Source organism: Nanorana parkeri, unplaced genomic scaffold (genome assembly GCF_000935625.1).
Source record: "Nanorana parkeri isolate BGI_ZX_2015 unplaced genomic scaffold, ASM93562v1 scaffold1054, whole genome shotgun sequence".
NCBI lineage: Eukaryota > Metazoa > Chordata > Amphibia > Anura > Dicroglossidae > Nanorana > Nanorana parkeri.
In genome coordinates, this window is record NW_017307322.1 from 503,422 (window position 1) to 575,510 (window position 72,089).

Sequence of the window (72,089 nt, forward strand, 5' to 3'; positions counted from 1 at the left end):
TAGTTCAGTTAATTGTTTTTAAAAACATCTGGATGTATTCTTAAATGCACAGAATAATTCTGGATATTGAGTTATTATAGGTATATTAAGCACCAGAGATTGTTGATCCAGGGAATATCCGATTGCCTTATGGGATCAGGAAGGGATGTTTTTCCCCTGTTGGAGCAAATTGAACCATGCTTTATAGGGTTTTTTGCCTTCCTCTGGATCAACAGGGGGTAGCTGTGGGTATAGCGTTAGTAGACACATCTCCCCCTCCATACCACAGTGCAGGACTTTTTGTTAGTGACCTTTCTTGAGGCCTCTGCAGTGTCATGTGGATGGTGTGCCTAAGGCCCCATTCACACTGAGCGATTTATCGCGCGGTAATCTGCGCGATATCGCGGATATTTACCGCGCGATATCGCTCTCCAATGCATCTCAATGGGGCTCTGACCGTCGCTGTCGCGGGTCGTGCGTCGCTACAGCAGGACTTTTTGGAGCGGATTTTGCCACGATTCTAGTTTGCTCAATGCAACCATTTGCGCGATATCGCGCAAAATGCAAATCGTGCGACAAACGCGCGATTTGCGAATCGCTCAGTGTGAATGGGGCCTAAGTCTATGCTAGGGGTAAGCAACCCTGGCACTCTAGCTGTGGTGAAATTACAAATCACATTATGCCTGTGGAAGTCATGGTTGTAGCTTTTAGAGGCTTGCAGTGTCTAATGGGGCTTTTAGTGCCACAACAGTTGTAGTGCCGAGGTTGCTTACCCCTTGCATAGGCTTAGACCCATGGTCTATGAGGTTACCAGCATTCTGAAAGATTTTTTTTTTCTACCTTGTTATGCACCATCGAGAGTTGGAAGAATAAATGTGAGGTCAGGCAACTTTAAGAGTTATAGGATAACTATTATTTTGTAATTGTAGCAGCCCTTCCTCTGGTAGCACACTAGAGAACCTGACCGCTGCACTCTGTGTGAGAGCGGAGGTCCAGATCTCAGTGGATCCACACGCCTCCTGCACAGTTTGCTCAGTGTTGTTGATTGGAGCACTGTACAGGAGCGCATTGGACTAACATAGGGCTGAGGAACTATTACAGAAAACAAAAAAAACGTACAGTTTGTTTTTTATACAGCCCCACGTCATAGGATATTTCAAAATAGGACTACAATTGGGCTTTAGGGTACCCCCACCACAAGTATTATACTACCAGATCCACACTGTGCAGCCCACAGCGAACAGCACAGACACTGCTGCAAACTATATATCCTATTCAGTCCCACAGAGAGGCCATTATTGGGATGTATAATAGGCACCTTCTCCAAGGAAATAAATGGGATTTCTTACACATATGTACAGAGAAACTGTGGGGCTGGCTAGAAGATTTGGCAGCAGCTATGGTGATGCATGCTGTGAGCTGCACAGTGTTATTCTCACGTGAGTTGATCACGTGAGAATAAGACATTAAGCAGGTGTTGGGGGGAAAGTAACCTTAAAGGGTGAGTCCACTTTCTCACAGAATCTGAGAACATGAAGTTCCCCACGCCACCTCTCCCTGCCCCCACTGTTCGCACTTTGCCCCCTGCAGTACATACACTACACTGCACCCTGCAGTGCTGCATACCACCCGATTAGGCCTGCAAATGGCAAGTGCTGATTAGTCAGCATGGTCACATGACAATGCTGACCAATGAGAAGTGCTTCTGAGGTGGGGACCAGGTCGCCAGCTGTGGGGGTGAGGAGCTAGCATTTGCAGTGCACAGTGGGGGCAGGGAGAGGCGGCAGAGTGGTGTAGGTAAGCTAATTTGCTCACATTTTGTGAGAGAGTGGACTTACCCAGTAAAGGATATTTATACAAAGGTATAGTTATAATTTAAAGCAGTCTTTTCTCAACTATAAAGAAAACCCTTGAAAAAAACCTTCAGGTCTCAGGGAACCAATTACTATATCTACAGCTCACGGTACATGAGCATGGAGGTCAGTGGGAAGAATGTTACCCTTACATTGGTGTCAGTGGGAAGAATGCCCCTTACATTGGTGTCAGTGGGAAGAATGCCCCTTACATTGGTGTCAGTGGGAAATATGGCCATTACAATGGTGGTCAGTGGGAAGAATGGTCATTACAATGGTGGTCAGTGGGAAGAATGGTCATTACAATGGTGGTCAGTGGGAAGAATGCTCCTTACATTGGTGTCAATGGGAAGAATGTTCCTTACGTTGATTTCAGAGGTAAGAATGGACCTTATATTGGTGTCAGTGGAAAGAATACTCCATATATTAGTGTTCAGTGGGAAGAATGCTCCTTAGTTCGGTGGTCAGTGGGAATAATGCCCCTACATTAGTGGTTAGAGGTAGGAATACTCCTTACTAGGGATTCACCAATATCGTTTTTTCTGTATCGAGTACGAGTACTAATATTTTTTTTCGGTACTCATCGATACCGGAAGTCCCATTAAGGAAGCCAAGCGGCGTGTAATGACTCACCTCCCGGCTTCCTGATTAGCCGGGAAGCTGGGTGGCGTGTAATGACTCGCCGCCCGGCTTCCTGATTGGCCAGCTTCACGACCAATCAGGAAGCTGGGGGGGCGAGTCATTACCCGCCCCCTGGCTTGCTGATTGGCTGGGAAGCTGGCTCCATGCTCCTTGGTGACAAGGGAGCATGGAGCTGCCTTCCTGGCCAATCAGGAAGCCAGGCAGTGTGTAATGACTCACCACCCGGCTTCCTTATACCGGAAGTTCCGGTATCGGGATAGGCATTGGGATCATTTGGGCGAGTACGTGTGCTCACCCAAATACTCAGTATCGGCACAGATACTAGTATCGGTGCATCCCTACACCTTACATTGGCGGGCAGTGGGAAGAATGCCTCCTACATTGGTGGTCAGTGGGAAGAATACTCCATACATTGGTGGTCAGTGGAAAGGATGTTCCTTAGTTCAGTGGTGAGTGGGAATAATGCTCCATTCATTGGTGGTCAGTGGGAAGAATGCTCCATTCATTGGTGGTCAGTGGGAAGAATGCTACATACATTGGTGGTCAGTGGGAAGAATGCTCCTTGCATTGGTGGTCATTGGGATGATAAATGCATTACAGATAGCTTAAATAAACCATTGGTTTCAGTGATTACCTATTTTAGAGCTAGAAATTGCTCATTGGATCCCCTAGCAACCTCTGGAGACACTCTATGGATCCATAGAACCCTGGTTAAGAAAGGCTGCTCTAAAGTGATTGTGTCACTTCAGGTAAAAATAAATCCGCTAGCACACATACCTGCAGTAGGTTTAATTGTTTCTTGCATGCTCAAATGCACTTACTTGGCAAACGGACAACGTTTCTAAGTAATGTAATATACAGTAAATCAAAGTACTTATTCATTTAAAAATAAACATGCAATTCCTGGCACATGTCAGATCCTGACTGGTTAACTTTAAGAACAGAATACATATTAGATCCACTTTATGTTTACAAAGGAACAAAAGGAACATAATGCCAGTTCAGAAGAAAATAATCTTTACTGTATCAATCTGCATATTTGCTCTATTCTTATTGTACTAAAGCTCAGATAGTATACAAAAGTAGTTATCATGCACAACACTCAGAATTCATGTCAGATGTTTGTTGTCGTGCTGGTGGAATAATCAATGCTGATGAAGATGATGGAGGAATTCATGACTATTTAACAAAATTATTCAGCAAATCCAGCTGTAAAGCAACATTAAGTGCAATATATGTCAACTAAGCAGCTTCAAACTGGTACAAGTCATGTAAAATCAGTTAAATTGCCGTTGGAAATTTCCACTTGCATTGAACATTAAGGCCTCATTTACACGAGAATCGGCCGCCACGTACAGCTCTGTGCTGCGTGCAGGGACATATCGGGCAGCTCCCGGGAAAGACAGGTGCTGCGTGTGATTAGTACGCAGCCTCTGTTTTTCTCTATGGGACTACACGGCCGTACGCAGCCCTACGCTCACCCGCCCTGCACGTCCGTGCGAGTGTCCGTGATCATACGCTGACAGAATGTATGTGAGGGAGGCAAAACGCCTCCTAGGAGACACAAACACCTATACCAAACTTGACATATCACCCTTTGATAGAGTAAAACACAACCTTAATTTCAAGCTAGGATTATCAAAAGAGGTGGGATTGTCTCCTTAAAAGTGCACAAGTTCATGAAGGTTGAATGGTTTAATGTGCCAACTTTCTACATTATTCCTAAGATCCACAAGGATAGGATGAATCCCCCAGGTAGACCAATAGTCTCCGGTGTAGGCAGACCTTTGGAAAATATGGGAAAGTACATTGATACTCTGCTTAAAAAATTAGTCATACAGCTCCCTTCCTATGTTTCACAGGGGATGTCCTTAAAAAGATTTAGGACATAAACATAGATAAGGGGTCCTTATTGGCAAGTATTGATGTAGAATCTCTATACACCTCAATCCCGCATAACTGTGGCTTAGAAGCAGTTGAATTCTTTTTAGAAACAGGGTTTCCAGAGGCAGGCCCACAAAATTAATTCCTTCTAGAACTATTAGAGTTTGCCCTCCAGAATAATATATTTCAGTTTGCAGGTGTATCCTATAAACAAATTAGGGTGACCGCCTATGCCTGCCTCCACCTGGGATATTGGGAGGCAGAGGTAGTCTTTGTACATCATCAGTACCTGAGCTGGAATGGACAATCCCCAGCTGGACAATCACTACAATGTTCAGCTGTGGCTCAGGTACATTGATGACATTTTGGGGATCCAGGGAGGACTTCTCACTATTTGTGGGTGACCTCAATAGGAACACCAGAAATATTAAATTAACATTTGAAATAGAGGAAGCCGAGATCTCCTTCCTAGACCTCCGAATTAGGTCCTGTGAGGGAAGGTTACAAACCAGGACATTTCGTAAACCCACTGCAGCCAACACACTACTCCATGCGACTAGCCACCACCCAGATTCTCTGGTGAGGGGTATCCCCACAGGACAGTTCCAAAGGATAAAGCGGAACTGTTCAGAGACAAGCAACTATAGGGAAAAGTCTGCATCCCTCTACAGGAGATTTAGGAGGAGGGACTATTCACATGCAGTGGTTAGACGCAGCCAACAAATAATAGGCAAGACAACAAGGGAATCCATTCTTGTAAATGAGGGTGGTAAGAAAGAACAGAGACATGATGATCTTGTCTGTCTGGCTACACAATATGGATCCAAATGGCATGAATTCCGAGGCATCCTAAAAAAACATTGGCACGTCCTACAACTCTGTCCGAATTTATCAAAAATTGTGGGAGAATACCCCCTAATGGTTGCACGACGAGCGAGAAATTTAAAGGACCATTTGGTCCATTCTGAGTATACCCCTAGCCCTTTGAATACCTGGTTATCAGATCTCAGTAAGGTAAAGGGAATGTTCCCCTGCGGAAAATGTCAAATCTCTCCGCATGTGGAAAAGACAAAAATCTTTAGGGACTGAGAGGGTAAAAAGGTCTTTTATATCAATCATTTCATCAATTGTGCAACGATGAGGGTGGTTTATCTATTGGAATGCCCTTGTAATACATTTTACGTGGGGAAAACAAAACGCCAGCTAAGAATTAGAATTGGCGAACATATGCAGGATATTAAATGTAATGACAAGGACAGTCCTACAGCACAGCATTTTACACAATTCCACAATAGTCAAATAAAAGGTCTTAAAGTAAAGGTAATTTTTGTTCTAGATCTGCCCCAGAGAAGGGGAGACTTTGACAAGATACTGGAACAAAAATAAAACATGTGGATATATAGATTGAATACATTAGCCCCACGGGGTTGGAACATTGAATTTAATTTGCAAATGTTTTTTGTAGTCTGCTTTCAATGTCTTCTGGAACTAAACATTAGTAATGGGCTGCATGTTCGAATCGAACATAGGTTCGACTCGAACATAGCCTGTCCTAGCGTTCGCTGAACGCTGAACATTGCGGGATGTTTGTGGTCTGTTTGACCGCGGAACATCCCACAATGCACTGCGCTCTCCGAAACTGTAATTGGCTACAGTCTTGCACCTGACCTCAGGTCAGGGGCAAGACTGTGCCAATCAGGGCTCAGTACACATTTAGAGCCATGATTGGGCAAAGTCACGATGACTCTGCCCAATCATGTCTCACAGCTAAGTTCCTGCAGCACACTATATAATGCTGCTGATACCACGGCCCTATGTAGTGTGTTGTAGGAGATAAAGAGAGAGAGAGAGTTCTAGTAGAGTTAGTGACAGCAGATTTATTGAGATTGATAGAGAGTTATAGCAGAGTTATAGATAGTTATAGAAGAGTTATAGAGAGTTATAGCAGAGTTAGATATATATATATTAGAGTTCTATATATCTATGTAGAGATATATAGATCTCTATATATAGATATAGAGATCTATATATCTGTATAGATCTATATATAGAGTTCTATATATATGTGAAGGCACTAGCTGGCACCAGAGGCCCAATTTTAAAGCACCTGTTGTTAGTTTCATCCAAAGCCTGCAAAAGAGGCACCATAATTTATCCAAAAAATCACTAAATTACCAATACACAGTTACCGGCAATTTAAATGTCATTTTTTTCTTTATAAATGTCATTTTTGCTTCAGCAGGTTCTATACATCATACAGATGTGCCACTTTACGGTCCGTGAAAGGGGACCCCCCCCCCAGGCACCATATTTAAAGGAATTTTTCATTTTTAATGTTTCATTTTAAGTGATTTAAATCACTGCTCCTTTAAAAATTGTATTTTTTTAAAGTGTTTTTTTCATTGATACATGTCCCCCATGGCAGTACCCGGATCCCCATACACTTTTTATGGCCAATAAATTGCATATAAGGCTTCAAAATGTGGACATTTAATTTTCTGAGTTCTACCCCCATAGACTTACATTGAGTTCTAAGTTCGAATTAGAACTTTTTCCATGTTCGAAAGTTCGAATTAGAACCGAACACGGGGGTGTTCGGCTCATCCCTACTAGACATCCCACCAGTAAATGCTATAGTTTTGTGATATCAAGAAAAAATACCCAGTAAAACATTTTTCGAATGTGAGGTTGTGTTATATTACTGAATTTATATATACTGATATACCAAGAGCGGGTTAATGATGTGAGTTGAGGCTAATTACAGATTTTCTTATAAGTACCTTCTGCCTCCACCCTCCTCTAAGTTCTGATGAAGCCCTGGAGGAGGCGGGGCGAAATGCGTTAACGTGTTTGTGTAACTAATCCGACATCATGACCCATTTGAACACAGACTGCCGTGTCTAAAATCAAGCTTGACAATCAATCCACAATGGACTGCTAACCATCTCCCTCCGGCTTTGAAGAGTATGTATGTGATTCCTTCTATATACCTGGAAAGAGTTTGTGCATGGGACAGGAGATCAGCCTTGTGTACACTTTCAAAACTGAGCCGTCCTGCATTGAAGAGGAGAGGCTATACTCTGACAAATACACCGCTGACAGGTGTTCAAAGTGAGATGCCAAGTTTGGAACAAGGCGTTCGTCACGTACGGACGTGCAGGAGGGTCAGCACAGGGCGGCGTACGGCCCCGTAGTCCCGTAGAGAAATACAGGGGCTGCATACTAATCACATGCAGCACCTGTCCTTCCCGTGAGCTGCATAATACGGCCGTGCATGCAGCACAGAGTTGTACGTGCCTGCCGATTCTCGTGTGAATGAGGCCTTAGCAGGACACACCTGCTTGGTTTTGTCTGCTGTATCTAATACTTTTTAAAGCCTTGTATGATTAAGGTTCAGTTCACATTAAGCCATGAAAGTGTTATTCAGATATCAAGTGAGAATGGTCTGTTGGTAATCAGGTGTATGTCATGCCATAAGTGGCATTTAGTGTTTCAGTTCACATATAGGTGCCAACTGGTTGTAAATCAATATGCAAGACAGAATGAATGAGTTCTTGGATTACAGGGATGTTGTACACAGGTACTGCATGTGTGCAAAATCAGCAATTTAATGCACATCTTCAGTCTTGGGTTGTGCCAAACAGCTGGAGGAAAAATGAGAAGATGTAAATTATATCCAGATAGATGTTGAGGGCTCCAAAGATATACTCTTCTGGGCTAAGTGTGAACCTCCGGCGACCCATCAGTATCTGGGTGTCAAATGCCAAGAACTGTGGAAAGAAAAGAAAACTATGAAAACATCCTGAATAAAAAAGCAAACCTCAAGTGTATAGCACTCCAGTGCCTACTGTGATGGCATGATTGAGGCAAATGTGAAGATATCTCAGGTCAGTGATAATGAAGATCAGAAAAAGTAATTGGCATTCCAATAGTGATGCAAGTGTTGGAAATACAACAGCTTATGATGATGTAATATTGTCTTTTGAGCACTAGATGGTGCTGTAGTGCACGTCTAGTGTATGCTAGTTTTCTATATGTATCCTGTGTAATGCTGTATTCCTATATACATGTATGCAATGTTCCTCTAAACAAGTAAAACCTAATTCAGCTTTTCTCAAGATCTTAGTGCTTTATCTAAACACATAACCAACAGCAAGAACATCTTTTATTGACACATGTTCACATAATCACAAAGCAAACGTTTTGGGGCCACATAGGGTCCCTCCATCAGGTGAACAATGTTTCCCTGGGAACATATGATAAATTGAAAATATGACAGTATCTTGTAACTTAGCAGTCTCCTTATGAACATGACAGTATCTGGTATCATAGTCTTATATCTGGTAACAGTAGTTTTCCTGGGAACATGGCTGTTTCTTGGGAAATATGGCAGCCTTTAGTCATATATCAGTCTCTCTGAAAACATGACCTTTAGTCTGAGACATGAGAAAATCTCTGGCTTGTAGTAGAAGCATTGGTTATCCATGGTATCCTTTGTGTATAAAACATATGCATTGTTGAACCTGTATATGTATGTAATGTATCCATGTGTGTGTGTTTGTACAGTAAATGTCTGTGTGCTGGCTCATATGTGTATACAGTATGTACTGTATCCATGCCTTCAATTACTGTGTGTGTAGATATGAGTTTGAAAATATTTGTGTGAAATGTTTGGTTCCCCTATCATCCCATATGTAAGCATATACTGCGTACAAGACAGAAAAAAAACACACTTGCACTTACCAGAGTAAATACAATGGCTCCTAGTGCTGCATAGACTGCATGAAGCCATGGCACCTGGAGAGACAGTAAAGAATGGTTTGTTATATATTGTTTTTCTACAGTTTTTATTGCTAATCACTGATTATGGTTGCTTGATTACAGATTTTTAAAAGAGAACTATGGGGTAACCTTTTTATCCCATAGTTCTCTTTAGGGTCACAGGAGCACATACACTAACGTCCTCCCGTGACCCAAAGCTCAGTAAATAGCGAGCTATATACGATTGATTGTGGAAAGGCAGCTTAGTTCCTGGCCTTAGTGGTAAGATGAAAATGTATGTAAGTCCTAACAATGAACGTCTCTTATTTGTTTCCTTTTAGTCTGTTACATTTTCCATTAAAAGTGTTCTGTTAAATCTGTTTGTTAAGGACACAAGAATAAACATTGATCCAGCCAGAAATCAAGAGAGCTTATAACTTCCTGTTCACTTGGCCACTGTTGCACTGAAATTCAAAGTGTTATATATATAAATCCTGTACAATAATAATAATAATAATCAGCCCTGCCCAGTTCACTCTGTGAACTGGAGAACATATTCCCCACTACGTTATGGAGATGAGGAGCGGAGGAGGTATTCCATAGTCCAAATAGGAAGCAAGCAGCCAAGGACAGAATACAGACAGACAGAATACACTGAGTAGGAGTTTTCACCCTAGGACAGAAGTGTTTCACTGGCTGAATCACCAGAAAAGAAAACAAATGCAGCCACTTAGGCTTGGTTCACACCTGCACTACACCGCACGACACCCAGGACGCGCGTCCCGGGATCGCGCAGTCCTGTACAATGCAGGCAGCAATTGCCGCAGGGTCCCATTGATCTCAATGGGATGACATCCGCGTGGCAATCGCAGAAAAAAGGTACAAGTATCTTTTTTTTGCAATACACGACGAGCGGCTGTTTTAGCCACAATCGTGTTCAAAAGCATGGGCGGAATCGCGACTGGGGTACCATTAGAAAATAATGGCACACACCGCAGGTCACACCTTGGTGACTCCTTGAAGTTGTTGCCTACGTGTGAACCTAGTCTAAATCTAGGGACTGGTAAGACAAGCAAGTTAAATAACTCTAAAAGGCATATGCAGGGCTGTACTGTATTGTTTAAAAATGATCTTGCCTTTTTAATCACCTCTGACACTACAGAGTCCCCCCCACTCCCTAGCGTTTGCCAAGGTCCTGGCAAGAGTTTAACTTAAAAGGTATGAGTTGGTGACAGGGTCTGTTATGGAGCAGCAGATGTCCCCCAGTTTTTTACTACATAGGTCTGTAGAGTGAATAATATTAGGAAATTAATATTTCAGCACATACAAAATACAACTTATATTATATATATAGGAAACCTCGGCGCTCCAGCTTTGGTGTAATCACAAATTCCATTATGCCTCGACTCTGGGAATCATGCCTGTAGCTGTCAGAGCCTTGCAATGCCTCATGAGACTTGTAGTTCCAGAACAGCCAGAAGGCTGAGGTTGCCTACCCCTGATTTGTAACAATTTTATTGTATAGACATGTGAACACAAAAGATCTGTGGTTAAAGGGAAAGAATAATTCAAGTTGTTTAGGAAGGTGAATGAGATCAGTCTGTTCCTGGGTATATATACAGTATATGACAGCTTGGTCCTAAAATGTAAAACAACATGCGTACTTACATATTGAAACGGGATTAGGATCACAAGGAATAGGCCACTGAAGAAAAGAACCATAACGAGCACAAACAGAACACCATGACAGGAAGTGAAATCCACCTATAATAGAAGACAAAATACATTGTAAAGATCGCTTTACAACCACTGGTGTGGGAGGAGGGGTAAAGCAGTTGGGACTGGACTCGGCCCCTGGTGCAGTAGAGCCTAGGCTGGTTACCATCCCTTAGTACTCTACAAAACTAGTTACTGTTACTGCAGAGTCACACAGTCTTCTTAGCAGTGGTACATTCTCCAAGTATGTGCCTCCATGCCTTTCCATGTGTGTGGTCCTTTGCCATTACAGATCATGTGCCAAGCACAAGGCAATGCTGGAGGTGCCTAAATGCAGTGTGGTTGTTCAAAGTCAAACACTGGGAAAAAAAGATCATTTATGCACTGCACGGAGTATGTAAATTATCATTAAAAAGCTGTGTGTAATGTGTGGAGGGCAGCTGCAAAGAATAGAAATCTTGCCTTGCAACGTGCCAGCTCCTACACATGGCTCTCGGGGAGTAAGGTATGCAAGTAGTGAAGTACTCTAGCTCTTTGGTTCTCAACTGCCAAAAATGGGTTGTGACCCCATTTTTAGTGGGTCGCCGCATGCCTTCCACTTTTCTATGTGAGAGGCTCCTCAGCCTCCCCCAAGCGCAACACTGTCAGTTCTCGTGCCGAGCAGCCATTCAAAATATGCTGCCCGGCGCCGAGTGTCAGCTTGAGATGGGATGGGGCTATGGCCGCAAGGGAGCTCCATCCACGTGCATTGCTTACATCGCCCTCACATGTCATGTAGAGGTGCCATGGTGACATCACATTCTGGCTCCCAGCACCTCCACAGGGCATGCAAGGGAGATGTACAAGCAATACACATATGGATGGACCTCCGTCACAGCACAGCAACCCACATTGGACTCCCGGCTGAGGATTCACTCCAGTTATCGTAAGGTAGGGAGACTGGGTATATCTTAAAACATTTTTAATTAAATTTAAAAAAAGTTGGAGTGTGTATGTGAGAATGTCTGTGAGTGTGTGAGATTGTGTCTGTGGTTGTATAAGCATGTCAGTGTTTTTGAGGGCCCGTTAACACTAGGTACAGTGCATTAATTGCATAGTACCATGCCATTAACGCAATGTACCACACAATTGCACCTACCGTACATTCTGGTGTGGGCGGTGTGTTGAGTTGCCATTCATTTGAATAGCACCCCAAACGTACCTCCCACCCACAGTTCATACGCCCGTACCGTACCCTATCCATTGCAGTGCGACTTGGGTCGCGACTTAATAACCAAGGACAAATGTGGGTCCTGAGGTTACACAGGTTGAGAACCACTGCTCTAGCGCATCCCTGCCCCTCCATACTACTTGCCCATTCACAAAATGCCTTGTATTTATCTCAAAGAATGCAATGTGTACTGTGATTGGAGAAAAGGAGGGGTGGGAATGTGACATCTTCTCTCCTTTAACCACAAAACACCCTGTATTCGTTGAGATAAATACAAGGTGTTTAGTGAATGGGAAGTAGTAAGGAGGGGCGGGGAAACAACTGTATTAATTCACTACTTGAGTTACATCCCTCACTCCCCGCAGTGCCTGTAAGCTCGGCATTATGTGTAGGAGTCGGCAAGCTGTAAGGTAAGATTTTTATACTTTGCAGCCGTCCTTCATACGTAACACACAGCTTTTTAGGGATCATTTATACACCCAGTGCAGTGTAAATTATTATTTTTTTCACAGGCTTCGGCTTTAAGCTTTTAGGAGGATCCAAAAATAGACTGCTAGTACAGTGAGTGTTTGACATCCAGTCACATTGGGTGTTGGATGAATGAATTCCTCCGAATGGTGATGAGTACTCTACACACACAAGCAGGGTAGTGTAAGAGCCTCATCAATAACAGTTACGTGTACAGGGCGTTTCATGGTCTGGGGTACAAAAAGCTGATGTATTAGTTGGGTAGAACCATTAACTGTGCATGCATAGTCATAATTTTATATCTTTTCTACGTAAATGTCATATGTCTTAATACTTCTACTCTTTGTCTGTTGTTCAATATCATAAGGAGCCATGTCTTTCATTGTAACACAGGATTGATGGCAGCACATAGACACTCTTTTTAAGATTATCTATGGTGATCATGTGTGTAGTGTATTATTCATCATAGATGGTGCAGAAAGCTATGTGAAAAAGGAAGTTACCTCCATATGACTTTGTGCATGACTTAATAGCTAATCATGTTTTACGCTGCAGTATGTAGTAACTAAATGAATTTGTTTCGGTGCAGGTTAAATAACTTAGGATAAAAGAAGCCTTTTTTCTCCATATTCAGGAGACCAGTTTGTTGACCCCTCTCTATGCTGTGGAAATGAGGCTTCTGCTGATTGACATTTTTGTCTGTCTCAGTGAAATCCTCAGGGTCCATTCACGCTCTGCTGTTCTTGTGCGTTGCATTAACGCATATTGTGTTACGAGTTAAAATTTGTTGCATTAGGGAATCCATTTATTTTCAATTGGCTGCAACAAATAATGATGGACAGAAAATGCACATGCAGGAGAGCCGTGAGTTGTTGCAACGCATACGCGTCAGAGCTTCAATACCTTAGTGCATTACGGTGCTATTAAAAATGAATGGAACTTCAATGTGCTAATGCAAGTACCGTGTGTTGCAGTAACGCACAACAAACTGCAGAGTAAAGTGTGCTTCAGCCCTTTAGCCTTCACTTCATCAAGTGAAAGGAACTTTACACAATGTTTGGACTATAGTGTAAGGGGTTTGTATTGCCAGCTGTATGTTTGTTCTTCCTTTGCATTACATAGTTGTCTTTTTTTTTTGTTAGGACTCATTCACACTGCTGTGGTGCATTAAGGCAACCATTTTGGTGCACTTTATGGCGCAGGTCAACATGTGTTGTGTTAAGGTAGCCCATTCATTTTGAATAGGCTGTGTAATGCAAAAAAAGGTGCATGTATCATTCCTGCTGCATATTGAAACACACATTAGTGCATTGTGGCACAGTGCACTGTGGTTTAACACATTTCTATCTACCAGGTGTGTTGGTGTGCCATTCAGAAATGCTGCAGTGTGAATGGGCCCTAAAAGATTCAGATTCATGCAGTCAAGTTCATGGCCAAGTCATTTCTGGAAGAAATGGGGCAATGATCACATACATTCAGGTCATGGGTGTGCAATATTACCCAACTGCCTGGGTACCTTGTCACTACATAGTTATGCCTTAGGCTCCAACTCTCCTTGATTCTTATAGTGTAAACTTAATAGAAAAATTAACTCACTGGTATATCTATAGCCACATCTCATTTTAGTCTGGAGTAATATGGAGACAGAACAAAAAAGGTAGCAAACTCTCCAAAGTTTGGCAAAACCCCCTCTCGGCCAGTTGTCACCATAACAGTCTGGCCCATTGGATGGTTTCCTCTCCTGTTATGACGACAACTGTAGAATTTTGGTTTTCCCATTACTTTCTATCCTGTCCAGTTGACATTAAAGAGAGGGAAATTTCCCAACACAGACACAAAAAGCAATAAAAACCGGACTGGGGATGCAACACTCCAATACGCCATACTGGGCTTTTTACATTTACAAACCGCAGTGCTTGATAAATAATTATTCATGCTGCATATTTATTTAAAAATGAAAAGGCACTTCTAAAAAATTTCTCCATTTTCTGCCAGTATTTTAAACCCTAGCTACAGATACATAGGGTCATATTTATGAAGCAATTAATCTGACATTCAACACATATTTACTTCAGCTGAATCTACCAGGTGCATGTGTTTTAAATGACAGTGAATGATTCACCACCAATTAAATGTTTGGTGAAAGTCACATTAACTGATTTATATGTGCATATTGTCATTTAAACAGCAAGAAGATACATAGTTACATAGTATTTGAGGTTGAATAAAGACATTAGTCCATCAAGTCCAACCTATTAGTGAGAGTATGCGTATTTCCAAATCCCAGTCTAAAGGTGCCCATACACTATACAACCCTTACAAGACTTTTGTCTTGCGAGGGTTGTAAAGTAATTTAAAAAACGTACGATCTGCCCATCTTGGACAGGCAGATCGTACTGCAATGCTTAACGGGATGCTGAACGGGCAGTGTGCGCGTGCGCACACCGGCCCGTTTGGCAGTTGTCTGACTGCAATGCTGAATGCTGACTGCAATGCTGAATGGGCAGTGTGCGCGTGCCCACACCGGCCCGTTTGGCAGTTGTCTCTCGATCATGTTAAAAACCAGTCGAAAATCGTACGATTCTCGGCTGGTTTTCCAACATGCTCTACATACAAAAGTCGTGTGACCGTACAGTAGGAATAGTAATCGCAAAGTGTATAGAAGGTGTGCGACCGTTTCTACTGTACGATTGCACGTCTTCCGTCGAACAAGCAGGCTGGAAAACCCACCGAGAATCGTACGATTCTCGGCCGGTTAGTGGCGTGCATGTTAAAAAGCTGCAGAACGGGCCGGTGTGCGCACGCGCACACTGCCCGTTTAGCATTGCAGTCATCGGAAGCCCGCCCCTCAGCGGGGAGGGTTTGTGATGATCGCAAGTACGCTCTGCCTGTCCATGATGGGCAGATCATACGTTTTTTTAAAATTACTTTACAACCCTCGCAAGACAAAAGTCTTGCGAGGGTTGTAAAGTGTATGGCCAGCTTAAGCAACATCTGAAGTCTGCAGCATGTGTCCCAATATCCACATGTACCAGATATTTCCTCCATACACATCTAATTAGTGCAGTCATCCAGTCCTGCATACCACTCTGATGTTTGGGGACATAAATTTCAGTTTAATGCACAGTTTCCACACCGTAACTCCACCAGTAGCCTTTTTATTTATGATGATTATTTGGTTTTCCCGACCTCTTACCTTGGTTTGGAAGCTGAATAAAGTGACGGAAATGCAGACAAGTGCGGTAATTCCAAGACACAGGATCACAGAGGTGGTATTATAATAACTGGGAAGATAAAAGTCACACAGTGAGAAACCTAATTTGCCGTTTTTAAGCACGATAATCTTGCAACTATAAAATGGCAGCTAAATCCCATTGGGTAAGGTCTGGACTGGATTATTTAGAGGCAGCGGGAATATGGTGATAAGAATTATGTATTGGAGGCATAGTCTTTAAAATGAACCTCATTGAGTCAGTGCACACTAAAAGAATTGAACAATAGACACTGACATCTCTGAACCAGTGTAACCTATTGTTAAGACAGTTAAGATTAGCAAGAACAGATACTGCACATAAGCTTCTTCAAGTTTGGATATACTGTAGAGGTGCTATTTACTAGTTCCCCTATATGTATAGACATTACACATACATTTCTCTATAGGCAGTGGACCCCATTGCATCTGTCTGATGCGCCCCCTACTGTGCTGGGCATACAGCTCTTCAATCAGCATTCTTCAAATGGTAAGGAGTGTGTAGTTAAAAGGTATATTGGAGTCAACTTTATTTGGCCTAGGACTTCTGTGAGTGGTCTATAGGAAATGATGACTATAGGTTAGAGAAAAGGAGTGCCAATCGATGTGTAAGAGTTTCAAAACATAGTGTATGCCATTATGCGTAGTAATCAGTTATCACTGTGCGTCTTTATTGCCAGGTCCAGATCTCACATTTTTGATCCTCTTCAGGTAATCTGCCAATTAAATAATGGCTAACTTTTGTATATTAAAATTGTCTGTTTATATTAAAACAAATTTTGATGGTTATGATAGCTTATTAACCTTTTTATCATGTATATTTTGGAAGTTAGTTATGCATAATAGGGTACACTATGGGGTCTATTTATGAACAATTCACAGAGCCATTCACCCTGCAAATCGTTGTGAGCGTTTGTTCTGTGCAAATAGACGCAAAACCAAATGTTACTAGTATATTTTCTTTTCAGTTCCAATGTAATGTAATACAGCATTATGGCCACAAGATAGATCTGAGGAGCATAGAAAACATAGAACTAATATTTACAGAGATTTGCTGGGCGAATGGCTCTATGAATTGTTGTAAATAGACCCCTATGTTTTGAGAATTGGGATCTTTAGTAGGTTTAATATGGATGAATTCACCTTCTAATTCAACTTTTGAATGTATAATTATTTTCTTTCTGCGTTTTTTAAAAATAAATATTTGTATGCAATTCTTGTGAAATTAGGCATTGATTATATCACAGTTTTATATTTTTGTAGCCCTTAAGAAGGGGGACTTCTACAACACCCAAAAAAAATTGGCATTTCCATGGTGAAACAATATTACTACAGTAATACCTTGGTTTACGAGCATAGTTCGTTCTGGAAGCATGCTTGTAATCCAAAGCGCTTGTATAGCAAAGCGAATTTCCCCATTGGAAATAATGGAAATTCAGATGATTCGTTCCACAACCCAAAAATATTCATATAAAAATGATTACAATACTGTACTGTAATATAATACTGTACAAAATATAAAGAAAAATAAACCAATTACCGGTACCTTCATGGCTGGTGTGAGGGGGACAATTGAGAGGAGGATTATTGTGTAGGACGACTTTCACTATCACTAACGGAATCACTGCTATCTCTTGACTCAATGGAATCTTTTTCATTTCGTGAAACCTTAACAAGGAATCTATCCAATGTGACATTGCATTGTCGTTAAATAGACTCATCGCTTGCACTGCTACAGCCTTATTCGGGGGGTGCTTTTCTACAAACTTTTGCTCTTATTGCAAGACATTGCTTGTATATCAAGGCAACATTTTTCAGAAATGTTTGCTTGTCTTGCAAAACACTCTCAAACCAAGTTACTTGTAAACCAAGGTATTACTGTATTGGCTTTTGCACTGAGACTGGCTACTTTACAACACACACAGGGGCCATGGGGAACAAAAGTAGCCACCCTCCAGAAGAAAGGACAGTGTCAGCACCAATTCAGAGATGATTTGAGGATCTACAGTCGAGTGATACACAAATAAGATACATTTTTGTTAATAGTTCAGCTACTTGAATGCATTTTTTAAGATTTAACTCCTGTGTTTAGTGTCACTTTAAGTTATTAAAGAACAAAACCTATACCACTACAGGAATGTATAGTTTTGACCTCACGTGGGATATTCTTTGGATTATTATACAAAAGTCTGTAGGAAGCAGTTGATATCAGCATGCAGGCATAGTATATACAGTATGCATAGCTCCCAATGTCCTCCATTGGGTAGGGCTGTCCATACTTAGTATACCTCTTTCCTCTTTAGCTTTCCTTCTTTTGTGTTTGATGTATAGACTTCTATAAAAAAATATGTACTGCTTAACTACCAAAAGTGTTATATTACACTGAACCTTTCAGCCAAACTCTAAAATCACATTTTCTATTTTAAAAAGCCAGTATAAAGGAAATGTAGTGGTGAAAATGAAGGACCAGTGGCTTGAACCAGTAATTTTTTGAATGTTAATCCTCAGTGGTCCGCATAACTGATAGAATGGCAGGTGTATGCCATTTTTAAGCATGAGTTGCATGTCCTTTGCATACATAGTTTGTGCTAAAAGGTGTCCCTCTATCTCATCTCACAATGCTGGGAGATATGTAGAAGGTTGTTAGACAGTGCCTCCTTACCTGGAGATCATTCCAGTAATGTATGACATGGAAAGTGTCTAAAGAAATACAAAATAATAAAAATGTACAAGTTACATATTATATATTTAACACTGGAGCATATTGTATTGTTTGAGACGGTGATGATTTTTTTTGTCTAAGGCAGCATCATACAAGCCCTGGCTGGATAAGCTTTTGCGCCTTTATAAAATGAAGCCTTGGATGGAAGGAAACATATTTTTATCACAAAACCTGCATGTGATGCTGGGCTTATCTATATTAAGAAATATAACATACTACCTTAATGTAAGCCTGTGATTTGCCCATGCATGGTAAAGGTAAAGGTTCACAGGTTCACTAGCACTCCCCAGCTTCAGGAATTTTTACCTTCCTTTCCTCTGCCTCTCAGTTCAGCCAATGGGATGGAAGGAAAGCCATGAGTCAACAGAGTCTTAGCTTACATAGGGCTATATACTGCTTGTGGGACAATGCTTATTGGCCCAGTGCTGTCACATGGAGTAAGTCACATGATCTTTCATACCTGGAAGTACTGGGTATTTGGTTCCCAACACTTGCTGATAATACAATTTTTCCACCTTTGCCCTGGCAATTTGACATCAATTCACAACTTCAGCCACATACCTTTAACAATTCACTTCTATCCCAAACCTTCATGGCACCAAGGAGACCAGAGTTACGTTAAGCAGAACACTGTTTTCATACTTTTTACACCACCGGTTATGCCTGGGACAATCAGCATTTGTTTTACACATGTCATGGTGTTTGGATTAGGGTGACTATGATTCTTGATGACCCATGTGAGTATAAATGTTGCGGTATGTAGTTGTCACGCCCGGGTCCCAGCGGATATGTAACAGGATCTCAGCGACGGAGTTATTAGGGTGGGTTGGACTCTGGACTGAGTAATATGACGGTAATTCAGGCTTGAACCTCTGGCTTCACTCACAACTAACGGCGAGTTAGAGGTTCGTGCATCATATATCGGTACGTAACTCAGCGGAGCAGTAGTGGCTATTACTTCATAGGCCACTGTTAAGTGAGAACATATGATTCATATAACTTTAGGAAGAGTAGTGGGCAAGTAGTGTCAAAACATCAAAGTACTCCAAAGTAATAAAGTAAATGGTATCCACAGTACTAGATCAATGTAAGAAGTTCACTAGCATTACGAATGCAACCATAGATGCAAAGTACTTGCGGTTTGCAGAGTGGAGTATTGGAGAGCGGTGGTTGCAGAGTGGAGTTGCTGGGTGGATATCAGCACAGTGGTGGCAGCTGTGGAAGATCCTCCTGGCAGGCTGTGGAGGTGGATAGCTGTCCTGAGGCAACAGGGTGGTTAGTAGGTCCCAATGGCTGGTTACAATCGATTGCTGGCAGGTCCCAATGGCTGGTTAGGTGGAGGGTTAGCAGGGCGTTCGATCCTCAATAGTGAAACGCCTTGCTAACCTCGCAGGAGCCTTTAAATAGCCCGCTAGCGCGGGAAACTGAATGACACGTCTCGCCGCTTCCGCGTTCCAGGGTGGAATGCATCGGCCGGCGTCATAGTGGAGAGGCGTGAACAGCGGTGATGCACTTCCGGGTGCGTTCCACCCTGGAACGCACACTCGTCGCCGGACGTGCCCGGAAGACCATACAGCAGTAGGGATGCACCGTTACCATTTTTTTTGGTATCAAGTACGAGTGCCGATATTTCTTTCGGTACTCGCCGATACCGAATACCGATACCAGAAGTCCCATTAAGGAATCCGGGCTGTGTGTAATGACTCAACAAATTAGGAAGTTGTTATTACACACTGCCAGGCTTCCTGATTGGTCGGGAAGCCGGCTCCATGCTTCCTTGTCACCAAGTGTCGAGGGATCATGGAGCCGGTTTCCTGGCCAATCAGGAATTCGAAGAGCGAGTCATTACCCATGCCCGGCTTCCTTATTGGCTGGGAAGCCAGCTCCATGCTCCCTGGTGAGGGAGCATGGTGCCAGCTTCCCAGCCAATCAGGAAGCTGGGCAGTGTGTAATGACTCGCTGCTCGGCTTCCTGATACCAGAAGTTCCTGTATCGAGAAAGGCATCCGGAGCATTTGGGCGAGCAGGAGTACTCGCCCAAATACTCGGTATCGGCACTGATACTAGCATCGGTATCGGTGCATCCCTAGTATGTAGCCACACTCATTTGTACTGAGGAAGACTCTTAGATGAGTGGTGAAACAATGTCAACATTGCTAAACAAGGCCAGTTAGATGTAACTTACTACTACATGATTGAAAACCTTTAAACTGGCCTTATATTGGGCTGAACAAGGAAGAACTCCGGATTCCCCCATACAAGTGTACATCATTGATGTGGGAATCACCCCTGCCAGGCTATTTTATGAGGACAAGAATAGCTAAACAGTGACTGCAGCTGATTGGCTGAGTCAATCCAGTAATGGTACTTCCCAGACCCCACCCTAGGCGACCTGAGTCCACACCTCCTACTTAGTGAGTTTAGCAATTGCTGATTGGCTGAGATTTTTCAGACCAACGCCTTTGACAAAAGCGAATTGAAAAATTAACTTTTGTTAACCAGTAGGGGGGTACTGACTGGGCTACACACTGGTTGGTCAGCAAGACTCGGTCACAATTACATGTGTAATAACTGGATATCTCTTTTACAACATATACACAGTATATCCATATTCAACCATTCCAAAGCACTCTATATAAAATATGGTTTTACTATTATTCTGCTTAGGGGAAACTGCTCTTAAATAGTCTTAGCACTTACAAAGATGCACAGCAGAATGAGGTTCCATGGGAAGTACCTCCTGCAAAAAAGAATGCACAACGAGATCAACTTTACAGCACACATTGTATCAGGATTGGACATTGTAAAATCAGAAGCCATTAGATGTCAGTAAATTACTTTTTGGTCTCTGTGGATTACTAATAAACTTTGTCGTTTGTCTGCACTGTTTGTGTGTATACTTTATTCAGTAACCCCATCAATGGTCATTGCCTGGCCCCCACGTGTGCAGAAATGTGATCAAAAACATTTAGGATGACAAAGTTATCAGCCGAGTTGTCTATGTAAAGTATGTCTATTCAAATTGAGGAAGACAAAGACAGAGCAGAGACCAGTTTGTGCGTAAATGTGTGACTTCCATCTTAAAGGGACCCCCCCCCCTCCATGCCTCTATGGTCTCTTTTACTCTTTTACTTAAAGTCTGCCTAAAATCTCAGTTCAAATAACTTTTCCTTCCTTGTGAAACTCACAATATTATCCTTCAACTCCACAAAATATCATTAGGCAGGTTCTCACCTTGGTCCGCTGCAGCAGGCCAGAACCAAGTATGTTGTGAGGAAAACAATGCTGTCAAATCAAAACCAACAGGCAGTTAGTAGTACATAGTCTATTTCATACATTTATGATCAAGGAAGCCATTTCATATATAATGAAGGTACTTATTTACACTTAGGGGTGTATCTATAAAACGTTCCCAGAGTGAACAGCTCTGCAAACATCTGAGTTTTAGATTGGCACCGCGTAATGGCCACTCCTCGTTATGCTCCTCGGCTCCTTCTAGTGGCATATGGGGAAAATCTAAAATTCAGCTGTTCACAGGGCAGCTCGCTCTGCGAGCATTTTACAAACACACCCCTAAAGTGTATCCAAGCCAAATCTTTTCTTTTTTTCCATTTTGGAGTAGGGAATAGTTAAAACTAGGGATGCACCGATGCCAAGTACCATACTCGGTACAAGTACAAGTACAGATACTTTTCAAGCTCCAAGACTAGACTAGAGAAAAAAAAAATCAAAAGTTAAGAGGCAGCTGTCATTTGAAAGGAGTTCACGGAGCTCCTGGGATTTTTACATCTCTGTTTTATGGTATGATTTTGTTTTTATAAATAAATACTGTATAAGGGGTTGCACTGATACTTGTCCAAGTACTTACAGATACAAGTACTGATACATTTGTGTTTATTGTCATGTGACAGTTTTTCTAAAACAATACAAACTAATGATTTCAGGACAGTGGTGGAGAGCCAAAGCCAGGTCCCAGCTGCAACCTCTGCAACCCTGGTAGTTCTCATGAAAATGCCAAGTATCGGCACTGGTATCTGAACTTGTATCTGGACATCCCTAGTTAAAACCCCTTCAACTTTTTTTTGCGATCTCTGTCCCATTGTGGAGATTTTCCTTTACTTCCTGTCCTTCTTGTAGTATTTCAAAATCACAGCATTTTACACCTTACATGTCTATGTTATTAATCATCATACATAGAGGGATGCATTGGTAGAATTCGATGTTTCAGTATAAAGGTCCGCTTTAAGGTTTGTTTTACCCTCCACCATGAAGGAGTTAAGAAATAGCCTTGGTTTGATGTCTTATTTTACACTGACAACTTTGATTATTCAGTCTTCATTTGTGACATATGGATTGGCAGCAGAGATTATTTTCATCTTGGTACTCTATAATAATAAAAATCGATCGGTTGCCGTGGGGTTTCATCACACCGCACACTTAATAATCTTGTGTTGGCTCATTTATAAAACTGTAAGCAAAAAAATGGGCCCATGCTTCTTCATGGAATGCTAAACATTTCTGAGTAGCAACTCCAAAAGGATCAATTGAGTCCGGCAAATAGAAGATGACGGCCAAAAGGATGAAGGTTCTGAAGAAACATTTACGGGTCTATTCACTAAGCTGCCGAGGGCAGCCGAGTGAACAACCGACCCCAAGTGAAGTGAGCCGATGATCATGGGCGGCCAGGAGCGAGAGACTCCCGGAGCGCCAGGGAGAGTTTGCTGTTTGGAGATCAGTGTCACTGGTTAGCAGGTAACCAGGGACACTGATCTCTCTGCAAGTGGCCGGAGTCAGCCGTAAGATCACGGGTGGCTCCGCCCAGCTGTCAGAAGCAGGCTGTCGGCCGGCCGCTCGGCCAGCTTCGGCTTTCATCGTGGCTCAGCCGAGCCGAGGCATATGCTTTCGGCTCGACTAAGCCACTCGGCCACGTTCGGGAGCTGTACGGGCTATTGTGAATAGCCCGTACAGCACCCCTTCGGTTCTACTGAACCAAAGGGGTCCTGGGGCCGAAGCTAGCCGAAGGATCGGCCGAAGCTACGGCTAGATCCTTCGGCAGCTTCGTGAATAGACCCCTTAGACTGGAGTGCTGCTTTCACACATGTAAAGATTTACAAATTGCAACTAAAGAATATTAGAGAGTTTAGGCTTCTGTGCTTTGCTGTTTTGCTTTTTTAAATCCTGTATACTTCAGCTTAGGCACACTTACGTTATCCCTTAAGCATGCTCCCATAATGATAGATGATAGACTATATGGTAAAAAGTGCATATAGTGCTATTACGTATGTGATTTGCACAGATGCACTGTTTTGCAGGGAGTACCCTCCTAGTTTTTTTTTCTACTTCTAAATTTGATATAAAACTTTGCAAAGGATTCCTGAAACATCAGATTGAGTCATACAATAATGATGATTTCTGCTATTAGTAATTGAGGTCTGTGTAAAAATTTAGCTTGAGCTACTAAACAGGCTCTGTTTAACAGGCTCTAAAATAAGATGAACAGCTGGATAAAAAAATCCTCACAATTTACATAAACAACATTTTACATTTATCTAAATAAAGAAAAATATTTAACATTTTAATTTTTTTCATTGTGGCCATAATAAAGAAAATATTTACAAAATTGCTATACATTCCCATCAAAATAAACAAATGTGAATGGGCCCTGATATCTAGAATCATAATGAAGCTATTAAACATAGCAAAAAACATAGCAAACAAATATAAATACTCACTAGGAAGCCCAATACCAGCCTGGGTTTGCCTGGACATATTCCTTAACTGGATCACTGAAAGACAAGTGACATGCTGTTATTGTTGTTGTTGATGATATTAATGAAATTGATGATATTAATGATATTGATTATATTAATGATGTTGATATTGATTATATTAATGATGTTGATGATAATAATGATGTTGATATTGATGATATTAATGTTGTTGTTAATGATATTATTATTATCATTATTATTATGAATAATGATATTGGAATATTAAAAATAATTATATTATTATTTCTAGTGTAATATTACTCCTCTCAGACACAGTTCAAACTACACACAAACTCTGTCTGTTATAGTATTAAAAAAAACAAAAAACTGTGAAATACAAAATATTGTTGGATTATGAACATGCAATGCAATAATGCAAGAATATTAAACACAGCAGCAAATGTATGGATATAATATAGTCCCTAACTGTCTTTTACAAATTACATACAGCTAGAAGTTCCGCAGTCAATTGCTGCCATAAGTGCGTACAAGGTCTTCTAGGACAGACTTGTACTCCAATGGGAAAATGACTGTCATGGGCACTATAGTAGGTGCAAATGCCCCTATGTTATCTTATCATGCGTATATTCATGCCATTATAACTGACAGCTTATTGCAAATTCTTGTTATTTAAAGCCCAGTTGAACCTTTGTATGTTAGTACTGTAATACAGTCAGGCTGCATTAACAATAGTACATGTGAGTGCTGGTGATTACTGTTTATGCATCCTGACTGCATTGCAGTAATTTTATAGGAAGGTTCTATTTGGACTTAATACCGTTTCTTACTATTTTAATCTGTAGATCTAGTCAGGAAAACTGACATCATGCATTGCACTTTTAACCTGTTTTTCAAACTGCTGACCCAGGTATGTGAACATGTACTTAGTGATATATGTTGTCATCATGTGCTTAAAGCTGAACTCCAGAAGTAATCTTTCATAGAAACATCCATTGGTCCAGCTTGATCTCCAACTCGTCCAAGACCAGCTATCACTGGATGAAGACCAGCTATCACTGGGGAAGACCAGCTATCACTGGATGAAGACCAGCTATCACAGGGGAAGACCAGCTATCACTGGATGAAGAACAGCTATCACTGGATGAAGACCAGCTATCACTGGGGAAGACCAGCTATCACTGGATGAAGACCAGCTATCACTGGATGAAGACCAGCTATCACTGGGGAAGACCAGCTATCACTGGGGAAGACCAGCTATCACTGTATGTAATGCAGACTACTACAGTGATTATAAGCATCCTCGGAGCCCTCCAGAGATCAGATATAAATACTTACATTGAGCCAAGCTGGACCTATGTATGTATAGTTCAAGTGACACTAAACTCAGGAGCTAACTTTAAAAAAGGCATTCAAGTACCTTAACTATTAACAAAAATGTATCTTATTTGTGTATCACTTGGCTGTAGATCCTCAAATCATCTCTGAATTGGTGCCGACACTGTCCTTCCTTCTGGAGGGTGGCTACTTTTGTTCCCCATGGTCCCTGTGTTTGTTGTAAAGTAGTCACCGCTCCAAGCTCGCTCCCGTGATGAACTACAATCTCAATACTAATGAGTAAACTAAACAGGAGATTGTAGTCACATCACAGGAATGACCTTGGAACAGTTTCAGAGATGATTTGAGGATCTTCAGCTGAGTGATACACAAATAAGATACATTTTTGTTAATAGTTAGTCCTGGTTCACACTGAGCATTTTGTAGCGCTTTTCTGCCCTAAAAACGCTCCAAAAATCTGCCCCCCCAAAAATCCCTATCATTTCTATGGCCCTGTTCACATATGAGCGTTTTGTCGCAGTAAGCAAAACGCCTGTCGCTGGAAAAAATTCAGGAGCTTTTCTTTTTGCATATTACAGCTGGTTTTGGCCCCATAGACTGAATAGGAAACACTTGAAAAAGTCAGTTTGCTGTGTTTTCACCCGTTTGTATGCAAGTTTTATGTGCTTTTTCTCATTAACATCAGTGAGGTACAATCTGCTCAACAAAACACGCTTTTTGCCGTATGCGCATAAAACGCACATTAAAACACACAAAAAAGCTGTCGTCTAGGTGTGCACCAGGCCTTAAGGTACTTGAATGCATTTCTAATATAAATTCTTGTGTCAAAATACAGTGTTTATAATATACTCAGCAAGAACTCACCAGAAGGTAAAGAGAGCCACAATGGAGACAGTGACTAAAAGCTGAAGTGACAGGATTGAATAGACCTGGAAAAGAGAAACATTAGGACGATTGTAAAAGCAGAAATGTCTCCATATCATCAGTGATATCATTCTCTGGAGTAGAACAATGTCATTCTGTTCCCACAGCTCAGCTCTCGGCACTTACTCTCACTGATCAGAAATATTTACATTGTAGTCATCCAGACTTCCTGCACATTATCGATGGAGGTCTGCCCCCACACATACCTTCCTAATAAATGACCTGCGCACTCTGTTATCTTCCCAGCTCTGTGATGTCAGCATCTCGGTGTCTCCGGAATAGGGTCCGCCGCTGTAGCTGGGGCTGTTCCCTGTAACAGAGAGGGATGGTCAGCTGCCCACCAGTGTCATAAAGCAAGGCTTTTCAATTGTATTCTGTATATTATGAATGAACAAGCACAACAATGTATCCATGTTGCTGTTTAAAGAGGAATTCTGAGAAAGTGTCAGATAAAATTATTATCGTCAATATACAGTGATAGACAAAATACTGGTCATATTGGTCATACCTTTAAGAACTGAAGCCAAAACTTTTCTTTCAGTTTTGGATAAAGTTTTGGAGGGTTTTAACCCATGTCAGCTTTTTGGCCATCTGTGTCCGTTAACATGAGATTATCCCCATCCGGCATGATCAGGTCTGGCAAAACAGAATACTGTTCCATTTGTTTTTCCATACCTGGCTGGAATTGGGGGTAACTAGATGTAAACAGACTCCCATCCATTTAGACCCGGCTGCCCATAGACTGGTACTGAGCATCCAATCGGGTTCACCTGAAAACTGTCAGACAGGCCCAATCGAACCACCCGTGTGAAAGGGACACCAGGGCAAATAGAGTGATTCACCCTAACGGGGACACAGACAGCAATTAAAACATGACAAGTGTTCTAGTCTCTTTCCGCTCTATTCAAAGCTAAAAAAGACGTTTTGGCTTCAGATGCATAAAGTAAATTAAACTCCTCCGAAAAAACTGTTGTAAGTTCATTCCCATGTATCTGAAGGCTTGCTTTTTATATGATTTGTACCTGCTGATCTAGGCATTAACTTACTGATCCTGTTGATCCCTGCAACCTCCTATGCTTTGGTGACAACACTGAGTGTATCTATGCTGGAAGAGCACTTTCACCCTAGGACTGCTAGTTGGCTGTGCATTGGCACTTACAGGGCCGTCCCTATCCTTTACGCCACCTGAGATCATAGAGCAGGGTGGAAGTTGTGCTTCGGTGATAATGGTCGTCAGAAAAGCGAAGCGGTCCCACCCAGCTCACTGACGCCACTGGTTGCCAGGAGCTCAGCAGCACGCCAGCCAGAGCTTTCCGCTCAGATCCCTGGCAACCAATGACATCAGTGAGCTGAGCGGAAAGCTGAAGAGAGTGTAACAAGCAAGAAATAAAATAAGTGTATGAATTTCTCCCCCCCCAGCCAAATTAGCAGTTCACCCAAGCAGTGTGGGGGTAAATTTAACAGCAGTGTGAAATGAGGGTTTAAGAATATGATTCCTTAGTTAGGGTTTAAAGCTGACCCCTGAGCACAGAACAAATTTCATTTAAATATATTGTTCAATAGCCACAAAGGATATCAATCCACTTTCTGTGCACCAGATACTTTTGCAAACCCAGTTATAACCTTGTGAACATAGCAGTAACATCATCACCGTGCTTTACATAGCCTGTGCTGAGAGCAGAGCTGTGGGAGGGATCCAGCAGGCCCCACCCACTACAGGCTGCCTACAGAAAACAACAGGAGGGGGCGGAGACAAGACCAGTCACCATGCACAAGGAGAGAGCAGCAGTGTCTTTATGACAGGAAGCTCCTACACACGGGATTACTACACAGATGCAACTATGGGTTACCGTACATGTACGGCATTGTTTTCCTGCTTGGGCGCCCCCCCCAAGCAGGACATGGTAGAAATATAACGGCTGTTACATACAAGCGTTCAGGTGGCTATAGAGCCGCCCGATCGCTTGCAGGGTGCATGGGCGTTTGCGACACCACCCAACCCCCCTCCGCCAATGGCTATCCTGAGCTTCACTGTTCCCAGTGCGGGCCCTGGACCAGCACGGTGGGTCTTGTTGCCTGGATCGGAGAGAGATCAGCACACTTCCAGTGTCTGATCTCCCCTCTGATCTCCGGATGGTTTCAGTGTGTCATTTCCCTGGCTGTTGTAGCCAGAGAAGAAGCTAGTGAAGCAGACCTGTGCTGTATTTGGAGGTCCCTAGGTGACATTAGGTGTCTAATAGACCCCAGATGTTTCAATAAAGGAGGACCTGTCACTCTGTCTGTGCTATCACATAGAGGGCTTGTTAGGGGGCTCAAACATGCCTTGGTTGTGCTTACGTGTGAAAACAACAACTGCGCCGCACATGTTACATAAGACCGCGAACTTCAGAGTGCGAGCAATAATTCTAGGGCCATCAGTCACTGTTAACACTAAATTGATGAGCACTAAAAGCTTTTAAAGCATTGTCTATGGCCAATTTTGGGTGTGGTAGTGTGTTGCGATTTTGCGGGTGCACGCAGTTTTAAGGCTTGACATGTTTGGTGTCTATTTACACGACATGGCCCCGTCTTTTATATTTTACAAACAAATTGGGTAATAAAAAATATTTCATAGCATAACGTAGTGAAAATAGTTTTGTTTTTCAAAATGTTTTGTACTTTTTTTCTTTATGCAGTAGAAAATAAAAACCCCCTAGTGGTGATTAAATGTCCCCCAAAAAATGATATAAAATTCATTTCAGTACAGCGTTGCATGACGGAATAAATGTCAGTCAAAGTACAGCAGCGCTAAATACTGAAAAATGGCATGGCCAGGAAGGGGGTTTAAGTGTTTTCCCCCATAGTTCTCCTAAGGTCAGTAGCTACAGCTCGCGATATACTGAGACCGCAGCAGCTGGGACGGATCCTGACATTAATTTTGAAGTCCACCCAGCTGCGTGAGTGACAGCTGGCTCTGTCTATCTAGAGGCAGAGCCAGCTGTACCCGCCCTCTCCTCGTCTGTTCCGCCAGTCCACGCTGGAGGATCGGATGGGGAGGGGGGAGGGGGGGAATCCCTGCAGGGAGCAGTGAGTGACAGTCACAGCTCTCTGCAGGGACAGGATCGAGAAGTGAGCGAGCGACGGTATGCATTCGCTCAATTCCTGATCTATTGAGCCATCGTGTGACAGTTCCATTGTCACACGTCGGCTCAAACTATAAGGTGGAGTGGAAATCACTCACCTCATAGTTCTCTTTTAACACCCCGGGCATCAAGTGGTTAAAGGAAAACTTCACCCTTTTTCAAAAGTCAACATTTTAATGAGCTGAGTACACTTATTCAAACAGTAATATAAATGCTTTTTCAACATTAACTAAGATTTTGCTCTGTTCTACCTTTTAAAGTGAACCAAAATGGTGGCTGCATGCATCATCACTAACTACCCATCTAGGCTCCTGTGGAGGAATAAGTACACAGGAAGCTCACTCCCTTCAGCTCCCTGTCTGTCTTGCCCACGTTGCATGGTGGACATGCCAAAGAGATTTAGCAGATTCACACGCTCACCTTTCTGCCCCAGTAGCTCTTAATGGAGCAGTGATAAAATGGCAGTTATTAACAAACAGATAAAAAGGAGGGGGAGGACCCGGTCAGGTCACCTCTCAAAGCCCCATGAACTACTCTTCCCAGTCATGTACAGTAGCTCTCTCTACTGCCTTGAGCAGAGAGAACTTCGTGGTTCTGCCACACTGTGTCATTTGAAGAGATGCCAACAGCACACCAAAAATCCTTTCAGGATAACCATCTGTTCATTTAAAAAGAACCATGTAAAGTAAAAACAAGCACTTTCGGGGCCACGCAGAGTCCCTTCATCAGGCTTAACATTGACAGAAGTGTACACAGAAATGTGAACTTATATAGACATACAAATGTGGAGTGACTCATAAAGACCCCAGTGATTGATGTATGCGTGCACCAAGAGTGCACAGTGATCCATGAGACTTCACTGCTTGGGCATGGTTTAAAGATTGTACATATGTGTACCGTGCCGGAGTCCAACTAAACCATGCCCCAGACCACTTTTTCAACTGGGCCAGGGCACAGTATGGAGCGATCACACTAGTCAAATGAACTGGAATTTGGGCGGCCAAATGTGCTCAGACTTTTGCACTTGGGGTCCATTTACGCCATTATGCTGCGGTGATGCACAACATGCAACAATGCACGTTACATGTATCGTTGCCTTGTGCCATTCATTGTAAAAGGCATCCCAACACTCTGCACTGCAGAGCAGCACAAGGCATGGTGCCCTGTGTCCTATCCTGTGATAAAATGCTGCCTGCATAATTTTCATGTGTGTTCCTGGGCTTCTCCGCTCATTTATTTTGAATGGGCTGTTTAACGCACTGCTAAAGCAATGCACATCCAAACCATGTGTGTGTTACAGCGTACAGCATTGTGGTGTAAATGGGTCTTTACAGTTGATGTTAAATATCAAATATCAAACTCTTAGATTGTAAGCCCTCACGGGCAGGGCCCTCCTTACCATTGTGTCTTGAATTGTATTGTAATTATAATGTCTTCCCTATGTTGTAAAGCGCTGCACAAACTGTTGGCGCTATATAAATCCTGTATAATAATAATAATCAAATGTGCCTATCACAATTAACACTTTCACAGCTTATTCATATCATACTGTTATGTTAACCATCAAACAGTATAAAGACTCACCGGTCTAGTGTCAATCTTAATTCTTGGTATTTTCAGTATTCATTGAAATACTCATGGCTGAAAAAAATGACTAAAGCGCCTATTTACACTTCCCTACTCTTTCATGTCCTTTGTCTGTTACTAGTGCACAGTTAAGTGTAACACCTCCATTCTGAAGGATGTTACATTGTGATTTAGGAAAATAAAATCATCAACATTATAAATTATATTTATCACTCATCTTCTTTCATTATGTTGGTACAGACTTAAATATCCAGTGTGAAAAATGTTCAAATTTTACTTTCTAGAGTAATAAAAAAAAAAGAGCACAACTGTGATCTGTGCTGGTGGCACCTATCATAAAGACTACCTGCATCCTCTTGTGTCCAGCCAGGATATATGTTGGATGGAGTTGTCACAAGGTAATTGGCCTTCTTTCCATCTTCTGACGTGGCCTCTTCATAGGAAGGTGGTGCAGAGGGATTCACGGTGTTATTTCCATTTCCCCCTCCATTCTCCGCACTTTTGTTGCTAACAGTGACCTGTAAATACATAATATGCAGTGTAGATAGAAGTAAATATACTCAAGTTTGCCATGAAGTGAAGCTGCTGAAGTGACTGCTCATTCAGAAGATACCGGTAGTAAATGTAACAACCCCTTCATTTTTTATCTATTTATTTATTACAGGTATTTATATAACACTGACAATTTACACAGCACTTTACATACAGCACATTCACATCAGTCCTGGCCCATGAGGAGCTTACAATCTAAGACCCCTATCTCACATGCATACAGGGCCAATTTAGATAGGAGCCAATTAACCTTCCAGTATGTCTTTGGAATGTGGTAGGAAATCTGAGCACCTGGAGCAAACCCACACACAAGGAGAACATGAAAATCCTTGCAGATGTCTGACCGTTATATGAACCAGGGACCCCAAGTGCTGTTGGCAGAAGTGCTAACCACTAAATGTGCCCTCTGCAGAAATAACAGGGAATGCAAGGGTTACTATGTAATAGCATGTGCCTGTTGGATGCTGCATGTAACATAGGATGCATTTAATGCTGAAGGAGCTCTGAGAGTACTACTACTAATTAGACTACTATTGCTTTCCTTACTAGACTAATATTGGCACAGATAAAAACAGATTTTAAGGCAGTGGAGGGGCATTAAGCTGACCTTACTTACTAAGATTGTTTTCCTTTAGTTCTGAAAGAGATCTTTCGGTTCTTCCATCCACGCTAAACATCATAGACGGAGGAATCTTCTCTGCGGAGCGCCGGCTGTCAGAATACCCAAAAAGTGACTTCATCCTATTGGCTGCAGTCACTGGTGCCTGACAATTTTACACGTGGCTCTTTTGACAAAAGTCACTGAAAAAACTGACTTTTGTCGAGCCACATGGGGTTTGACAGGGCCACCACCGATCAAATTTTAGCCATTTCAGTGGGAAAGAGCTACAATCTTAACTGTGTATGGCCAATTTAAGAAGTAAAGGTCAATTCAGAGTAAAAGTTATACCTTTATAATGAAATAATTTCCGCCACAGGAAATAGTATCTAGAAGGCATAGTTCCAGCCCAAACTGTACAAATGGATTGTGTTGCAATATGTTTGTCTCATGCTTGTGAATCATACTGTGTGGGAGACGCTCTTCAGTCATACAGCAATGTGCACATATAAATATTTTGAACAAAGACAGAACTCTACCAAGCATTATATGAGCCTTTAATCTCTACATAGCATGGCACAGATACAATTTTACACAATTTAAATTTCCAAGCTTCCCAGTGAAATCAGCTTATTTACATGGTGCTCCATAATTCTTAGTGCTAGGGATTGTAATCTTAGCTCCGGTGGGTGGCAGCTCTTCCCAAGTATGTTGTAACTGAGTAAAAATATTCCCATAAACTGTGGTCACCAACCAACTCTTCAGTATATTGTGGAGGGGATGGGCAAAGACACAAAATGTTGGGGCAGAGGCATCAACGTTTTAAACCATAGATTAGCGGATCCACCACTGCCACCAAGAAAAGAACATAAATGTGTGACCTCCTTGTAGCTAGTTACTTCACTAAAGAGGAAATTCACCCCTCACCCTATGTGGGTTTTTTTTTTTTAAGATCCACTCTTACCTACGTTGCTGAAGTCATCCACAATGAACACATTCTCATGCCCAGCGAATCCAGCATTGTTCTTCTTTCCCTGCGCCATTGGGAGTTGTCTGTCTCTTCCGGGTTCCTGCAACTGGAGCCCAATGACATAAGGAAAGAAGGACAAAAGTCTATCCGTGTAGAGGTCAATGCCTCCTAAGATGTCTGATGTTGAAATCCCAGGAGTCTGCTGGAGCAAAGATTATGCCATTCTTGGCCAGGCGAGAATGGAGTCGAGGGGGGTTGGTGTTAAAAATGGAAATAAATATGGGAAAAAAAAGTTAATAAAAAGTGGGCCTTTTAAATTGTGGGGAGGATTTCCAGGATGCAAAGTTTATATGGGAGTGAAGGTCCGCTATAAGTTCTCATCTTAATACAGTGGGGCTGGTTCAAGGAAAGCAAAGTGGAGCAAAATTAGAAAAGCTGCCCTCAGCAATGAACGAGGCTCCATCTTGTCTTCTCTGGGAATCTGAAAGTAGCATTTGATTGGGTATTATTAGCACCAGCTCCACTACCATTTCATTTTTATTTCTAGAGTGAATCAACCCCCATGTCCTACTTTTAGACCAGGTTTATATTTTTACAGGCTATTCACAAAAGGGTGAAGAATTTGGAGAAGGCAGGAGAAGTGAACAATCTAGGACAACATAGCTAAACTGGAAAGTGAGCTGAATTGGAGAATTTTTCAAGTTCAGCTATGTTGTCCTAGATTGTTCACTTCTCCGCCTTCTCCAAACTCTTCACCCTTTTGTGAACAGCTTTATTAATCTCTAAAGGAAATAGTATAATAATTACTTTCTATTTCCATTAACTCTTTATCTGATAGGAATTTATGGTGCTGCTCCTTCCCCAACACCCATGGGTACTGTTCCTAGCCTACTTGTAACTCAATTCTGGCAGCTATAATATAAATGGTGGCAGTTATAATATAAATTGTAGTTCAACGGTGGCAGCTATAATATCAATAGAAATGAAATAGTATAATGTAGACTTTAGATTTCCAGTAACATTTTACCTGATAGGCAGTTCTGACATTGCCGTTACCCCAACAATCATGGGTGGTGTTACTACCCTACTTGTAACTCAAATGTGGCAGCTATAATTTCAATATTAATGAAATAGAATAATGATGACTTTGCATTTGCATTAACTCTTTATCCGATAGAGTCATCTGGTGCTGCTCCTACCCCAACACTCATGGGTAGTACTATTACCCTGCTTGTAACTCAATTGGGGCTGCTATAATATAAACTGTGGCAGCTATATTATAAATTGTAGCTCAATGGTGGCAGCTATAATATCAATAGAAATGTAGACTTTTTGCTTGATAGGCATCTCTGGTGCTGCTCTTACCCCAACACTCATGGGTGTTGTTTCTACCCTACTTGTAACTAAATTGTGGCAGCTATAATATAAATTGTGGCAACTACTATAACTATAATTTCAGTATTAATTAAATAGTATAATAATGACTTTACATTTGCATCTATTCGATAGACATTTCTGGTGCTGCTCTTAACTCAATTGTGGCAGCTGTGACATCTTAAAAATGAGAGCTATGATAATATTTTCATATATTTTATCAGCTGCGTGTCTATGTGTCTATCTAAAGTATTTATCTGCATCTGACTGTCCTAAATTTTGTTCGCTTTGGGCGACAAAGCTCCCTTCAAGACATCCTATGCCTCCCTGTGGTGCAGCACCAAAGGGGTTAAATCCTGCACTATATTGGGCCTTGCCAGAGCGAGCCGGTGCTCCCCTTCTGCTTAATTGCCTGCATTGTCGTTTCTGTGACGCAGTAGTGATATACCCTGATGCTGGTGTTTTTCACTCTCCTGGAAGTGAACGCACATTACATTATTCATGGCATGAGTTTCATCTTCAGTTACCTATAAGTGAAAGGTGATGCTTTTTGGGATAAATAATGTCTTGGATTGATATGATTTTTATGCTTACCTGCTCGGGGGTGCTGCAGCATTAGCTGACATGGTATTTGATGTTACATAATGTACAAGAAAGCTATATAACCATGCAGACAGACTTATATAACATTCATTTCTAGGTTATTGATTATTACAAAGCAACTGTAAGTATGCAGACTGTCTACAATGTATATACGTATATGTTTTGCTTCTAGTACACTCATTGATGAATAGGATTACCTTTCCCTGGGTCATGCTGGTGATGCTGCACTGTGGTTGCTCTCAGATCTCCGAACAGTCTCAGCACTGGATGGACAGTGATGATGCTTTACATTCTAGTACCATCCAGCAATCTGCAGGATTGAACCATCCCTCTGCAATCCAGGAGGTGGAGCAGTGTTACTACGTACAGGATTTATGGGGAGACACAAATCACATGCATGCACTGGCAATTACTAGAACAAAATATGCTTAGAAAGAGTCGTGTTGTTATGAGACTAGAAAAGGAATAAACAGAATCATGACATTGAGTAATCTGACGGAAATAAATAGTGCTACATTTGTAGGTGCAACTTCTTCATTGTTATATTATTTTCAGTACATATTGTAGGCGATATGACACTTCCATTTTCTGTGCAAGGATTAATGTCCTTTTAGAAATAAGCTACTTTTTTGTTTTACGCCTTTGAGCACAGATTTATAATCACCAGTGTGCCCCTGCACATTGTTGGCGCTATATATAAATCCTGTATAATAATAATAATATTAATAATTGTGGTGCTTAGATCTGTAATCTACAGAAGCTTCCAAGACAAGAAAATATGCCCCAAACTCCCGTTTGGAGAGGAGCAAACTGGAGTAATTTATGTGTGTTTGGGTATACACATGGAGATTAATTGAAGTGGCTAGAATGCATTGATATTCTAGCCATTAGATTTAATTTTCACACGGGTTTATGTGCACTCATAGACACAAGTACTTTACACTTACACACATTTTTTCACGCTGGAGCTTTCTGCAAGCTTCTGCTAGTAAGTTCCATCATCGATATGAGTGTTTAATTACGTCAGTCTACATGACTCCTTAGTAGAATGGACATAGGCATTTTTTAAGGGCTCATTTACACCAGGGCCATGTCTTAATTACACAGTTCTGTGCGAGTAATGCACGGTACAGTGTAACACACCTACAGTGCGTCAACGGTGCGTGAGGTGCGTTGCCATTCGCTTAAAAGGCACCCCAAATGCCTTTTGCGGCATTACGATCAACCATTTGCAACATGCTGTACCACAATAGCATGCGTTGTATTGGGCTGAAAAACGTAGTGCATGCACTACTTTTCCAACCACACAACAATGTACAGTATTGCAGTACCGCATGTTGTGGTGCAGTCGATCACATCGCGGGCAGGAGGTGTGTTCAGGGTGCCATTCATATGAATGGCAATGCAACACACCTTCTGCACTGTTATTGCACAGTAGGTGTGTTGCGTGCAGGGCCAGATTTACTATTAGGAAGGGCAGGCACATGCACACAGACGCCCTCCATAGAGGGGCACCATGCAGGTACCTACTCTGCCTAATTCCCGGCCATGGCACAACACCAGCAATAGCAAGAAAGGTGCACACATTTAGGGAAGCCTTATGCTGCGCCAGGGTCCTTCTCTGCATATGTGGAAGGCTGCGGTCCTGCTAAACAGATTTTCATTTGTGCCTACAGGTGCCCGGAATGGAAATCCAGCCCTGGTTGCGTAGTACATTAATCACATGGAACTGCCCAAGGCTGTAATATAAACACACAGCTCCCCCCCGCGCAGATAATACTCTGGCAGTCTGTCCAAGTTCTTACCACTTTGTTTTGTGAACGTAAAGTTCTTCTTTACCATACAAACAGTAGCATACAACGGTGATGTAACTGCTGGCTCCACCCAGTTGTCATTCAATGACAGCCCAGCATCCTTAGGTTGTTTGAGGACATTCCCTTTGTCCCCATGAAATCTCATCTCTTAAGGGAAGCCTATCCCACCCCTAGCTAACAAATGAAATTTTACTCTGAAACAACTCATCCCCACACTGCTACTATCTTTTCTATTACTTGCCCTTCCCCTTTAGATTGTAAGCTCTCATGAGCAGGACCCTCCTGACCCTCTTGTCTTGAATTGTATTGTAACTCTACTGTCTCCCTTTATTTGTAAAGCACTATGCAAACTGTTACACCTATTTTAAATCCTGTATAATGTTACTTTGAATTCAGTACCTCATGCAATCCTTAGTTTGTTGATTCAGAGGCAGCAGATAATTTAATCTACAGTGTCCCTTCAGTAACTCCCCACCCCCATTAGGGATCTGGTCATGAACAACCAGTCCCTTATAGTTGTAATTACTCACAAAACACCTACCTTCTGTTTTCAGGTTAGCTTGTTATACCCTAAAACTGTTAAGGCGACACCCCCTGGCAGGTGAAACAGGCTCTACTGAGGTGCAGAGTTTAAGCACCAGCCAGTTTTCACCAGGGCTGATGTTGGTGGGGGTGGGTGTAGCTGCTTGCTGGTACCAGGTCGCGGCCCCCAGAATGGAGAGCAGTGCGGGCAGGAGACAGCTGTTAGCTGTCACAGGTGGCTAAGCCAGCGGTGCAGGGGAGGTGTCAGCTGTATCACAGGAGGCCGAGCTCTCCTCCTGCACCGCCCGCTCAGCCTTCAGAGACAGCGAGTCAGGATGGAGATCGGTTACAAACACTCAACGATCAGCTGATCGCTGAGTGTTTGTAAATAATTGAAAACATAGTATGCTTACTGTGTCCCCAATTATGAATGAACAGGAAGTGCTCTACATCACTTCCTGTTCCTTCATGATTGTGGTCATAGTAACTGATACTATCTCTTCCTGTTCATTCATAGCAGGGACTTCAGAGAAAGAGACTGAGGACTCTTTTTCTATTTCAAAAGGGAGATATCAGGCATCTGTTTAGACCCCTGACATTTCCCCAGAGCCCCAACAGTAAAGTAAATAAAAAAACATTAAATCATTTTTTTTAAAAGGTTACAAAAAAAAAAATTTCGGATTCAGCTTTGGCCTGACAAATTTTTATATTTTCGGTTTTGGCCTGAAAATTCCATTTCGGTGCACATCTACAATTATCATTTGTAGATGTTCCCTATAAGAAACCAAATTTTCACTTTTCTTAGTCCACATAACTTCATTTTAATTTCAGAAAGGAACTTTAATAGTCTACTGTGCAATCCATATAGAACATCCATAGGACATTGAACAATAGGATATTTGAATTAAACAATTGAACCATGTATGAAATAGCCATACATAAATACAATGCCTTCATAGCTCTGTAAATCTGTTGTGAAACCTAAGCTTTCTGCATAGTGCTTTTTTTATTTTTATGATACATAAGCAATGTCATCAACACTTATTTTTATTTCAGAACAACTTTTGTTTAGCTTAGTTGTATTTACTCATCCAACAGTACAAAAGATTCTTAAGTGTTACTTTATTATGATTCTATCTTTAGACTCCTTTTCATTCACAATGAATTCACAAGTATCATACAATTATAAATGTTACAAAAACAACAATATAATTGCATTTTTTAATCTTACCTTCTTAAAGCAATAAGTGTTATGAGAGTTGGCATGCGAGGTGTACACATCTAAAGACACATCCTACATATTGCCAGTGGTTCTTTATACTCTCATTGTAAACTAGAATGTGAATAGAAAGGTCAGGGATACACCAAGGTTTTCTGTCAATGGAGTGATGTGGGCAAAATGACAAAATTCTAAGCACAAGTAATGCACTTTGAAGAGTTCTGTATAACTTAGAAGAGCAGAAAGCAAACCTATTAATGGTTTCCTTTAACCCTGTGCATACAAAGTATAATGATGATTCAGACATACCATACAATGTGTCTGGAGTTGAGACAATTGCAAACACACAATCATGGCTTACAGTTAAAGGCTAAGTGCACCTTTCTGGCCATGGTTTCTTTTTCTTTTCTTTCTCTTATAAAGGAGTAGGCATTTATAATTTTTTTGCAAAAGGTGAAACTTCACTTTAACCACTTTAGGACCACCGTACACAAGCGGGTCTCCAATCCAGCGCTGACTCCTCTGAGCTTGCTGGCACTTCCTGTCCCACTTTGTCTGCATGCGGGTGCACGCGTCCATAGACTTACCTTGTGTCTCTTCTCGCGTCCCGGCCGAAAATGTGATCTGCGCATGCACCTGCCCCAAGATGCTTGCGGCCGCCCGAGAATTTTCACATTTTAGGACGGGAACGCGCGGGGCACACACAGGTAAGTATTAACTAGGGATGCACCGATACCGATACAAGCATCGGTATCGGCAAGGACAAACAATTTCACTGCCGGTGCAGCCAAGATGGAGGACGCTGCTGACAGGCAGAGCCGCCGCAGCCCTTCACCAGCCTCCTCACTGGATGATATGGATGTGGACCCATCTCGTACCCGCATCGCTGCAGCGGTGGCCAAATTACTGAAGCCCACCATAAAGGCAGCGGTGGAAGTGGCAATTCAGAATGGGCTCTCTCAGATGAGAAAGGACATCTCTGCCCAGGCCAGATCTATTTCTGCGGCGGAGCAGCGCATCTCCTCCCTGGAAGATGATCCACTTGAAGCACAAGCAAAGCTTTCTCTCTACGATCAGGCGCAACAATCCATGCAAGTCAGTATCGATGATCTGGAGAACCGCTCCAGAAGAAATAACCTCAGGATTGTGGGCCTGCCCGAAACGTACAAGCCAAAGGTACTGGGTAAGCTTTGTGCAACAGATCTACCAGAAGCACTGGGGATACGAGCACCATGTCTAGTGGAACGGGCGCACCGCCTAGACCCCCCCAGAGAGGACGGTGCCACCCCTCGCCCCGTGATTGTGCGCTATCTCAATTACGCGGACAGAGTGGAGGTGCTGCAGAAATTTCGGCCGAACAAATCGTTGGAGGTGGATGGACATCGCTTACTGCTATTTGCGGACTACTCGGCGGACGTAGCCAAGAAAAGAAAAGCATTCAATGAAATATGCTCCACCCTGGTGAAACGCCAGATCAGATTCACGTTAGCCTATCCAGCTACACTCTACATTACTTCCACTTCGGGTCAGCGTTTGTCTTTCTAAGACCCATCGGAGGCTGCTTTGCTCGCCTTGAATCATCTATCCAAAGACACGGGGTCTCCCTACAAATCGTCTCACCCACCGCGGTCACCTTACAAGCCTCCGAAATTCCTAAGGAAACAAGGTGGTACACCACGAAAATACCGTAAACGCTGACCCAGCCGCAAGACGGAGCGTCCTGCTTATGGATAAGTATCACCCATGATGTGCCTTGCCACACTAAAGCAGCCTTGTTTATGTTTCTGAACATTGCTGGGACTTTTGTTTCTCCCTACAGGTTGCTGACATTTGAGGGTGTTGTTTATGGTTACTTGTCCTCTTTATAGCCCCTGGTAGACGGCCTTGGGGCCTAGCAGACTAATTCTATATCATGTGTGCGGTGTCGGGGACATGGAGTTTGAGCGCATTCCCCACATTGCATGCATTGGGAAATTGAGAAGTCAGTGAAATTGTTTGTTATGTTTTATGCTATAGATAAGGTTTTGTTGACCGCTGTTATACTTATCACAGGATTGTTTGCATACCCTTTGTGTACACTATATCAGCTCCTGACAGGGGCGGTTGTGTGCTGCTGTGTCTTCATATCTACTTTCTTTGCTCAAACGCCCTCTTGCAAACGGCTGACAGTTAGGCCACGGCTGAGGTCGGGGATTCCTATGCTAACAGCTACATGGACTCCATGTTTATTTTTTATCTTTCCATGGCCATGGTGTTATGTATCACCTCGCACTAATCATCCCCATGACAACCTTTCATGAGAGTTATCTCTTGGAACGTTAAAGGACTGCGCTCCCCTCAGAAGCGCAATATGGTGCGTCGGCATCTGAAGCGCTTAAAAGCTGATATAGCATTATTGCAAGAAACACATTTACAGGAGGGATATTTCATCAGTCTACGTAAATACTGGGTGGGAGAAGTAGTAGGATCCCCCTCTAGTGGTCGCAAGGCAGGAGTGGTGATCCTTTTTCATAAAAACCTTCAGTACTCGATTTCCGGAATAGAGAAAGATGAGGAGGGCAGACTTCTCACTGTGACCCTTGCCATTGGTACATATACTTTATCTATAACAAATGTCTACCTGATAGGGGGTCACTTCAACACCACGGTGTCGCTGTGGAAGACAGGAGCTGGATCGCAGGGCCTATGCCCAAAACCAGAGGGCCTGAGCTCACTCGGCAGTCTATGCTGGCCACTATGCTTACGGCTCTCAATCTCCAGGTTGCTTGGCGAATGGCCCACCCTTTTTAAAATGAGTTCACTCACCTGTCCCTGGTGCACGATAGCATGGCGCGCCTAGACTATTTTTTTTGCTCATCTGACCAGTTGCCCCGTGCCACTGACTCAGAAATACATGACATGGTGATCTCGCATGGTGCACCCATCGCGATCTCGATTAACGCTGCCCCGTGTGTTACCAATGCACACATGTGGCGTTTCCCCTCTTATCTAAGCTCACAGGACGATTTTCGCCAATTCCTGGTTTCCTCTTGGAGGGAATACTCGTCCTATAACAGCCAACATGAATCTCAGCCAACCTTATTCTGGGAAACGGCTAAGGCTTACATGAGGGGAAAATAATGGCCTATGTAGCAGCTTACAAAAAGCGAACGTTGCAAGGATATAAAACAGCGACCATAGCGCTACGCGAGGCCAGTCGGGTGCTAGTATCTAATGCTTCTGCCCAAAATCGAACGCCATGGACAAATGCCAAGAGCTAATTCGATTTATGGGCACACTGCAGGAACTATACAGTTCCTCCCATTACGCACTACAGCTACACAAATACGGCAATAAAGCGGGTAAACTCTTAGCCAGATTAGCGAAAGGCCGCTTTCGTCCCACCCACATTTCTAGCCTCCAACAGCCTACAGGTACCTTAACACAGGATCCGCTACAAATTAATAAAATACTGGAGAATTTTTACTGATCCCTTTATTCTGCAGATGCATTCAATAGTGGGGCGGCAGATCGTTTCCTGGCATCGGTAAATCTACCATGCTTATCTTATGATCAACTGCATTATCTCAATGCAGACCTATCTCAGGAGGAAATAACCCCAGTCATTAAAAACCTATGCACGAGTAAAGCCCCAGGGCCTGATGGTTATACAGCAGCGTTCTTTAAAATCTTACATAAAGATATTGTGGAACCTCTACACTCCATGTACTCCTCAGTGTGGGGGGGGGCTCCCCGTATCCGGCAACGGGAAAAGAGGCATACATCAAATTATTGCCCAAGGAAGGGAGGGACCCTACGAATCCCAGCTCGTATAGACCAATTTCGCTCCTAAACGTAGACGCCAAAATCCTCTCTAAAATAGCGGCGAATAGGCTAGCGGATATTCTGCTGACCCTGATTCAGCCATCACAGGTGGGTTTTGTCAAGGGCCGCTCGGGCGTGACGAACATACGGAAAGTCTTGGTGGCACTGGAGCAGGCTCGCTTTAAAGTGACATTAAACTCTCAGATTTTTTAACATAAACCAATACTGTAATGTGTGCCTTACTGTAATCCATGGTTGTTTCCCTTCTCTTTGCTGCTCTTCCTTTTAACTCCTCATGTCTTCTCATGCTGGGGGAGAACTTCCCTTTTCAGCTCAGGGCCTCTTCCTGTAGTGCTGGCTCAGGTTGCAAACCTTCACACAGACACCGTGTATCCATTCCTGAGACAAGGCAGTCTGCTGCAAAACAGAAGTTCTGCCCAGCATGAGAACAGATACAGATTTAAAAGGAAGAGCAGCAAAGGGAAGGGAAACAACTATGGATTACAGTAAGGCACACATTACAGTATTGTTTTATGTTAAAAAATCTGAGGGTTTAATGTCACTTTAACCCCTTGCTAGACTCCGCCATCATCACTCTTGATGCCGAGAAAGCGTTTGATAACGTAAATCTAAGATGGCTGTTCAGGGTACTGACGGAATTTGGCTTTCGGGGAAGAGTTTTCTCTTTCTTCTAACAAATGTATGCCTCCCCGATTGCTTGAATACTGATCCAGGCGGCACTGTCAAAGCCTTTTATCTTGGAAAAGGGAACAAGACAGGGATGCCCTCTGTCCCCTCTGCTGTTCAATCTGTCCCTAGAATTGCTAGCAGCATACATATCGCTTTCGGACGCTTTTCATGGTATTAAGGTGGGCAAAGCGGAGCTTCGCCTGGCAATGTTTGCAGACGATGTCCTGTTCACCTCCCGCCCAAGTGAAGATGTCTTGCTCATCTGCAATATGATAGATCACTTCACAACGTTCTCGGGACTTTGGATTAACTTCCTGAAAAGCGAAATCCTCTCTCTGTCAGTAACAGCAGGGGTGGATGAGCACGGAGTCATGAGGGTGGCACAGCAGCACATAACCTACTTAGGTATGGGGAAGACTCACTCCTCTCTCTAGCATCTCAACTATGCCTCTCAACTATACCACCTCTACCATCTCAACTATCCCCCTTAACTATCCCAAAAATTTGTAAAGAATTAGATATGTGGAGGGATCTTCCCTTGTCACTCTTCGGGAGAATTCACCTCATTAAAATGATAAGTTTTTCAAAGCTGCTATACCCATTACAAACTCTCCCCTTACTGTTGAAAACGACTGATATCACTTGTTTAAATAGAGCCATGTCAACGTTCATCTGGCAAGCGAAACGGACGAGAATTTCTCTCAAGAAACTCTGGCTCCCGAAGGGTGAGGGGGGAACTAATCTCCCGAATATTAAACTATATAACATGGCTTGTTTACTCCGCCACGCACTAGACTGGCTATCCGAGAGCTCAGTTTATTCCAATACCCAACTGGAGGCGGAGCTAATCAACCCATGGGATCTTAAAGCTGTCCTCCACTGCAGGCTCTCCTCCTTACCCCAAAGCATTTGACACATGTCCTTGATTAGGGACACGATTGCTGTATGGCGAAAAAAAAGGAAATCTCTGAAACTTTCCTTATATATGTTCCCCCAGGGTCCTATAATGGGCCACCCCTCATTCGTTCAAGGCTTAGACTACTCAGCATTCCACCAATGGAAGGAGAAGGGTTTCCATAACTGGAAACAACTATTTCATCCTCAAACTTTCGAACCTTACTGTCAGGGTACCAGGCACGGGCGTCAGGGGCATATCTGCCGCGAGGCAAACAAGGCGTTTGCCTGGAGCGGCAGATTTGCTGAGAGCAGCACTGACGGGATGACGCAGACGTCGGTCTGGAGAGTGGACGGCGGGCGGCGTTGATTTACGGTGAGTCAGTCCGGGGGGTGGCGGATGCTGTCGTAGAGAAGCGCAAGGACATTCCTGGGTGCTGTCCGCGAAGCGCAAGGTCCGTCCGTGGGGGGCGGGGGTGGTGGTTGGTGTGCTGTCCAATCATTTCCGTCGTGCGACCACGATCGTACGACTACACCGGCTGGTCGTACGACGATCGTACGAAAAATAACGCCGCATTGTAACGCGGGCGCCCTCTTGTCGTACGATTTTAAAAGGGTCGTACGAAAATAATCATGCGATAATCGTAAGGTGTGTGCCCAGCCTTACAGTCCCTGGCTGCTGGAGACACCCACAGGCAAGCACAGGAACTGCAGGACCTGGCTCCAGCACCACCTCGGGGGGGTTCGGGATCCTGACACTTACTCCTTCAAGGACCTGATACAACAATATCGTATCCCTGCCCAGGACTTTACACTTTCTACAGCTGAAGACCACATGGCACAGTTTTCTGGGAACGCCAAGGTCCCTTTACTCATCGTCATTCCTAGATGTGCTCATATCGAGCAAAGCTTATTCCATATCAACCATATACCCAAAACTCCAAGCTTTATTCCTTCCGCCCCTCTCAAGGTCAAATATGAAAGGGACTTTGATGACCCAGATTTACTACCTAAACTCCTCAGGGGCTACACCAAAACGAGATCAGTAATAACTAATGAAACTTGGAGGGAGACCAAATTTAAAATCTTACATCGAGCCTATGTACCTTACTTTATTCCAGCAACGGCGTCCACTACACCACGTCAATCAATCTCAATTTGACCTAAATGTGGACTGCAACCCCCGACCTTACACCACAGCTTCTGGGGGTGTGCAGAGATATCAAACTTTTGGAATCAAGTTCTAGTATATATCAATACCATTGTTTCATGGAAACCTGACCTTGATTACTCCTTGTGTCTCTTTGGTTATCTAGACCATTCTACTGAACAACGTGGTCATACCAAATATAAAGGAATGGACTGGGTGCACATCTGTCTCCTGGTAGCTAGGAGATGTCTCATGAGACACTGGAACGCCCCAACAGTCCTCAAGATACAGGAACTCATCAATGACTTGTCAGCTTTACTGGCTAAGGAAAGACAAGATGCCGAACTGCACAAAGATAACCATATCTCATCCTTTTTCAAGAGATGGAAACATTTTATTGTGAAAACCCTCACGGCAATGGAGATCACAAACCTGGTTCAGCCCTTCAGGTATACTAAGTGGTATTTGGAGGCAGATGTGTCGAATGCACCGGGGAGTCTGCGATTAGCTCAGGATTAGTCTGACGGTGTGATGCCAGACTGTTCAAACGCTGGGCTCTCAAGGTACTCACAGCCTCGGGTGGAATCACTGCACCTTCATAGAAGAGCCCACCTATAGCCTGACCAGTATATGCCAGTGGTCTTACATATGCACTCCTTAGGTGTTTCCACAGCAGTCCAGCCCCATAAGCCCGTTACCAGGACAGGTTGTCAGTGATCTGAACAGTGGCATATTCCTCCTCACAGCTGCCTGTGACAGCCAGCAGCCTGGGATGCCTTAGCGACCCAGGCAGCCCGCACAGCATCAGGGGGATGTCCAGGCCGGGCCCCCCTGAGCCCCAGGCCCCATAGAAGCCGCTTGGGTTGTTCCACTGTTCCACCACTGAAGAATAGTAAAGAAGAAGGAATTAAATATTTTTTTTAGTGTTGAATTAGTTTTTATTAACATTTGTAAAAGGAGATTCAGACAAGGCACATCATAAATCAAGCAACGTAAATCCCATTATTGGGAAAAAATATGAGTGAGGAAAACTCTCAGTGGCACGGCGTTAACATCTGTCTAGTGCCCGACTCGCTGCAGTTGGTCAATTTGTATAAAGTTAAAAAAAAAAGTTACACCGAACATGTGCGAGAGCTGAGAACAACATTCTGAACAAACACTTCCAGGAGCACACTACAGGTCTGTCCGAACCTGTGTGGTCTGGAGTTATCCACATTATTAGCATACAATATAGTCTTCTCGTGAACCGTCTGACGTTGCATTTATATTAGAGAAGCATTAAACAGAGGGACAGCCGGGAATAAGGGATAGAAGGAGAAGAAGAGTATACCGGAGGTAAGACTGGGGTTAGGGGTGGGAGGGGGAGGTTCATCAATCTGCAGTCACTGATATGTTACGGAGGCAGATGGTTCCCATCTTCTATCGGGAGATTGAGATTCGAAGAGGGACTGGAGGTGAAATATTTGTTTTAATTGTTTATATTTCGGTATGCTGTGTGAATAGGAACACATAACAAACATATAGAGGGCTTTTCTCTATTTTGCTTGTGAAAGTGGAAATAGATTATATGGATCTCTTGCATTAGCTAGCAGAGCTGTCTGTGTAGTTACACAGAATTCTACAAAAGATGCATGAAAAGTTAATTTCCATTTTTGTTTAATACTAGAGATACTTGTTTTCCAGATTATTTGAGCTTTTGGCTGAACCACCACAAATTACTATAAGTCCTGGGTCGGTTACATCCTCTTCAGCACTCTTCAGGGAGTTGTGACTAGATCGCGCAAAGTTATATCAGAACCCTTCACCATTTTCAGTACCAACTAATTTATTACAGCTCTATGCATGTTTTGTACTGAGCTAACAGTTTCCATCATTGTTCAAACAGTTGCTCATCTAATACCTTTTCTCACTTTAACAAATATTTAGGTGTCAAAGGTGTATCAAAAGAAGTCACATTTAAAATAGAGTGGATGTATGGGGCTAAGGGGTCTCTGTTAAATCCAGAGAATGTAAAGGTTTTCAAATGGAAGCCCAAAAATGTTTTTCTTGCTCATATAAAAAAAATAAAAAAAAAATCCGATTGCTAAGGGGTCTCTGTTAATCCAGAGAATGTAAAGGTTTCTGACATCCTGTAGGGCATATGCCCTTGTAGTCAATGAAAAAGGAGACGTGAACAATGTGTCTGAAAATCTAAGGATTTATTTTGTTATGGGAACTAAGTATAGTGTAAAAGGGAATCAATGGTGAATTAGGAGGCCATTTCCAGGCCTTACAGTGGATCCCAGCTATGGAAAGCCTAATGGGTCAAATGTAAAGTATGAGGATGCAAACATGCCATTGTGCATGGTGGAACCGACAGATGCTTGATGCAGATTCTATTGAAATCCATCTAATTTACATAATATGTAAATGCAAATCCGGTATTTTAGTACGTATAGCTGCCACCTGATAGTGTCTTAGTGGGAAGGCCCAAGCCACCTCCTGGTTTAGGAAAGAATTGTATTTTCAAATTTGTGATTTTTTTCCCCTAGCTATGCATAAAATATATTAGGACCTTTTTTGTGCTATAAAAGGCTTTTTAAAATTGGCTTATTGTACAAACAATATAAAAGGCCACACAGGATGTTCACCAAATAAGATTAAGCAGCCCAACTGCTTTCTTTTCTGCGGCACACCATTTTGTTTGTATAGATCTGAGATCTTTGGAATTAAAGTGCAAGTAAAGCCTATCAATGGATGTTTCTTTTTTGCTCCCTTTTGGTCTGCATAATAAACCATTACAGTGAGTGAAGCTTGTCATCACAGGACAGAAATAAAGCTGCCAAATGGAAAAAAAAAGTAGCTAACACATCTGAGGAATGGTAATCTGTAATATATTACATTTGTATTCTTTGGGTTAGATACACTTTTAGTTGTTCCCCATGTATTTCAATGTGATTAGTTTTCATCAAAACCAGAAATCAGTTAGAAATTCGTTTGCTCTTCTCTCTGACGGAATATTTATTTTTAAAATGTCAGACATAGACATGGTAAATTGTAAAAAAATTATAGAACATCAATTTGCTTATATCTGTAGCCACCCTGCCTTAAAGGCGAGTGATTTTCACTCCACCTCATAGTTCTAGCCGACCTGTGACAATGAAACTGTCACAGGTCGGCTCAATAGATCGGGAAGTGAGCGAACACATACCGTCGCTCGCTCACTTCTCGATCCTGTCCCTGCAGAGAGCCGTGACTGTCACTCACGGTTCCCTGCAGGGATTTCCCTCATCCCCTGTCCGATCCTCCAGCGCTGACTGGTGGAACGGACTGGGGAGGGGGCAGGTTCTGCTGATAGGCAGAGCCAGCTGTCAAACACGCAGCTGGGTGGATCCACACAGTAATGTCGGGATCTGTCCCGGCTACGGTATACTGAGCTGTGGGTGACAGGAGGACGCTAGTTTGTGTCCTTCCGTTACCCTTGGGAGAACTATAGGGAAAAGCACTGACCCCATAGTTCTCCTTTAAAGTGATATTAAAGTCACAAATATTTCCCCCATGTTGTTTTAAGGACTTACCTTAAATGATGCCTATTGATTCAGTCATCTTCTTTCTTCCACTTGTTTCCAGCAGTCCCTCCAGCGCTGGTGGCGGTCTCTGATCCAGCGCAGACTGCTATCTCTTCCTGTCCCATGGTGTCTGTCTGACATGCACTTCTCCCGACCGAAGATCTCTACTGCACATGCACCTGCCCCGTCATACTGCATGGCTCCTCGAGAAGCTTCAGATCTTCAGACGGGAGCGAGCGGCTGAGACAGAGGTAAGTAATTACCTTTTTGGTAATTTAATTTTTAAAGAAATGTTTCTACACTGCTACGAGAACGGGAGTTTAGTTGTACTTTAAACAGGGGTGTCTATTTGAATTTGTTTGCTTTCATACTGTAGTCAGTCTGATCCTGATTTGTTAGTCTATGCTCATTTGGTTTCCCCTAAGCACTCTGTTATCTTTGCATCTGCCTGATGCTGGGTGTGACTTTGCTGCAGATCAGAGCAACCAATAATGGCATGTTATGAATATGTGTGTCTCTGTAGCCAATCATTAGGAAGTTTATGGCCAGTGGTGCATGCTGGGGTAGGACATAAGTGGGTAGTAGGACAAATATTCAGGGCGGACCATGTGAGACTCTCCTGTTGCCCCGGGCTCCTACCTGGGGGAGGGTGCTGTGAATTGTCTGACTCTTCTAGGTCTGCAGCCTAGAAAGGAAAGCCATGTGTTCACACTGAGGCCTGGGTCTGGGGCCTAGTGAGTGAAGCTGAGGATGGAGATGACAGAGAGCAACTTCACCTGGTTTTGGGAGCCAGAAAAGTGATCCACTGTGGCAGCATGGTGACTTATTCTGGAATGGGCTAGTAACTTTTGCAATCAAGTACTGCACAGCCAGGAGCTCAAGGCACAGATTGCTACAATTGGCTTAAAGGTTATCTATCTGTGAAGGCTGCAAGTACTTTGTTCCATCATTTTGGAGTATACTACATTCTGGGTGTCCTTTGCCCTGGCCCTCTCTCCCTAAGTTCTTCAATAAAAGTTCATCAGCTTTGCATCTCCTGTGTGGACTTCAGTTTTATGCCCCGTTCACATATAGCGAATTGTCGCGTGATTTCCGCCGCGATATCGCGCATTTTTGCCGCGCGATATCGTGAGAAGTCGCCGGCCAATGCTATTCAATGGAGCTGTCTTAACTCCATGTCGCGCGTCGCGGTCGCAAGTCGCTTCTACCGGACCCTTTTTTCGGCGGATTTTGCGCAATTTTGCTTTTTTTCTATGGAACCCGTCGGAGAAGGTCGCGCTACCGTCGCTGGATCGTCGCTGGAACGTCGCCCCGAAAGTCGTGCTATCCCGGCCGCTGCAAAGGTATGTCGCTATATGTGAACAGGGTCTCAATGGTCGCCACTGGAGGATTGGTAAGTGCTTTAGGGCACTAACATCATTGTGAACCCTAGACAGGCTAGGAGGGACCGTTCTATTCAGTGGCTCCTTCGGGGGTGAGTGCTACATATCTTTAAGAGAAGTGTCCGGGCTCTTCTAAAGCAGTGGTTCTCAACCTGCGTAACCTCAGAAACCACATTTGTCCTTGGTCATTAAGTCGCGACCCAAGTCGCACTACAATGGAACGCACAGCATTGCGGTACCGCGTGTTCTGGTGCAGTCGATTGAACAGTGGGTGAGAGGTGCGTTTGGGGTACCATTCAAATGAATGGCAGCACAAAACAAATGAATGGCAGCATAGCTCCAGCCCACCCCACCCCACCTCAAGCTGACACTTGGTGCTGGGCAGCATATTTTGAATGACTGCTTGGCAACAAAACTGACAGCGCTGATAGGGGGAGGCTAAGGAGCTTCTCACCTAGAAAAGTGGAAGCCAGGTGACGACCCACTGGGCATGGGGTTGCGACCCACTTTTGGGTCACGACCCACCGGTTGAGAACCAAGGTTCTAAAGTGTAACAAGCAGAAAACCTGTGCAGAAGATTAGCCTTGACTTGTGTTCCCCAATCAAAAAGAGAACAGATACTGCATATTCATATCTTTATCTACTCTGCAGGTACAGAACAGAGACCCAGTTTTGCAAGAGAACAGTCGTACCAGCATGTAAGGCATATTCTCTGGCCCTGAGACGTATCTACAGATAATAACACCTATGACAAGCACCGAAACTGCATCCAAAAACTGACACCCATACTTTAGATTGAGTTCCCCTTACATCAGAGTCCCCAGAACTCCTCATTACATCAGCGTTCCCACTTACATCAGAGACCTCAGAGTCCCCCCTTACCAATATGGATGGTAAACCAGAGTCACCGCCACTGCCATTATTCAACCCCCGTTGCTTCCGGTTAGTTAACCGGTCAGGCAGTCTTCTGTCTCCATGGATCAGTATACTTTTGCTGACCCTCAGAGTGGTGCCCCACCTTCAAGTGGTACCCAAGGCATATGCCATATGTGCCATGTCCTGAATATGCCACTGCTGGCCTCCCGTCACTGCACAAATTTGATTTGCTCAGGATAGGTCCATTTAGGCAGAATACGTTTGATTCTAGTAGCTGTTATCTTTGCAAGCAGGTTGGTGTTGATATAGGCTTGGTCACACCATGTCCATTGAGCTGTATTTTTCTGCACGCCACTGCACAGGTATGTGTGAACTGCGCGCAGTGTAACTATGATGCAAGGCTGGGTCTTTACTCACCTTATGAAGCACTAAAATATATGCTAAAATATTTTAATTTTTATATATGTCATTTGGAGAGCTGCAGTGTAAAGGCTAAAATCATGCTTTTCTTCAGTACATGCAGTTCATAATGTGAGACAGCAGAGGGTGATATTGTATTTATTTAGAACATTTGTAATTGCTTGTTACATTTTGGAAAGCCAAGGTTATATTGTGTAAGTGGTTGATAAGAACTGAAGAAAATTGGAGTGAATGTGATGCCATTATTGTCCAACAGAGGAGAATTAGATTGCAGACCTTTGTAAGGCATAGACCTGAGTAATCTTGGAAGTTCAGTTATCATTAAATAACAGCCTCACCTATAGTCCAATTTGCTCATGCAAATAAATAGAATTAGTTTACCGTAAGAGAATACTAATCTGCTGCCTCCTATTGACATCTGACACTAAGTAAATCTTAGTTTCTTCATCATACTGGTTAGTTCTTATTGCAGAGATTTTCTTTTTGAAAATGCTGGTGTTCTAAGTTGTACTATAAGGGTACCTACAGATATAAAATCATCTGCCTGTTTATTGTGTTCACTTCTCTGCTGGCTGACTCTTCTCAGGAGACTTTATTTATTAGGAAGGACCACCCAAGGTATGCTTGCGATGGGGAGCATCACTTTACTATAGCGTTATTGGTGACCAGGCAGACACAACTCAAAAGTGATATTAGAAATGTCGCAGATCCAGTTAATTGGTGATCAATGTCCCAGAAACATTCCCCTCAGGGTAAAGTTCTTGGATGATCAGAATGATGGGCACCAGTCACTTTGCTTAGGATTGAAGAGATATTTAATAATAGCAGATGTGCATGAAGATAGAGTGAAGGAGGGTGTAGGGAGTACAGGATACCTGCAAGTTTACTTAAACCCAGTTCTTGGTCTTCTGCATGTCTTCTAAACTTTTGGATCCCTCTCTCACAGGGATTTACTGGCTGGACACATAAACCCATAAGTGGCTCTTTGACAAGTAAGGTTCAAGTGTTTGGTCGGTCTTAAGATTTGAGGCAGGATAGCAGTGGAAAGGTCCTGCGGTGCTTTCCAACTCAGTCTGTCACTAATGACCTCCACTAACCATTAACCACCATGTGGGGGACAGCCGCGGTTCTGCTTCCTCCAGGTCTAACTGTACATGGCAGCCAGTAACTTCATGGAGGCTTCCCAGAAAGGGAGATCCCCGCAACTTCTCACACCCTTATGCCTACCAGATTACCAAAACACAAAAAGAATTTAGGAAAACACTACAGCCCTACACTTAATTTACTGAACTAGATGAAATTTCTCTTTCCCAGATAGCAAGGATAACTTGCTACAAACTTGTGGCAGGGTGAAATTGTAATTTTGTTAACTTGCTGCACACGTTCCTGGCAAGTTGTAGACTTGCAGAACACTCGCAGCACAAGTTCTAGTTGACACTTTTTGAATTTGTAGCAAATTTGCTTGGCAAGTCTACAGCAAGAGTCCTGCAGGTCTTAGTAAGAGCTCTGCAAGCTTGCTGGTCTAGAGACTTGCAATGCAGACTTGCTGTAATTGTGCAACAAAATTGTGAAGCTTGGCAAGTCTGCAATAGTTTAGCAAGTCATTTTCAAACTTGCAGCTCAATTGCTTGCTATCTGGGTTGGTAAGTGAGCAATTTCTACTATGTTATATGTAAACCTCTGCCTAACTAATTACCAACTTCTCATATATGAAGAAAGTGCATTGTTTTTAGTAAGCCAACCAATTCCAAGGGGGTGATTTACTAAAGTAGAGTAGAGAATGGTCCCTTAGTTCAGTGAATAAATTACATGTGTATTCATTTTCCTAGGGATTTTTCTAAAAAAAGGATTTTTACTTGCACATCATTGGATGAATAAAATGAACACAGCTTCACCCTATTAGCCATTTCATGACCAGAGGTCATTGATTCTTAGATGATCAGCGCGAATTTTGCAGTGCATCATGTGTTGGTTAACTTAGCAATAACTTCTGTCACTAATTTGCATGCTTAAAGTAGTATTAAGGTCTGGGAGTTTTTTACCTTAATGCATTCTCTACATTAGTGTAAAAAACACCCAGTACCTCCCCCCACACTAACCTGTCAGCGCCGCTTGTCACTGCCGCTGTTCCCAAAGCGATCCTCCATTCCCCGAACTTCCTGGTTGCATGGGGAGGTTACTGATGGCAGAGGAGCCCTAGGCTTCTTCTGCCATCATTCAAACTGTTGGGCGGAGAGGAGGGCAGTGGCTTGCCTGAGAGCTGTGTGTGTCTATGGACGCACACAGCTACTGCAGGCATGGCTGGGAAAGACCACGCACGGGTGCCTCCATAGCAGCTGCTTAGCTGATGAAGGTACCTGTGCAGGGGGCGAGCGCTGCGTGGGCCCACTTGAAAACGAGGAATTGAAAACTTTTAAATAAAAACTACAGCAGATTTATACAAAGGTGGTCCTGCTAGCAATAAATAAAAAAAAAACACTGAACCTTTAATATCCCTTTTGATCATCATTTTTAAAACACTAGAGGGGGGATTTATCAAAACTGGAGCAGACTAAATCTGGAGCAGATTTGCACTGCAGCCAATCAGCTTCACTCTCTCATTTTCAAATCTTACCTGAGCAAACTGAAGAGAGATGCTGATTGGTTGCGATGGGCAACTGCTCCAGATTCTGTTTGCTCCAGTTTTGATCAATTCCCTCCATATTGTTTTTATTTTGTACAATGTTTTAATACAAAAATAATCTTTTTATTGTAGATTACCAGTCATTAGTTGTAGTGGCTGCATTAGTTTTCTTTTTTCAGCCTTCTTTTCCAGTAATTATCACCTGGCAATCTGGAAACTAACACGTTTCCTGTCCCTTTATGTCTACACTTATTTCTCCACCGTACACATGGGGGGAGCCATAGTTGTTACATAAGCTGGACTTTAAACATGTCTGCCTTCTTTCACCTCCATTATATGGTGGATTTATGAAACTAGTTTAGTTATAACTAACTAATAACTAATTTAACTAATTCACTCAACACAGCTAAGGCTGTCTGTGCTTTCTTTTCATCTCACAGTCACATGTCCGATTTACCATATTTGCCGGCGTATAAGACGACTCGGCGTATAAGACGACCCCCTACTTTTTGTGTTAAAATATAGGTTTTGGGCTATACATACAGTATACCATATCCTTCTGTATGTACCCGGCGTATAAGACGACCCCCGATTTTTGGGGGATGTTTTAAGGTTTCAAAACCCGTCTTATACGCCAGCAAATACGGTAGTTTTGTTTTGAAGGAAATTCGGAAGGACCGAATGTTCGTTAAAAGAGGATTCGGATTCGTTCGCATTTGAAATGCGTTCCAATATTCAGTCGGAACAAAACAAAATTTACATGTCTAGTGACAAGGACAGTGCATTTTTTATAAGATCAGCAGGTATTTTCTGTACTTGCTGAAAATGTCCTTACCCTGAAAAATGAGAACTAATGCAGCCACCACATCTTCGGACTGGTAAACAGCAATATATTCAATGTTTGTGATTCTTTTTATATACGCTTCAAACGAATGAACTGAAGTTAATTTTTTTTGATCAGATAAATGGTACAGTTACTATCTTCATAAGAAATTATGCCCAATATGGATGTTTGTTGAAAGAGTGAGTATTAGTGTAATTTGTATATGGTCAGGGTTCTAGTAGCATGTCTTCAAAGTCTGCCAGTAGGCATTTGTCCACTCATGTTTGCCATGTTTTAGAGTACTTGGTTACTTTGCCTGCTAATGTGGCTTCAGACTTTTCATGGATCATGGCTTGGGTGACCCTATTTTTGGTCTCAGTAAGGTGAAGTCGAGGACTCTTCCCAGCTTTGGCGATTAATTACTTGGCTGCTGTAGGTACTTGTAATAGAAGGTTGAACTGCGTATTCGTGAGATCAGGGGGAAGCTTATTTAGCAACACCAGGGTAGGATCAGGGGAGATATTGATATCCAGGAGGTCAGAGATAATGTGAGAAGTTTTAGCCCAGAAGGAGAGAACTATTAGGCATGCCCATCACAAATTCACATTAGACCCCAGGTCTGGCATCCTTGAAAGCAAGAGGGTGGATAGCTGGGGGTCCAACTTTTTTTTATTCTTGTTGGTATAAGATGCTATCAAGAAAGCACCTTGGAATAAGGTTGCAGCCAGCATATTTTAAGTCATGTGCATGCACTGAACCTGACCATAAAATGTTTGTCTACTTAAAGTGCTGAGCTGGAGGCAGAGATAGCCATTGTTCTGTAAAGCCAGACCTGGCACATTTGTGGATTTTAAAGGTTGCTGATGGGGGTGGAAAGGATAAAATTCTGATAGCCTTCTGTGGGGCAGGCAGTTTGAATTGCAGTTTATGGTCATGGTCACTAAAGTGTCATAGTGGTTAGCACTTCTGCTTTTTGGCCCTGGGGGTCCCTGGTTAGGACACTATCTGCAAGGGATTTGCATGTTCTCCCTGTGCTTGCATAGGTTTTCTCTTGATACTCCGGTTTCCTCCCACACTCCAAACCCATGCTGGTAGGTTTAGTTGCTCCTGTCTAAATTGGCCCTGTGTGTATGTAAGATAGGGACATTAGATTGTAAACTCCTTGAGGAACGGGAATGTTGTGAATTTGCACTATATAAAGTTCTGTCTCAATTGACGGTGCTATATAAATACCTGCAATAAATAATTAAGGTAAATTTCAACTGCTCAACATTTGCAGTGAGTAGTTACACTTACAATTTTCCTTGGTTGGGGTGAATGGTCATGGGACTTCACAGAACCACCCACCCCCTTTAAACACCAACCATTGACGAGGGTATAAATACCGTCTAGTAAGTGGGTATAAAGAAAAAAGAGACCACAACAATCGTTAAATATTAATGCCTTTTATTGACTTCGGAACGGAGCCCCATACATTACTGCCAAGCATCCTGGATATGTAGTTAAATGTGCACGTACCCTTCAACCCATGATATTTAATAACACATTGAAAACCAAAATTAGAAAATCTTTTTTTAAGGAACATTACAGAGTCCCAAAGTATCTTAGCAAATATAGTATGTATGGATGGGCATTTTGCTAGATGCTAATTGACAGATTATTAAGTCGTTAGCCACGGCAGTAAGCGCGGAGGGTTTTGCTAATGCTTGATGAACTCACTAACCCCAACGGGGCCAAGCTGCAGATAAATCCAGCACCATAGTGCTGCTAATGGCAAATCTGTTTGTAATAAATTATATGTTACATCACTTGTAATTCATTGCCAGACTTAAAGTTGAGAGCTGCCAGAATGGAGAACAGTCAAGCTGGGTTCACACCTGGGCGTACGGAATATGCGCGTTTGCCGCGCATTTCGTGCCGTGCATCTTTACCGCGATTTGCTATCCGGCTGTATCCTAATGGATACGCGCGGCAAATACGCCCCAAAGAAGGTCCTGTACTTCTTTGGGCGTAGGGCGTTTTACAGCGCGTTCCTACGCGCTGCAAAACGCCCAGGTGGGAACCATGCCCATAGGCAATTATTGGTTTTCACATGTTGAGCGTTTTATAGCGCGTAGGAACGTGCTGTAAAACACCCAGGTGTGAACCAGGCCTCAAAGTCAAGATGTGTGTTTTCATGGACCATTAAAACTATTTATCCACAGTAAGTAACTGGGAATTATGGTGAACAATGCCAACGTACATAGCCCTAATGGTTTAGCAGGCCTAGTTTTCTGGAATACTGTTATTGCTATGCCCTTTTCCTGTCTGTAAATCTGTGATATCATTGTTTATGCAAGCTGGTGACATTGAGTAGACAGCTTTGCAGGTTCAAGATACAGTGATCATGTTTAATTTTATAGTTATGTTCCACATTGAACATATTTGATCAATAACTTGGGCCATTTGCGCTCTGAGCTACTGGTTTCACTTAATACTCACTTTGCAATATTAATGTTATCTCTCCTCCTTCTGCTTGGATTTACCTGGTTGCTGAAATATGTATTCGATTCTGGAAATTTTTACGTTTTTTGCCTCATTGCTTCAGCTAATTACTGTATTTTGTTCCTTAAAATGTTAATAAATATATATTTGCTGAATATATTTGATCAATTAATTCTCTCTGCGTCTGCCTCAGTAAATTAGCACTTCTCCCTCTTGCCAGCCCTTACCTGCTCTTTATCAGAAAAGGATTGTGGAAGGTTTAGAACCTTTGTCTGGTTGTGAATGCTGTCTTTGTGTACATTGGGGAGAATTCACTTGGCTTCCTGACTTGATGGCAAGGGGTTAGAGGGATCGAATGTGATGGAAAATCTCTGCAATGGGGTCAGGCACAGGAAACAGATGGATATAGTAAGGTGTGAAGTATGAAGATTGTTAGTGTTGGACTTTGCTTCTGAAAATGCTGGTTTGCTGACTGTAATGATGATCCATTAGCCTCTAGGTGTTTTATGTCACCAAACACGTATGCAGATTAGGAGTTCTGCCTTCATGGTAATCCACATGGTTGTTCAAGATCAGTGTTCTGTTTCTGGCATACAGAAATAAAAGGCTTCAATATCAAAAGTGGCCCCAGGATGGAGCTGAAGAGAAAACATCTCTATTTACAGCAGCTTCACCTTTTTTCCTTTAGGCCCCATTCACACTAAGTGCTATACCTTTTGCAGTGGATCTGCGCGGCCGGGATAGCGTGACTTTTGGGGCGACGGTAGCACGACCTTCACCGTCGCGCTCCATTGAAAAATAGAAAAATGGTGCAAAATCCACCAAAAAAGGTTCCTGCTGGAGCGACAGCGACGAGCGACGGGCGACATGGAGCTAAGACAGCTCCATTGAATAGCATTGGCCGGGGACTTCTGGCGATATCGCATCGGCAAAAATGTGCGATGTCACGGCGGAAATCGCGTGATAAATCGCTTAGCGGGAATGGGGCCTTAATAAAAACTCCCAACATCCCTCTTCCCAAAGAGAAGGAAACAAGTATATCTTGGACATTTAAGTTCCATTTTAGAACTGAGGAAAGAGAAATCCACTGCACAGCACATTTCTGGAGGAAAGAGCCCGAATCTCTCTTAGGCAGCATCGCTGGCATGAATGGACTGGTTTCTTTCTGTATTTGAGAGCTGACACTATATTTACATGTTTTAAATACTGATTGCATGTTTCTGTGTTCTTTATTACCAGTTTTACCCCACTCTGTTTTGTTAATAAATCATCAACATTTCATCTAGTCTGGCTTATTGCAGAATAGGAGGGTTTACCGGCATGTTGAGCTACACACAGGCTAACGTGTAGCGGGGACAGAACAGTCAGCGTCAGAAACTATTGGCAAAGAAAGACAGAGAACTAGCATTTTCAGAAGAAAGTCTTCAATGGAAGCTTTCATCTTTTCCTCTTAGTACAGTTTTCCTGTACTACATAATGTTGGCTAGTACAGTGAATGGTATCCGCAGTACGCGACTGTCATCTGGAACTGTATCACCGTAATGACTTCGTTTTAGTTGTGACCTCTCAAGGGAAGAGGACTGCAGTGACAGCCTACATACACAGGGTGGCTCGCTTGAACTTTAAAAAAAATATTATATCAGCATAAGTATTACTTTCCTGTCCCTTAAAAAAAATTACATGGTGAGGAAAGTGCCATTCTATTCACTGGCTGGCATTGTTTGGTGCCCAGCAGAACTTGTGTAACCAGCTAGAAGTCATGTCACATGTCATATCTTAATGGTTTCATAATAAGAGATCTAGAATACACTGACCTATATAATTATGCTGGTTTAAACAACTGCGCTGCAAATGATGAGTTCAAATGTAAATGTCACCTACAGTCAGTGTTTACTGCCGTCTTGTAATATAGACTAAAATTTCAGAAAGGCATCCTGTTAATTCACTTGTGCTTGATGCCGATGTATGTCATGACCAAAGCAGTACACCTGCGTATTATTTCACAAGGGAGGATGTGCTTGTAGGCATTTGGTGTATGATGAAGCCATCCCAAAAAAGACAATGAAAATGGGACAGCTTATCTGAGCCTACTGCAATCTTTATTATGGTCATGTGAAGGAACAGGATGGTTGAAGCTACTACGTTGCCTAGGGCCTGCATCTGACATATTTTGTACTTGACATTTACTCTATTGTGGGGTGCAAGAAATGTGCACAAGTTGGCTTCCACACTCACAAATTAGCTTTATGTTTAAAGTGGAAGTTCAAACTAGAATTACTCTATGAACAGTAAACAGCCATAATACACATGTAACTTGATAAATGCATAGCACCATGTTTGTTGCTCAGCTTCATCTCCACCCCATGCTATCTATGTCTAGTAATAGCAAAGCCTGATTGGGAAACACTTTTACTGTGCATTGATGCTGTCAAAGGCATACATAGCACGCAAGAGGCTGAACGACTCAATGAAGTGCGTGCTGTGGCTTGTAAGCAGCCATCAGTTTTCAATGCTGATTGCTGGACAACCGCAGACAGAAGTAAAATGTGCTATTTTTTTATCAAGGTAAATGTATTATATTGCTGTTTAACCTCTTTTCCACCATTGTACTTTTATAAACAGTGGATTAATGAACTGTTATTTCCCCTGTTATAAATTCTGCTGGATAAATCACCCACAGGAAGCTCTTCTAAGTTGTCACTAGACAGCTTGGTACGCATTTACCATGCCCTGAGCTAATCCAAGCGAACAATCCTTTATCTAGTGCACCATTACTATGCTCCATGTTTCAAATCCCGAAGTACCAGCATTTTAATCCATTTCCCCCAAAATTTGGCTAAATATTAGATCACCTTGGGGTGTCTACTTTGCAAAAAGGGGTAATTTGGGGGATTTTTGTACTGTGCTGGCATTTTTATTTAATATTTGTTATAATAAGAAGTTGGGGAAACAGTTTTTTTCCCAAATGTTTGTTTTTTTCTAATTTTTATAGTAAAAAATAAAAAAGCCTGTGGTTTTTAAATAACACTAAAAGCAAGCTCTGTCTTTGGTAATGAAGGGGTATATATAAGCTCAAGTGGCCAATGTTCATAGAGTATATCTATGGTGAACTTCTACTTCAACCTGTGATTATAATACAGCCTTTAAAAACAAAATGTAGCCAAAGAGCTAGAGGAACATTGGCTCCCAAAACAATTTCTTACATTGTGTAGACAAAATCAATGTTAGTATTTGTATATCAAAGAGATTGGAATCAAAAACTGTTGTCAACCTTGTTAAAGATATAATCTGAAGGTTAAATAAGCCAAGTAATAGTGGTATTCATCATAATTACAAGAAAATTACACAAACTCCATATGCACAATTGAATGTGAAATTGCTTCAAAGTTATGCTGCGGCAATCACATGCCCCCAAATTAAATGCCTTTTCCTCCTTTTATGTGTCACGGCTCCAGAAATGTTGATATACAATACAAAGCTGGCAACCCTGCCAAATGTAATTCCACAGAAATGTATTCATGCAGATTTGTGTTTACTGATAAATCTACTTTAATTGTGTTCTAACTTGGCATAAGTTTTCAGAAATAATGTTAAAAACAATATACTACACAGTATATAAGCAATGTGAATGCATTGGGGAAATCAAAAACTTGTACAAGATATTTTCTTTCTTGTTATTCTTGTTCCTTGCTTAGTAATTGTGGAAAGTTACAACTACATTTGTACATTTCCTCTCATTATGCTGATATGTTTAGTAGCAATTGCTTAGGTATGTTAGGGTTTGCACAGAAGTAAATGGTATATATTATGTATTGTTGGATGCACATGACATTGTCAATGATCACATTATGATTCTCGGTTATTCTCATTTGTTCTGTGTACAGTGACATCTCTCTTCAGGTGCCAGTGACATACACCGCTGGATGACAAGCTATCATCTCAAACTGAAACAAGGGGTGATCTGCCAAGTGTTTGGCTCACTGTATTGTATGTATGTTAAGGCTAATTTAGATGTAACTGTACCCTAAAGTGACACGAAACTCAGAGTTAAATCTTATCCTAAAAAACAAACAAACAAATGTATCTTATTTGTGTATCACTCCACTGTAGATCCTCAAATAATCTCTGAATATGTGCTGACACTGTCCTTCCTTTTGGAGGGGGGCTATTTTTGTTCACTATGGTCCCTTTGTGTGTTGAAAAGTAGCCACAACTCCAAGCTCATTCCTGTGATGGACTACAATCTCATGTTTCGTTTACACATTTTAATTTTTTTTACATTTTTCAAACAAATCTGCATTTGTACAGAACACTAATTAAAGCCCCAAATATTATATATTTACTGAATACAGCAGCCCTGTAGAATAAAATCATGGTAGTTTCAATTTTAGTGCACAAAAACTATATACAGTATAGGTTCCTTTGCATGGTACATTTTGCAAATCAAATAAAATGCCACCTATTCCTTTTTTTGTCCATTTTGGATAGTGGAGTGAGCTAGAACATCTGCTAGGTTTCTGTTGCTGTTTGCTTCATTAGAGGGGAGACTTCCCTTCACAAACATTAAGGGGTCTATTCACGAAGCTGCCGAAGGATCTGGCCGTAGCTTCGGCCGATCCTTCGGCTGGCTTCGGCCCCAGGACCCCTTCGGTTCAGGAGAACCGAGGGGGTGCTGTACGGGCTATTCACAATAGCCCGTACAGCTCCCGATCACGGCCGAGCAGCTCAGTCGAGCGCTGAGCCGTGCTGAAAGCCGAAGCTGGCCGAGCGGCCGGCCAGTGGCCGGCCGACAGCCTGCTTCTGACAGCTGGGCGGAGCCAGCGGTGATCTTACGGCTGGCTCCGGCCACTTTCAGAGAGATCAGCGTCCCTGGTTACCTGCTAACCAGGGGCACTGATCTCCAAACAGCTAACTCTCCCTGGCGGCCCGGGAGTCTCCTGCTCCCGGCCGCCAAGGAGAGAAACACAGCTGTGTCTTTTTTTTTCTTTATTCTGACACAAGCGATGTCAGAATAGAAAAAAAAAATTCCCATAGAAAAGCATTGGGACATTACTATTGGCTATTTCAATTTGCAATAGCCAATAGTAAACTAGCATTGTACGCGTCATCAGGAGCGGAGGTAGTCTAAATTAAAACAATCTCAGATGGAGTCAATGGATGTTTGCATAAAACATAACCAGAGACAGAAAGTAAATTCTCCCAGACAGTGGAGCAGGTCAGGGTAACAGCACCTGAGCATGTAGAGCCCGTATGGTAAATCTGGGGTGTCTATGCCAGAGACAGTTGCCTCAAGAAATGTAAATCCATCTGTACTCTCAATGAGAGGCGGCACACTAAGAGAATAGTCCGTCAGGTTAGCGCAGCTCCCAAAGCTGACAGGGAGGCCGTCGGTGTATGTCCGGTCATGACTCGCCGGACAACCAGAAGTTCCCATTGGAGGCTTTCCCATCTATTCCTGTTCTGATGACAACCCAAAATTCAGTATTTTCTTTCAGTGATCACAGTCATCAGGACAAATAGAGAACGTGAATCTCCCTAAATTGTGTTTTCGTCAGAAAATCTGCCAGTTGATGGGGAGTATACAACCGGCAGATTTTTGTCTTCAAGCAGGCTAGAAAACTTTTGTCTAATTGGATGAAAATTGACAGGTTAGTGGCGTGGTTGTACAACAAAAAAAGATGCAAACTGCATATGCTTAAATGAAAATCTATCCTTTCAATCGATAAAAATCAGGCAGGTGGTGGTGCTGACGAGCGTTAATTGCGAAATACATTGGTCTGTGCATGATGGGCTAGTTTTAAAGGTGCCCATACACTGCACGATTCTCGTACGAGAATCGCGGGAAATCCCGCGATCGTACAAGAATCGTGCAGTGTATGGAAGGCGTGCGACCGTTTCTACTGTATGGTCGCACGTCTTTTGGCTAAGGAGCATGTTCAAAAACCAGCCGAAAATCTTATGATTTTCGGCTGTTTTGTGGCATGCTCGGGAGACAAATGCCGAACGGGCCGGTGTGCGCATGGTGTGCGCACGCACACACTGCCCATTCAGCATTGCGGTCATCGGAAGCCCACCCCTCAGCGGGGCAGGCTTGTGATGATCGCAAGTACGATCTGCCTGTCCGAGATGGGCAGATCGTACATTTTTTACATTATTTTACAACCATCGCAATTGTAAAGTGTATGGCCACCTTAAGAATATTGAATGAGGGTGAGATGTCTGGACAACAAAAGTTGTACAATGGTTGTAAGGTGTATGGCCACCTTAAAAGGGACAAAGTATGCAATAAAAACCCTACAGGTGCTCTCCATTTCCTCTCCACTCTATCAACTGAAATATTGGCTTCAGTTGCACTATTTTTAAAGTATTTTTTATCAGGAGGCAAATGAAGGTACAGGTTTTAAACGCTGACAATCATTTTGTACACCGTGCTTTTGTTACTTTTCAAGAACCTTTATACTGGCATCCAATGCAGTATCACGAAGGCAATTAAAATTATTGGCAAGTGTAAAATCATCATTCATCTGCTTCATATGTGCCAAAGTTTATTTATTCAGTACAATCCCAGCACTGGAGGGCAATTGTAGCTGAAGAAGTATCCAAATCCTCCTGACTGCTGGCGCTGAAAACTCTGATCCATGGCGTCTAGTAAATGAGACTTTTCCTGCTCTGTGTGTTACAAAGATAACACAGCTGTGAAATATATTACCGAATCATGCATTATAGCAAATTTATAAGAAGTTCAATATGGAAATTAGTGTAAAACCTTGGAGTTTCCTTTTTTTATTTCTTTACATGCACAATAAAACACAGTTTGCTTTGTCATTGCTTTGTCTGTCACCACCTTCTCCTGGTCGTTTTCAAGGCTTCATCTTTCCTCTTAAGCCATTGGGCAGCCATTGATGTCCATGTACACAAGAGTTACATTATCCTGACACCTGGCTCCATTCTTGGCATCTTGCAGATTCCGGCACGGACCAGAAGTGTACTACGCTTGCGCCTCAGGCAGTGTATACTATTTTACCACACCGCTATCAAAGCAATTTTTTTAACATTTTCAAACAAATCTGCATTTTTACTAAAAAACTAATTAAAGCCCCAAACATTATATATTTTCTGAATACAGCAGCCCTGCAGAATAAAAAACATGGTAGTTTCAATTTTAGTGCACAAAAACACAATATAATACCCCATTTTTTGGTACAAAATAAAAGATGAGTTGATGTTGAGTAAAGAGATAACAAATATACCAAGATAATATGCCAAGCCTCAAAATTGCATGTGCCCGCATAACAGCCGAAGATCACAATAATCTCAATACAAACTAAATGTGGGATTGTAGTCTACCACGGGAGTGAGCTTTGAGTGGTGGCTACTTTACAACACACACAGGGACCATGGGGAACAAAAGTAGCCACCCTCCAGAAGGAAGGACAGTGTCAGTATGAATCCAGAGATGATTTGAGGATCCACAGTCAAGTGATAGTTAAGGTACTTAAATGCATTTTTAAGAGTTAACTCCTGAGTTTAGTGTCACTTTAAGATGCATTTTTAAGACAAAATACATATTTTAGGACTAAAAATCACATACACTTGTGAAACAGTAAAATAAGCAAAGTACCCACAACCTTTACAGCTCATCCATCTGGCGTTATATTCAAATGATGCCCGACAATGATAAAATACCCAATATGTGGTGTATTACAGGTCTTCGTATGTGTGAAGCCGCTAGATAAACGGGTCTTCCTTAACCTGTCTAGTGATTTTAGCAACCTGGCTGCCCCAGTAGCACTTACCGCCCTCTGTGGCGAACGATAAAGCTAAGATCCAGACTGTAGATATGATGCTGAATAAACTTTATTGTAGAACTTCAGGGAGAGAGGTTAAGGGCTAGGAACATCCAGGATGTTGTAGACCCCTTTAAGTGGTAGAACAAAGTATCTGCTGCCATCACAGACTAGGACCTTTAAGCCAAATGTGGCAATCTGTGTTTCAGAGCACCTGACTAAGCAGTACTTTAATCAGAAGTCACCAGTCATCTTCAGCCTTAGTATTAGTCACTGGGCCCCTAGGCCCTGGCCTCAGTGTGAGCACATGGCTTGGCCCCCTAGGCTTCAGGCCTAGCCAAATCAGTCTGGAGCCTGGGGGAGAAAGAGAACCTCACATGGTCCCCGCAAATTATTTATGTCCTCTCCCAGCATGCACCACTGGCCTTGAACTTCCTAGTGATTGACCAGGGAGACATAGATATTTATAACAATCCCGTATTGGTTGCTTGGTTCTGTGGCAAGGATACACCCAACAGCAAGCAGATGCAAACGATAACAGATTGGTTAGGGGAAACCAAATGAACATACTGTACACTATAGATCAGCATCAGACTGAATGCAATCTGACAACACTAAATGTGTATAGGCTCTCCTGCTTACAGGGTGCTACAAATACGTTATGCCTAGATTGTAAGCTCTCACTAGCTGTGCTCGCCTACCTCCTGTGCTGAAATTGTATTGTCAACTGCATTGTCTCCCTCAGTTTTGTAAAGCGCTGCACAAACTGTTGGTGCTATATAAATCCTGTATATTAATAATAATGTCATGATAAGCTCATATACAGTACATGTCCCTATATGACATTACAGCCAATGCAAATCAGTGACACAGAGGCCCTGATCTTCAGTTCACCTAGCTGGTGCTGCTGATACCTCTAAACTGTAAACCTGGAAGTGCTTAAAGCTGAGTGCTTCTGGGTTCAATGTTTTTTGGCAGAAAAAGCTTTTTCTGTACAAAGCTGCACAACTAAAGCCAAAACAGAGCTAAATGAGTCAGAGGAGTGACTGTTTCCCACTCTATATCTAGTGTGTTCACATGGAGCCATTAGAAGGCTCAGTGAGCAAGACATAGAGCAAAAAGTTTATGCTTTACTCTCTCTTTGGAGAATTCAAAATGTTTCATAAAACTAGTTTCATGGATGCAATTCGTATTACATGTTAATTTCCAAAATAGAAATGTTTTATATAAATAGCAAATACTGTATATAAACCATCAGCTGTAAATGTAAAGAAAATTAAAACTATGCATGGCAAACAGTGATGAAAATGATAATAGGGAGTGTTCAGCTAATGCTGTGTTGCATCTCCTTGGTTGTGCTCGTTCCCCACAGTGTAATAATATCCAACTAATCCACAAATTAATTTAGCTGGAAGGAGATTTCAACAGGTAAGGGTGCAGAAATTGATTCACATGGACAGGCCACCAGTTGACTGCACATGCCATTCTCAATGATCTCATAATGATTTTCAGCTAATCCCTTTTTCTCTTGCCAGTACCATACACTGCTGGATGATGACCTGTTTCTTCCGGTCGAAAAAGGGTATATTCAGCCAAATAACTTTATTGTAATGTGGCATGACACTCCCTATTCCCTTTTCCCACTCCCTTTATGCCACCTACTGAAGTATGTGTTACCTTATGTACTACAGTCTTAATGAGGAGAACTAAAAAAATGATTATTGCACAGTAAAGATCTTGATGTGACATTTCTCACAGATGCCTCAAAGGGAACCTAACGTATTTGCAATGAATACTTATTTTGAGCCATTGTTGTAAAGTTTACATGAAAATACATTTTTTAGAAATGTACGATTTGTACTTGCTGTTCCATATATTCATCATCGTATTTCATCTAACGATTTGAAGGTTCTATGCTGCTGGAAGCAATTCTATTGCAGTAGAAGTTCCCTGGGGGCTTATTGTTCTTATTTAACAGAGTTTTGTCCATAGAACTACACTGAGATAGGTGGAGCACCAATGCACAGTTACTGTTCATTAAACTGGTTTCCATGTTTTCTTTGAGGAGTGGCAAAAGTTGGGGACTTTTAAAGGGGCTAGGCTTCTTAATTGTTTGCTGATTTGCTGTGTGATCGGTAGTCATCTGTTTTTTCGGCAGCTGAGTTGTCATCTGCTTCCAGGCCTCTCTTATTCTGAGCAGTTGTCTGGCAGTTGTTTGTTGGTCACTTGTTACTCTTTTGTGACCCTCTCATCTTCTGCTCCTGCTGCTTCCTTTGTTGTAATGTGCCTTCCCTAAGGTTCCCTTCTTTCCACCTGCTGCTGCTCCTGCTACCTACCCTTAGTCCTTCTGTTCACCTTTTTTTAGCTTCTGTGTATTCTCAGTCTGTCTTCCTGTTTGCTGGCACATGTACCAAAGCCCCATGTATTCTTACAGGTGTGTGTTGCCTGCTGGAAGGTGTGGCTAACTTCCCTTGAAGTTCCTAACTAGCTATCCTAGTTTGCTGTCTCCTTTATCCTGCCTTAGATTCAACCTTATCTTCTGCACCTTGCAACACTACCATATCTGAGTTTACTTATCTATTTGGATTTGACCTTTGGCTATTTCCGTGACTTTATATTCCAGTTCCGTCTCTTTCCATCTCCATTTCCATCATTTCTCTAAGACTTTGTATTCTGATTATGGCATCCTCCTGATCTAGTGCCCAGTTAATGAACTTCCCAATAGTGACTTATTGGGGTTGATTTACTAACCTTATAAACACACCATGAACATGCATACACCTCTGTAGTGTGTTCCCTCCCAGCATGATCTATGGGTGGAATCTAAACACCTTTGTAGTGTGTACACACCCAGCAGGTGTGTTGTGCAAAGCCCTGCATGAATTTGCAAGGTGATCTTGTGTAAATTAGCTCTATGTTGTGTTGCTTGCGTTGATGAATGCAGGAATGTAAATGCATGAGCTAACCATTTTTGTCTAAACTGTGAAGCAGCATTATATATGCATCATGTGCATGATTTTTCCATATATGGCATTAGTGGAAATATGCTTTTAGAGACTTTTTGGTTGATAAATACGTTTTGCTGTGTAAAAATCACACGCACCTAGTGCGTGCGTGTGTTTAGGTTAGTAAATCACCCCCATTAGCTTGCCCTATGGTTTACCTATGCTCCTACTTACCCTTTGCCAATTTTACCTTCTCTAGATATCACCTTAGTCTATCTTGACTTTTCTCATACTATTTATTTATTGGTAGGGAACAGCCACCTTGTTTCCTAGGCCATGGAATTGATTTACTAGAGGCAAAAAAACTGTCCACATTGCAAGGGAATTTGCACTTTGCAGGGGAAGTTTCCTATAGATTGGTGAAGGTAGTGAAAGAATACAAAATCAGTGGCGGAACTACAGCCGGTGCGGGCGCACCAGGGCCTCGGCCTGGGGGGGACCCAGCACAGTCCCAGCACTGGATCGGTATCCAGTGGGACCTCCATCTCTGCGCAGAGAGTGTCGGAACCGTTCATCCGACACTCCCGGCGCAGAGATGGAGGGCCCGCCGCCCGCCGGATACTGATGGTTGCAATGGCGATAGAATGCTGACCCGGACGACACTCCCAGCACAGAGATGGGGGGCCCGCCAGCCGCCGGATACTGATCTTAACATCTGACACTAAAATGCGGGGCCTGTCCGCCGGCTGTGATAGTATTGGGCCAGCCGGCCGCTGTGAGGAGGGAGCCGCGGAACAAGGAGGCACTGAAGACAGCCCTGCAGGCACATCATGGGGCCTCGGACGGCAGTGAGGACCCAGCAAACAGAAATCACTTAGGAAACAGGTGAAGACAGAAGACCGGCCAGAAGAGGTAAGGGTAAATAATTCATTAAAATAATTATTATTTGTAGCCTAATGTTGTATAAAGTACTGTTGCAGCAATGCAGAATGGCACCCTCTATAGAGGACTACAAATCTCAGCAGTACTTTATACAGAAATGCTATTGTTATATAAAGTATTGCTGGGATATGTAGTCCCCTATAGCCTGTGCCATTATGCATTGCTGTAAATATTAGGGACGCACCGATATATCGGCCGCCAAAAGATATTGGCCGGAAATGGCACTTTTGGCTAAGTGCCGAAAGTGCCATTTTTCTGCTGATACAGCGGCGCATCCATGCTTTCTTTCCTCCCCGCTGGGAGCTGCTCTGTGTCCCAACGGGAGGAGAGAAAGTGACAGCCGGCCGAGCGCTGTGGGAGGAGAGCGCTGTGTTTGTGTTTTTTTTTGGGGGGGGGGGAAACAAAATCTTGCACCAGGGCCCTTGGTTCCTTAGGTCCGCCACTGTACCCAATCATGCGTGTTTTGCCTGAAAAAAACTTTTACAGCAATTTATTTGTCTAGTTATTGTAGTGAATCCAAGAAAACTAACCCAGTAGTAGTATTACCATACTTTTACTATACAACAATGCTATGTACTCAAGTTACTTAGTTACAGATAAAACAATACAAAACATGCAGGCTACTACAAATATGCATACATTCACCCAAATCCACATGCTATCTATCCTTTCTAGCACATCCAATGGCTTCTATGCAATAGGAATACACTAAAAGTCACTTAGCTTTTGTTGGTTGCTGGTTAACAAATTCCTCATTGAACAGGACTTTTGATGATTAAGCGTTCTCAGCTAAATGGTTCCTGTTGCAGTTTCTCACTCTTGAAGAGGGGCTTTAGTTGTCTTCAGTTCCAGTGAAGTCCCAACTATTTAAGTGTGCAGTAGCCGTTTGTTTATAAAAGTTGGTAGCCCACTTCTGGGCCTCACCCTTAATCTACTGCATCAGATTTCTATGGCAGGTGTATGTCTCTTTTTCCAACTCTAGATGGCAGAACAGCACCATGAGCCCCATCCATGGTCAGCTATGCTAAAAGGTCAGGCCATTGTTGACCAGCTTGGGTATGATATGTTTCCATCAAAACAATGGATGGCCAGTTTAATACAACCTACACCCATATATGCCATTGTGAGAAAACTAGCTTTGTGTCAACACTGCTTAACTTAACAATGACATTTATATGAGCAACCAACTCCCTTTAGAGACCTGATGTTTGCAAATTACCATGCTGGGCAAATTCTCCTGACGTTACCTGTGTGCGTGTCTGAAAAATCATATAAACAGACGTACTTATAGATATATCATTATAAATACATTATATATCAGTATAGATACAGTATTATATGTAGATTTGTTTTAGGCACCACTTCACAGCATGTATGTTGTTGAACTGGGGAGGATGCAGAGAACGGCAACTAAATTAAGAGGCATTAAGAACCGATGAAGAAAAATTAACTGACCTAAATGTATTTCCTTGACGAAGAGCCAATCAAAGGGGAACATGTTAACCTTGTATAAATACACAAATGGTCCAGACAGTAAACCTGGTTCAAAGTCCACTTGAAGGTCAATGCAAATAACAAGGGGGCACTATTTGCACATGTAAAATAGTTTTTACAGTAAAAGCTGTGAAAAGTGTGAAATAGACTTCCACATGAACTACTTCCAGCTGACTATGTAGATTCATTTTAAAAAGGCTGGTTGTATTTCTCAATGCACAAAACATTACTGGCTATTAATATTTATAAGTAATACTGTACGATTGTAGATTGGTGATCTTGGGAGTATTTGATTGGCTCCAGAGACCAAGAAATACATTTTCCCCATTGGAGAAAATTGGACAATGCTTTATAAGGTTTTTTCTACATTCCTTTGGATCAAGTGTGTGTTAGAATTCTGAAGATACAGTTTTTCCATTTATTTTTGTCTTTTGGTTGAACTTGGTAGACATATTGCTTTTTTAACTTGAATAACTATGTCATTTTGAATTTACATTTTTATTTGAGAAACAGAAATTTACAGCTTTGGTCATTTAATGGACCGTGACATTTTGGAAATCTAGCTAATAATGCAGTAATAACAAATACAAATTTGACCTTTGTTTACCCAGTTGTGGACATTCTAAAAAAAAAAAGAGGGCAGATACATTGACAGCCAGGAGTTGCTGGGTAAATCCAACAGCTATTACAGCCACTGTCGTCAAAAAACAAACCTTCTGAGACAGCGTTTATAAGCATTGTTCAGATGCGGGATTCAGAAATACAATGTAAGATTATTTGTCACTTTTGTATTTACTCTGTTCAATGCATCTGCAAATCAAAGGTTTGAGTTTTGATCTCAATATGTCAGTTAAATAAACTAGAAGAAATGGTACATGCATGAATCTATAACCAGCCTTAATAGCAGGGCGCACATTGGGAAGGCTTACAACAATACAAAACACAAAATTTCCCCAGCCTCAACCTGCCAGCCAGCCTGCAACCAAACAAGTAGCCCTGTCAACAGTATGCGTTAAAATCAGAGGTTTTAGTTGCACAAACTTTTGGCCAAAAATATGTAGAAGCCACACTGCCGCGCCAAGGCACCTCTGCAAAGTGTGGTCCTAACTCTATGTATCCGAGTCATACATAGAGTTAGGACCACACTTTGCAGAGGTGCCTTGGCGCCAAAGTGAGTGAGAAAGAAGAAGCCCTCACTCTTTGGCTTGAGAAAGAAGACCAGCTCTTGGAAACACGTAGCCAGCTTTGACACTGTTACTCCTTACCCCGTACACCTCCATTACTCGCTCTCACCCGCTCTACCCCACAGACACACGGCTCGCTGTTCCGAGCTTCCTGCTCGTGCCCTCGAGCGGTGTAGTCTCACTCCTCTCATTGACTCACCCCGACCT

At 42.5% G+C, this 72,089-nt stretch overlaps 1 protein-coding gene across 2 annotated transcripts; it reads right to left on the reverse strand.

Moving 5' to 3' along the window:
• Nucleotides 1–7,205: 7,205 nt before the first annotated feature.
• On the reverse strand, nt 7,206–35,636 carry FAIM2 (Fas apoptotic inhibitory molecule 2). Of its 2 annotated transcripts, XR_001941783.1 has the most exons (13): nt 35,479–35,636; nt 31,531–31,702; nt 26,682–26,785; nt 26,416–26,480; nt 24,217–24,270; nt 21,719–21,769; nt 21,185–21,224; nt 18,426–18,463; nt 15,710–15,797; nt 10,788–10,883; nt 9,102–9,155; nt 7,860–8,128; nt 7,206–7,216 (listed from the first exon to the last, which is right to left on the reverse strand). XR_001941783.1 is itself a non-coding variant. In XM_018567481.1 (12 exons), exons 1-12 carry the CDS (start codon nt 35,491–35,493, stop codon nt 7,979–7,981), a joined length of 927 nt encoding a protein of 308 aa, XP_018422983.1. In that variant the 5' UTR covers nt 35,494–35,636; the 3' UTR covers nt 7,735–7,978. The 2 variants fall into 2 exon arrangements, 1 of the variants encoding a protein (XP_018422983.1); XM_018567481.1 differs by lacking the exon at nt 7,206–7,216 and having other exon boundaries at nt 7,735–8,128.
• Between the last annotated feature and the right edge of the window lie 36,453 nt (nt 35,637–72,089).

Excerpts from the sequence above, each read along its gene's own strand:
- FAIM2 (XM_018567481.1), bottom strand. Across the intron at positions 18,464-21,184 it reads TCATTCTGCTGTGCATCTTT|ACACTTTCCATGTCATACAT; the intron begins GTAAGTGCTAAG and ends GTATTTCTTTAG. Across the intron at positions 8,129-9,101 it reads GAGCCATTGTATTTACTCTG|TTCTTGGCATTTGACACCCA; the intron begins GTAAGTGCAAGT and ends TTCTTTCCACAG.